General features: G+C 42.8%; 1 protein-coding gene across 1 annotated transcript; it reads right to left on the reverse strand.

Annotated features, from left to right (window-relative positions):
* Positions 1–3,835: 3,835 nt before the first annotated feature.
* On the reverse strand, positions 3,836–29,313 carry prrc1 (proline-rich coiled-coil 1). The gene is made up of 9 exons (XM_056265576.1): positions 29,199–29,313; positions 27,796–27,898; positions 27,049–27,540; positions 25,964–26,106; positions 25,783–25,885; positions 24,485–24,648; positions 24,248–24,351; positions 20,698–20,800; positions 3,836–4,352 (listed from the first exon to the last, which is right to left on the reverse strand). Exons 2-9 carry the CDS (start codon positions 27,884–27,886, stop codon positions 4,143–4,145), a joined length of 1,410 nt encoding a protein of 469 aa, XP_056121551.1. The 5' UTR covers positions 27,887–27,898; positions 29,199–29,313; the 3' UTR covers positions 3,836–4,142.
* Between the last annotated feature and the right edge of the window lie 42,776 nt (positions 29,314–72,089).

A 72,089-nucleotide genomic window follows, 5' to 3' on the forward strand; every position in this document is an offset into this window, starting at 1 on the left:
TCATTGTGTTTTAAGTTTTCTTTTTTGGCCTGGCGTGAGGTCTGATGTGGCTCAGTATTGTAGATCAGGTCATGTTTGTCAGGTGGTAGGCAAACCTAACCAGTCTATTCCTGCGGCTCATTTACATCCCATTCCTGCCATTGGAGAGACATTTGATTTGAAAGCAGTTCGGGAGAAGACTTCATATGATCGAAAGGCTAAACATCGTGTGTTTTGTTCAGGAGACCAAGTGTTGGTGCTCTTACCAATACTGGGTTCTGCGGTGCAGGCTCAATATAGTGGTCCATATACTACTGATCAGAAAGTTGGTAAGTGTAACTACTTGGTTAAGACTCCAGATCGTAAAAGGAAAACCCGAATGTGTCATGTGAATTTACTCAAGCCTTACTTTGACCGTAACCAAATTGCGTCTACAGAGATTAGGGTTTGGCTGCACTGAATGCTCCATCGATTAAGACCGGAGGAGGAAGTGTTGTTGTTTTTGAGGTTGCTCAGAGTAGATTGGCTGATTTAGACTTCCATTGGTCGTGTCTAAATCTTTCTGAGCGCTCTGATGTTGTTCAGTTAATTGGTCATTATTTGGCCTTGTTTTCTGATGTTTCATGTTGTACCAACGTGCTAGAGCATTACATTGATGTAGGTCAAACTAACCCTATTAAGCAACACCCATATATATGGTTAGTGGTTACTGGTATAGGTTAATGTGATTGAGCCTGTTTTGCAGGGATATGACTACAGTCTTTACTAGTGGGAAGGATAATGTTTTGGCGGATGCTTTGTCAAGGTCGTAAGTCCTTGTGTTTGCTTTTTTTATGTATTTGTTGACTTTGCTATAGGTTATTCTATAGCAATGTTTTAAGGGTGGGAGTGTTATGTGTGAGTGTTCTAATCTGTATGTCATTGCAGTTTTCCTTGTAGATCACCTGCTGCAATCAACCGGTTAATTGGTGTCACCTGACAGGAGCTACTTAAATCTAGGACGCATGCTTTTGCTCTCTCTCTCGTCTTGCAGCCGGCAGAGCAGTAGCTGTGTTTTTGCTTCTACAGTCCCCTTTTTCCTTTTTATATTAAATAAACTTTGTTTTAATTGGCAGACTTCTGTCTTTGTGTCCTTTATGTTGCATCCCTAGAGCCGGGGTTGTAACACAGTCTAGACCAGTGTTTCCCAAACCTGTCCTGAAGCACCCCCAACACTGCATGTTTTCTTTGTCTCCCTAATCAAACACACCTGATTCAACTCATCAGCTCATTATCATGGGTTAATGAGCTGATGAGTTAAATCAGTTGTATTTCATTAGGGAGACAAAGAAAACATGCAGTGTTGGGGGTGCTTCAGGACAGGTTTGGGAAACACTGGTCTAGACCAACAGACCGAGAGCAATCCAAGATCCCGGACCGAAGCCATCTCAAAGGACACTAAGCTATTTAGTGATTTAATAACAAAAATTACCATTTTAAAATCTATTCTCAATCAGCAGCCAGTGTAAGGAAGTTAAAAATGGGGGCGATATGTTCAAATTGACACTGGCCGTCAGCATTCTGGGCCATTTGTAAACACTCTCTAGAGGAGTGGTTCATCCCACAGCAGAGTGAGTTACAGTAATCTAGGCGAGATGAAGGTGTGCATCACTGTTTCAGAGTTCATCAAAGAGAGGGAAGATTTAACTTTTGCAAGGCGTCGTAAATGGAAAAAAACGTGATTTAACCACAGCATTAATTTGTTTATCAAACTTAAGTCTGAAATCAAATCAAAACGCCTTGGTTTTCCGTACATGGAGTAACATAAGAAGTTAGGTTGCCGAGATCCAAGTTACGGTGCACACTTGGTCCAACAGTACCACTTCTGTTTATTCTCGTTCAGGCCTAAAAGTATGTGTTAGCCGTAGTTTCAGTTCCTCTAAACAAGCTAGCAATGCCCATGTGGAGGGTTATCACGACGCTTTAATGGAAGGTACAATGGAATTTGATTAATAAATCAAATAACACCCAATATTTATGAAAATTGAAACCCAAGGACAGCATGTACAAGGAAAACAAAGTTGGGTCAAGGATAGATCCCTGGGGAACACCACAGGAGAGATGTGCTGCGGATGATGTATGTTGTCCGATACAAACTCAAAAACTAAAAAAGGACTGTAATTGAGCAAGCTCCTTTTCCAGAATTTAAGGACACAGGAGATCAGAAATTGGTCTAAAATGACCTATGACAGTAACATTACATTCAGGTTCCTTCAGTAGTGGAGTAACTGAAGCGTGTTTTAGGCAGTACGGGGCCGTGCCATTGCTCAAACAGAAGATCAGGCCCTAGTGGCAACCGTTTGCTTAAGAAAGCGCGGAGGAATAATATGAATATGACTTTTAAGTAGACCTAAAATGTTCAAAAATACCTTTACAGAAGAGAAATTTGGTGGAGATTTGTATTCCGAACGCTTGACCTGGTGTTTAAAGTGTTGCTAAACTGACTGATACACACATCTACACCAGAGTTTCCTGGCGACGAGAGAGAGAAATGAGCATGCGTGGGAGTCGCACACACTGAGGAAAGCTGGAGATTACAAAACTCCTTGGCTTAACCGCTTGCAAATGTGAATATTAAAATCACCCAACAGTAAAATTTATCATGCATTGTTACAACATTGCCCAAAATGTCCTCAAATTCGTTAACAAAAAAGCAGTATTTAACTGTGAGGGTCAGTAAAGCACTGCAAACAGCCCTGGATTGGCCGAGTCCTTCAGAAACACACACATGCGTTAGTGATGTAGCTCTTGGATTGCTGACCTCAGATCTGTTTGGTTTAGTTGGTTTAACGTTTAGTTACCATGGTACAACTAGTACGGTTGATATTTCTTTGGGTTATAGTTCGACTGGCATTGATCATCATGACTGATATATTTGAAATAGCTCATTCACTCACCAGTCAGTGGATAATCTAACAACTGAAATACAGGAATTTCTGCCCTGCTATTGTCATTAACTGTGATTCTGCATATTAAACTGTGATACGATTAAGAATTAAGAAGAATTACACACCTCACATTAAAAAAATGAGCTTTATAATCAAGTGGAAAACAAAATTCCATTTACAAATCCTTAAAATTTGACTTCTGCCCACAGAGAATAATAGAACATGGCTGAGGATATTTCTATAGGCACCAAAAACACAACAGAACAACATGAGGCTTTACAAAAATGTTTTACTCGTCTGCTGGTCAAAGGCACGTTTGTAAAATGGCATAAAACAAAATCATCCACAGTTTTTCTGGAGAAATATTAGAAACATTTAAAGGCAGTTCTAGATTCTCCATCAACTCTTTGGGTCCATGTGCTACACATCAGCGGTCACTCAGAGGTCATGCCCAGGTCAGTGTGTGTGTGTGTGTTCCTGCGTCGCTCTGAGCAAACCCTCCTGCTGCAGAATATCACAGCACATTGATTTAAGATTGTTTTATGTAACAACATCTATAGTAACTGGTTTATTTACATGTGCAGCAGAGCTAGAGATCGGATTTCATCAAACCGCAGTAAACACCACATGGACCAAGCTGTGAAAGAAACAAACATGCAGACAAACACAATACTGTAACAATGTTTGAAGATGATGATTAGGACGATACAATAAGATCCAAAACCGTGACATCAAAATGATATATTCACAATGTTATGAATGGTTCAATTTAAAAACCTCCAGGTCAAAGTATTTGATTACAAATGTAAACACGAGTGTTATGCATCTGGTTGACAGACTCATCTTTTCCTTGGCGAGATTTAATCATTTTAAAAGAGACGGACAACAGATGCATTCTGGTCATGATGACACGTGTTTTCATTTCCATCTATTTCCAACATACAGACTGGGACGCCGTCATTTATTCATATCAAACTCAAGTATAATCAAGGGCACAATATTCAACTGAATCAATAATTTAAAAGCGCGACACTAGTTTCTCTGCCCTGTGGCTGGTTTATTCAGACCTGATGCAGAAGCGCAGCTGATGGAAAGGTTCTCTCTCTCTGGGTAATGTGAGTCAGCTCAGGCGTGTGATGGCACATGACGGAGAACACAGGACACCTACAGATGGAAAGGTGATTCCTGCGCTGTTCTGGGAATCTGCGGTCCGTGTGACGCGGCGGCATCTGATGTTCACACTGTCCTGGAGGGCAAACGCAGCTTGTACATGCCAGCCAGAGCCCTGGCAGCAGAGTAGATCATCTGCCGGCGGGACGTCCCGGTGAAGGCCTGGTGCCAGTCTGTGCGGCTCACGTTGGGCACACTTCTCTCCAGAACTTCCCCCACCGTCACTAGCAGACCGGACCAGCGCAGGTTATAGTCAGGAGGAGTCAGGGACTGTGCCTGGAGGAGAACAGCACACACACACACACATCAGTTCATGTGACAGCACTAAATATACATACATCACATGAGTTCAGTGCTAAACTTCCATAGTAGGAAAACAAATAATGGGGTCCATCAACTGTCTGGGTTCCGACATTCTTCAAAATATCTTCTTTTGTGTTCATCAGAAGAGAGAAACTCATACAGGCTTGAAACAACTTGAGGGCGAGTAAATGAAGACAGAATCTCATTTTGAAGTGACCTATTCCTTTAAAATTCTTTCCATCTAAACTGGTTATAATCTCATAAGCCTGGTAGTGAATGTTTTATGAGCGGTAGGATAATCATCTGTAATGCATGCAGTTAAATGGTGTACCTTTAATGCAAACTGTTTGCAATCGCATCATTTACTACACGGCACAAATGCTGATTAAGCAGCCAATGAGATTTCATGCTCAACAGTTAAACAGTGTTAGCTGTAAACTGAACCCCTCCGCCTCCCCCAGCTCACCTGTCTAGATCTCAGCATATCTCACATGCTCACGGCAGCGTGTGTGTGTATCTATCGCCAGCAGCGTGTGTGTGTATCTATCGCCAGCATCGTGTGTGTCTATTGGCAGCAGCGTGTGTGTCTATCGGCAGCAGCGTGTGTGTGTATCTATCGGCAGCAGCGTGTGTGTGTATCTATCGGCAGCAGCGTGTGTGTGTGTATCTATCGGCAGCAGCGTGTGTGTGTGTATCTATCGCCAGCAGCGTGTGTGTGTATCTATCGGCAGCAGCGTGTGTGTGTATCTATCGGCAGCAGCGTGTGTGTGTATCTATCGGCAGCAGCGTGTGTGTGTATCTATCGGCAGCAGCGTGTGTGTGTATCTATCGGCAGCAGCGTGTGTGTGTATCTATCGGCAGCAGCGTGTGTGTGTATCTATCGGCAGCAGCGTGTGTGTGTATCTATCGGCAGCAGCGTGTGTGTGTATCTATCGGCAGCAGCGTGTGTGTGTGTGTATCTATCGGCAGCAGTGTGTGTGTGTGTGTATCTATCGGCAGCAGCGTGTGTGTGTATCTATCGGCAGCGTGTGTGTGTGTATCTATCGGCAGCAGCGTGTGTGTGTGTGTGTATATATCGGCAGCAGCGTGTGTGTGTGTGTATCTATCGGCAGCAGCGTGTGTGTGTGTATCTATCGGCAGCAGCGTGTGTGTATCTATCGGCAGCAGCGTGTGTGTGTGTGTATCTATCGGCAGCAGTGTGTGTGTGTGTGTATCTATCGGCAGCAGCGTGTGTGTGTGTGTATCTATCGGCAGCAGCGTGTGTGTGTGTGTCTATCGGCAGCAGCGTGTGTGTGTATCTATCGGCAGCAGCGCGTGTGTGTATCTATCGGTAGCAGCGTGTGTGTGTATCTATCGGCAGCAGCGTGTGTGTGTATCTATCGGCAGCAGCGTGTGTGTGTGTATCTATCGGCAGCAGCGTGTGTGTGTGTATCTATCGGCAGCAGCGTGTGTGTGTATCTATCGGCAGCAGCGTGTGTGTGTATCTATCGGCAGCAGCGTGTGTGTGTGTGTATCTATCGGCAGCAGTGTGTGTGTGTGTGTATCTATCGGCAGCAGCGTGTGTATCTATCGGCAGCAGCGTGTGTGTGTATCTATCGGCAGCGTGTGTGTGTGTATCTATCGGCAGCAGCGTGTGTGTGTGTATCTATCGGCAGCAGCGTGTGTGTGTGTATCTATCGGCAGCAGCGTGTGTGTGTGTATCTATCGGCAGCAGCGTGTGTGTATCTATCGGCAGCAGCGTGTGTGTGTGTGTATCTATCGGCAGCAGTGTGTGTGTGTGTGTATCTATCGGCAGCAGCGTGTGTGTGTGTGTATCTATCGGCAGCAGCGTGTGTGTGTGTGTCTATCGGCAGCAGCGTGTGTGTGTATCTATCGGCAGCAGCGTGTGTGTGTATCTATCGGCAGCAGCGCGTGTGTGTATCTATCGGTAGCAGCGTGTGTGTGTGTATCTATCGGCAGCAGCGCGTGTGTGTATCTATCGGTAGCAGCGTGTGTGTGTGTATCTATCGGCAGCAGCGTGTGTGTGTATCTGTCGGCAGCGTGTGTGTGTGTATCTATCGGCAGCAGCGCGTGTATCTATCGGCAGCAGCGCGTGTGTGTATCTATCGGCAGCAGCGTGTGTGTGTGTCTATCGGCAGCAGCGTGTGTGTGTGTCTATCGACAGCGGCGTGTGTGTGTGTATCTATCGGCAGCAGCGTGTGTGTGTATCTATCGGCAGCAGCGTGTGTGTATATCGGCAGCAGCGTGTGTGTGTATCTATCGGCAGCAGCGTGTGTGTGTATCTATCGGCAGCAGCGTGTGTGTGTGTATCTATCGGCAGCAGCGTGTGTGTGTATCTATCGGCAGCGTGTGTGTGTGTATCTATCGGCAGCAGCGTGTGTGTGTGTATCTATCGGCAGCAGCGTGCGTGTGTATCTATCGGCAGCAGCGTGTGTGTGTATCTATCGGCAGCAGCGCGTGTGTGTGTGTGTATCTATCGGCAGCAGGCGTGTGTGTGTATCTATCGGCAGCAGGCGTGTGTGTGTATCTATCGGCAGCAGGCGTGTGTGTGTATCTATCGGCAGCAGCGTGTGTGTGTGTGTGTGTATCTATCGGCAGCAACGTGTGTGTGTATCTATCGGCAGCAGCGTGTGTGTGTGTGTCTATCGGCAGCAGCGTGTGTGTATATCGGCAGCAGCGTGTGTGTGTATCTATCGGCAGCAGCGTGTGTGTGTATCTATCGGCAGCAGCGTGTGTGTGTGTATCTATCGGCAGCAGCGTGTGTGTGTATCTATCGGCAGCGTGTGTGTGTGTATCTATCGGCAGCAGCGTGTGTGTGTGTATCTATCGGCAGCAGCGTGCGTGTGTATCTATCGGCAGCAGCGTGTGTGTGTATCTATCGGCAGCAGCGCGTGTGTGTGTGTGTATCTATCGGCAGCAGGCGTGTGTGTGTATCTATCGGCAGCAGGCGTGTGTGTGTATCTATCGGCAGCAGGCGTGTGTGTGTATCTATCGGCAGCAGCGTGTGTGTGTGTGTGTGTGTGTGTGTATCTATCGGCAGCAACGTGTGTGTGTATCTATCGGCAGCAGCGTGCGTGTGTATCTATCGGCAGCAGCGTGTGTATCTATCGGCAGCAGCGTGTGTGTGTATCTATCGGCAGCGTGTGTGTGTGTATCTATCGGCAGCAGCGTGTGTGTGTATCTATCGGCAGCGTGTGTGTGTTTCTATCGGCAGCAGTGTGTGTGTGTGTATCTATCGGCAGCGTGTGTGTGTGTGTATCTATCGGCAGCGGCGTGTGTGTGTATCTATCGACAGCGTGTGTGTGTATCTATCGGTAGCAGCGTGTGTGTGTGTATCTATCGGCAGCAGCGTGTGTGTGTGTGTATCTATCGGCAGCAGTGTGTGTGTGTGTATCTATCGGCAGCAGTGTGTGTGTGTATCTATCGGCAGCAGTGTGTGTGTGTATCTATCGGCAGCAGCGTGTGTGTGTGTGTATCTATCGGCAGCGTGTGTGTGTGTGTATCTATCGGCAGCAGTGTGTGTGTGTGTATCTATCGGCAGCAGTGTGTGTGTGTATCTATCGGCAGCAGTGTGTGTGTGTATCTATCGGCAGCAGCGTGTGTGTGTGTGTATCTATCGGCAGCAGCGTGTGTGTGTGTGTGTATCTATCGGCAGCAGCGTGTGTGTGTATCTATCGGCAGCAGCGTGTGTGTGTGTGTGTATCTATCGGCAGCAACGCGTGTGTGTGTGTGTATCTATCGGCAGCAGCGCGTGTGTGTGTGTATCTATCGGCAGCAGCGCGTGTGTGTGTGTGTATCTATCGGCAGCAGCGTGTGTGTGTGTGTGTATCTATCGGCAGCAGCGTGTGTGTGTGTGTGTGTATCTATCGGCAGCAGCGTGTGTGTGTATCTATCGGCAGCAGCGTGTGTGTGTGTGTGTGTATCTATCGGCAGCAGCGTGTGTGTATATCTATCGGCAGCAGCGTGTGTGTGTGTGTGTATCTATCGACAGCGGCGTGTGTGTGTATCTATCGGCAGCAGCGTGTGTGTGTGTGTGTATCTATCGGCAGCAGCGTGTGTGTGTGTGTGTATATATCGGCAGCAGCGTGTGTGTGTGTGTGTATATATCGGCAGCAGCGTGTGTGTGTGTGTGTATCTATCGGCAGCAGTGTGTGTGTGTGTGTATCTATCGGCAGCAGTGTGTGTGTGTGTGTATCTATCGGCAGCAGCGTGTGTGTGTGTATCTATCGGCAGCAGCGTGTGTGTGTGTGTGTATCTATCGGCAGCAGCGTGTGTGTGTGTGTATCTATCGGCAGCAGCGTGTGTGTGTGTGTGTGTGTATCTATCGGCAGCAGTGTGTGTGTGTGTGTGTATCTATCGGCAGCAGTGTGTGTGTGTGTGTGTATCTATCGGCAGCAGTGTGTGTGTGTGTGTGTATCTATCGGCAGCAGCGTGTGTGTGTGTGTGTGTGTGTGTGTATCTATCGGCAGCAGCGTGTGTGTGTGTGTGTGTATCTATCGGCAGCAGCGTGTGTGTGTGTGTGTATCTATCGGCAGCAGCGTGTGTGTGTGTGTGTGTGTGTGTGTGTATCTATCGGCAGCAGTGTGTGTGTGTGTATCTATCGGCAGCAGCGTGTGTGTGTATCTATCGGCAGCAGCGTGTGTGTGTGTGTGTGTATCTATCGGCAGCAGCGTGTGTGTATATCTATCGGCAGCAGCGTGTGTGTGTGTGTATCTATCGACAGCGGCGTGTGTGTGTATCTATCGGCAGCAGCGTGTGTGTGTGTGTGTGTGTATCTATCGGCAGCAGCGTGTGTGTGTGTGTGTATATATCGGCAGCAGCGTGTGTGTGTGTGTGTATCTATCGGCAGCAGTGTGTGTGTGTGTGTGTATCTATCGGCAGCAGTGTGTGTGTGTGTGTATCTATCGGCAGCAGCGTGTGTGTGTGTGTGTGTGTATCTATCGGCAGCAGCGTGTGTGTGTGTGTGTATCTATCGGCAGCAGCGTGTGTGTGTGTGTGTGTGTATCTATCGGCAGCAGCGTGTGTGTGTGTGTGTATCTATCGGCAGCAGTGTGTGTGTGTGTGTGTATCTATCGGCAGCAGTGTGTGTGTGTGTGTGTGTGTGTGTATCTATCGGCAGCAGTGTGTGTGTGTGTGTGTGTGTATCTATCGGCAGCAGCGTGTGTGTGTGTGTGTGTGTATCTATCGGCAGCAGCGTGTGTGTGTGTATCTATCGGCAGCAGCGTGTGTGTGTGTGTGTGTGTATCTATCGGCAGCAGCGTGTGTGTGTGTGTATCTATCGGCAGCAGCGTGTGTGTGTGTGTGTGTGTGTGTGTGTGTGTGTGTGTGTGTGTGTGTGTGTGTGTGTGTGTGTGTGTGTGTATCTATCGGCAGCAGTGTGTGTGTGTGTATCTATCGGCAGCAGCGTGTGTGTGTATCTATCGGCAGCAGCGTGTGTGTGGCAGATCTAGTCTGTCAAGAACAAATACATTTGCTTCGAGGCTGTAAGCTCCGCCTGAGCCTCGTATTTCTTTATGTTTTGAGCCATCATTTACTATCTAGTTGTTTATACTACTAAATACAGCTTACCCAACATCTCAGATTAACCTTACATCTCTAGCTTCCGTTATTGTTAACACAGCACGCTAGTAACTCGCTAACGTTAGCCTGCTAACGCGCCACCCGTGCGCTCATTTATATATTTATTTTCTCTCGCGCGCCCGCGCCTTTTGAGTTCATAAAGTCCAGGTAAGTAAGAAATCAGTCAACAAACACGGTGAGTAATGTCTTCTTGTCCTGTTATTGTCACCTGTGTCACATGTCATATGTTTAGTATAGCCTTCTCCGATGGCAATATAGGATTTATATGTGATAAATGCAAGGAGACAGTCAGGCTGACGGAGAAGATTTCAGAACTAGAGACACGCATCCAAACTTTAATTGAGGATGGTAAGAATGCTAGATCTTTAGATAGTGTTTTGGATGCGCCTAGCATAGTGAACTCTTTACATGATTCAGTTCCGGCTGAAGTAGAGCCCGTGCAGCAGGGCAGATGGGTGACTGTCAGAGATCACCGCTCTAGTCGCGGATCAAAGAACCACTCTTCCGTTCCGATTCCCATAACAAATCGATTTGCCCCACTCAGTGAAACACCCACTGAGAATTCTGTTGATTGTGCCCTGGTAATTGGTGATTCGATCACACGGAACGTGAAAATAGAGACACCAGCCACCATAGTCACATGTTTGCCGGGAGCCAGAGCGCCTGACATCAAAGCAAATTTAAAAGTGCTGGCTAATGCTAATCGTAAATTCTCTAAGATCATTATTCATGTCGGCACTAATGATGTTCGACTCCGCCAGTCGGAGATCACCAAAATTAATATTAAAGAGGTGTGTGAACTCGCAAGTACGATGTCAGGCACTGTAATTTGCTCTGGCCCCCTTCCTGTACGCAGGAGTGATGAGATAGTTAGCCGATTGGCCTCACTGAATGGTTGGCTGTCGAAGTGGTGTCCGCAGAATAATATAAAATTCATAGACAATTGGAAAAGTTTTTGGGGCAAGCCTGATCTGTTGAAAAGAGATGGTATCCATCGCTCCTGGGCTGGTGCTGCTCTTCTCTATAGTAATTTGGCTCATAGTCTTAGAGCTAAAACATGACAATCTGGGGCTCAGGTCAGGAAGCAGACAGACTGGCTAAACCGACCGTCTGCTAGCGGCCTCACGTCACCAAGGTCAGATAAATCCCATCACATAGAGGCTCTTTCACCTAGATATCATCATATAGAGACTGTGTCTGTTCCCCGAATTTGGAAATCCAAAAAACGTCAGGTTAAAAATTTAATTGATGTTCAACAAATAAAAAACAGATATAATACAGATGAGCAAATGATAAAGCTTGGGTTGCTGAATATTCGATCCCTTACTTCAAAATCTCTTATAGTTAATGATATGATTTCAGATTATAATCTTGATATGCTGTGTTTGACAGAAACCTGGCTAAAACCAAACGATTACATTATTTTAAATGAGTCAACCCCACAAGATTACAGTTATAAAAATGAACCTCGTCTGAAAGGCAAAGGGGGAGGTGTTGCTGTAATTTATAGTAATATTTTCAAAACCACTAAGAAATGTAGCTTTAAATATACTTCTTTTGAAGTATTGGTGCTTAATGTAAAAATATATAGTGTAAACGATAAATCACATTTGAGAATTCTGCTGGCTACTGTGTACAGGCCACCAGGGCACCATAAAGATTTTATCAAAGAATTTGCGGCCTTTCTATCAGATTTAGTATTGGCTGCAGATAAAGTACTAATTGTTGGTGATTTGAATATACATGTAGATAATGAAAAAGATGCTTTGGGATTGGCATTTAAAGACATTGTAAACTCAATTGGAGTTAGACAACACGTGTCAGGACCTACTCATTGTCGTAATCATACTCTAGATCTAATATTATCACATGGAATAGATGTTGATGCTGTTGAAATTCTGCAGCAGAGCGATGACATCTCAGATCATTATCTAGTCTCATGTAAATTACATTTAGCCAAGGCTGCAAAGCCGACTCCGTGTTATAAATACGTTAGACTTATAACTTCTGCCACTAAAGATTGCTTTATCAATAATCTTCCTAATCAGTTTCATCATCTCAGCATCCCGGATAGCTTAGAAGAACTCGATATTGCAACAGAAACGTTTAACTCTCTCTTTTCCAGCACTTTAGACGCAGTTGCTCCGTTGCGCTTAAAGAAGATTAAAGAAAATAGTCCAACGCCGTGGTACAACGAGCACACCCAGGCCCTTAAGAGAGCAGCCAGAAAAATGGAGCGCAACTGGAAGAAAACTAAACTAGAGGTATTTCGGATTTCGTGGAAAGAGAGCTCGATTGCTTACAGAGAGGCTTTAAAAGCTGCTAGATCTGCTTATTTTTCAAACCTATTAGAAGAAAATAAACATAATCCTAGGTATTTATTTGAAACAGTGGCTAAACTAACGAAAAAGAAAGCTTCAAGCTCAGAAGTGTCAAAGCAACACGGCAGTGATGACTTTATGAACTTCTTCACTTATAAGATTGATAATATCAGGGACAAAATTATAACTATGCAACCGTCTACCACAGTATCGCATCAGGAAGTGCATTGTAGTCTCCCTGAGGAAAAATTTGATTTATTTGTTGCTATAGGAGAGGAAGAATTCTGCAAACTCGTTAATTCATCTAAATCGACAACTTGTATGTTAGATCCTATACCGACTAAGCTACTGAAAGAGATGCTTCCAGAGGTCATATATCCTCTTCTTAATATCATTAATTCATCTTTGTCTCTAGGATACGTACCAAAAACCTTTAAGCTGGCTATGATAAAACCGCTTGTTAAAAAACCACAACTTGATCCTACAGAATTAGTCAATTACAGGCCGATCTCGAATCTGCCTTTTCTGTCAAAGATATTAGAAAAGGCAGTATCTTCACAACTATGTTCCTTTCTAGAAAGAAATGATATCTGCGAGGATTTTCAGTCCGGATTTAGACCGTACCATAGCACTGAGACCGCTCTCATTAGAGTCACAAATGATTTGCTCTTATCATCCGATCGTGGTTGTATCTCTCTATTAGTGTTACTCGATCTTAGTGCTGCATTTGACACCATTGACCACAACATTCTTTTAAATAGACTAGAAAACTATGTTGGCATTAGTGGAATTGCATTAGCATGGTTTAACCTGTTAAGCTTCAAGCCCATTTTTGAAAAATCCCCAGATATGGCATTCCCAAACTGAAACAGATACAGTTCATGAACCCTTTGTACTAAAAGCACAAGTAAGATCTCATTTGAAAGCTGACACCTGGAAGTTTATTGTAAATGTAGAATTAATTATTGTCATAATGAAAAAAAATAGTTATAAATAGCTTCAAAGTTTTGTAAAGTTATTATACATTTATTTTTATGAAACATCTTCATGAAAATAAAATTGAAGTTGGCATTGTAGCAATCTAGAAATGCACTGCAGCTAAAGCCACATGTCTAACCATGTTATATTTAAAATCTGAAGATGATAAGTCTAAAACTCTGTATTTAGTTCAATGTTTTTCAAGATCATGTCATATGACTTTATTTTGATTAGACTGGTGTTTATTGTCATCTTATAAGCATCTATTCAGTCTATTGCCTCTATTGTTTTGTGATGCAAAAACGAGTCCCATTCAGTCTCAGGCTCCCCTGCACATATTCACACCTCTCCAGCCTGTTTATTGCTCTAAATATGCTTTTTTGTCTGCATTATAATCACTAACGACTAGCAATTCACACTGTTTCAATCCCTCAGGGTTTCCCATACATGCATTAATTTGTGGCGGCTCGCCACAATATCAACGCTGACCGCCACGGATTGATTTTCAGATTTTTTAACTATTTAATATGGGTAAAATTGTATTTTATTGTAGAGCTGCGCGCAGCTTTCTCCCTCCCTCCCCCTCTCACAAACTGACAACGGAGACGCGAATAGCCCTTCCCCTCCTCTTCGAGCACGATCTGAATCAAAACATGAGATTGTTGCCGGTGCTTATTCCTCCAGAATCAATCCGGAGTTTAATGGTTAGTATAATGAACACTATAACTGAGAAGTTAATCTATGTTAAATGCTGTCGCGTTTCCATTACAGATTCGCGCTTGCGAAATGACGGCGTTTCCATTAAACGATGTTATGCGACTAAAACGTCATTTTTTCCTATCGTGATCAGTCATTCCAAAAATCATGGCAACGGATGTTGGTTGGTTTATATTTAAAACACAGCCACCGCACTAGACATTATTATTATTATTAATGTAAAGAGACGTAGTCCTAAGCGTGATATCCAAGCATTAATGGCAAGGAAAGACCCTTATACTGTGAGCGGCACATGTGAGGTGTTTTCTCACTTATTTCTGCTCCGAGGTCTTGATTGTGGCATTTCTTTGAGGTTTAGAAGCCAGTATTCCTGTATTTGGTCTTTAATGAATTTAATAAAGAACTCTGTCTCGTATTCTGTCCAAACACACATTTTGGGTATCTATACTTTACTGGAGTAGCCTAATTGTTTTTCAGCCGACTTTTTACTTCTACTCCTTACATTTTCACGCAATTATCTGTAGGCTACTTTCTACTCCTTACATTTTAAAAATAGCCTTGTTACTGCTTTTTCGTTTCGGCTTGTTTTCATTTCTGCTTGTAATCGAAAAAAAAAAAAAAAAACTATCCAGATAAATCGCGCCATCTGGATAGAGTGCATTTGATTGTGGTTGGATGAGAAGTATAAACATATTCCGGTTTGTACGGTGCATCGCACCTGCAACATTGTTGCCATTAGCTAAATCAGAGCTCTCAAGTGTCACGCATTGAGCATCACAGTCACTCATTTCGGTCTTTTGTATTTCTCTCGCGGAAAAACTGTTTATAATATATTTAATATGCCACAGTGCCCAAAATGTCTCCGGCCGCGCCGCTCTCACTATGGAAGCGGCAGGAATCAAGCGCGTATCCCCTGGAGTTCTGCAGTCGAGCCTGCCACTTATCAGCCAATCAAAAATAAGAAAGGGCTACACAATAGCCAATCAGAAAATAGCACTATTGTATCTGGGTAAGATTTAACGCAACCAAAGAAAAAAAGCATATCCTGGAATTGTGATTCTGTCACTCCTGCTGCCTGTCTTTAAAACTTGAGAGCCCTGCTATATAATTGAGCATAGTACATACCAGGAAGGTATCAATCAGGAAGGTATCAATCAGGATTATGAGTTATTTTTATTTTTTGATTAATCACTTGGATTAATCATTTATTTTGACAGCAATAATGTTTAGTGTATAGACAAGACAACCATACAAGGGTATTTGTTACTAAGCCTGCCCTGGGTACACCAATTTTCTTGTCCGTTGCCCTCACAGATTCCTCCAGCTAAGCTTATGTACATTTATATTCCAATAAAGGTTATTGATAACATGCTTCTATGTTGAGAGAGACTTTTTGCACCATTACAATACATATAGGCCCCTGTGGCGCGGCCTAAGCTTTTGTCCTTTATGCACCCATCAAACCCCCCCCCCCCGCCACCCCCCGGTCCCCAAACACCACACCACCGCAAATAGAATCTAATTCTGTGGGAAACACTGTCCCTCATTTATTTAATAAAAGTTCTCACTTCACAGTGAAACTGTATCAAATGCCCTTTTTGAAAAACGAAACATTTCAGTAAGCATTCTTATTTAGAAAAAAAATCATAAAAATTACATCGAAGTTAGGTAGCAGGTGCTCAGTACTAGCTAGCATGTTAGCTTAGCACACCATCAATACACGACAATTTATGAGAATAAAACTATGTTTGTGCTCCAACTTACTTTATAGCGCAAGTCGAGTGTTTTAAATAACTTTCTGTAATCTGATTTGGCTTCAGATAAAAAAATCAGATAGAAAATATATTATTTTATTGTATTCTGCACAATTTGAAAGTCTATCTCGATTAGCATTACATTATACATATAATCTATTATTATGAAAATACCTGACATGACTCGAAGAACACAGGTAAATCAAATATCATTGCAATCATGTTTATTGTCTTCAAAACATCTTTATCTGCACTTTACAGCGATCTCGGATAGCTTTGTTTATGTGTCAGAACTTCCTGAATGTCACATGATTATGGCTCTTCTTCATGTGATCCATATATGGACTTTACTGTGCAAACAGCGCCCCAAACAGTTAGTATGAATGGATAACACAACTGTACATCAGAGTATACAGCGCTCAAAATGATTACATCGACGCATTTGGGTATAAATTCAATAAATATTATTCCTGTCTATAGAAGTCTGATGTAAACCTATGAGAATCTATCAATATTTCTCCAAATCTGCACATGTTTGAGCTAAAAGCCCTGAGGGACGTTGTTTTGTGAATCGCTGTCATGACGATCGCACGGGAGTTTTTTTCTGAATGAGAGCAGCTGACGCTCATAATTCATATTAAAGGTAACGACTCATTTTTTTATTTCATAACTCCTGACACAAATTAAGACATAACTGTCACTATAAGTTTCACAGAATACAATAGTGGTCAAATACTGAAACTTGAGTCTTATATCGTTTTAATGATGTATAGTTTGTCAAGTTAATCACATTAAATATGATAGTAACTTTGAACTATTTAAAAAAAAAAACGCTTCAGAGCGCCCACGCACTGGTGACGGTTAACAGGTTAAATCATACTTAACTGACCGTTATCAGTTTGTAGCAGTAAATGAAGAGATGTCTTATCGATCACAAGTTCAGTATGGCGTACCACAAGGCTCAGTACTAGGACCGCTGCTGTTCACTCTGTACATGCTACCATTAGGAGATATCATTAGGAAACATGGAGTTAGCTTTCACTGTTATGCCGATGATACTCAGCTGTATATTTCTTCAAAACCCAACGAAACTTACCAATTCACAAAATTAACGGAATGCATAGCTGATATAAAAAATTGGATGACTAGTAATTTCCTACTACTAAATTCTGAAAAGACAGAGATTCTAATTATTGGACAAAAAACTTCCACACGTAATAACCCAGAATACTGTCTAACACTTAATGGCTGCTCTGTCAAGTCTTCGTCGTCGGTTAGGAACCTGGGTGTGCTCTTTGATACCAATCTCTCATTTGAAAGTCACGTGTCTAGTATCTGTAAAACTGCATTTTTCCATCTTAAAAATATATCTAAATTACGCCATATGCTCTCATTGGGAAATGCGGAACAATTAGTCCATGCGTTCATGACCTCAATGCTAGATTATTGTAATGCTCTACTGGGTGGTTGCCCTGCACGCTTAATAAACAAACTACAGCTAGTTCAAAACGCCGCAGCTCGAGTTCTTACCAGAACCAGGAAATATGACCATATTAGCCCGGTTCTGTCAACACTGCATTGGCTCCCTATTAAACATCGTATAAATTTTAAAATATTGTTGATTACCTACAAAGCACTAAATGGTTTAGCTCCCCAGTACTTGAGCGAGCTCTTAACACATTATAGTCCGTCACGTCTATTGCGATCTCAAAATTCCGGCCAGTTGATAATACCTAGAATATCTAAATCGACTGCTGGCGGTAGATCCTTTTCCTATTTAGCAACAAAACTTTGGAACAGTCTTCCTACCATTGTCCGGGAAGCAGACACACTGTCAGTTCAAAGCTAGACTAAAAACACATCTCTTTGACCTAGCATACACATAATACATTATAGACTTCTATAAATTCAATGTTAGGCTGCATAGATTAGGTCAGCCGGAACTGGGAACACTTCCCTTAAATCTTGATGTACTCGCTACATCATAAGAAGAATGGCATCTACGCTAATATTAGTGTCTTTGTTTATCCCGAGGTTTTCCCACAGCCTGCCGGATCCAGGCCGTGTCCAGATCTGACGAAGGAGATTCGCCTGGACCCGATGACAATGCAGTGCTGAAGTATCCACTATCCTCTCCCTATGGAGGATCCCTTTCCCACTCTACAGATAAAGCGCTGTGAATTCCGGCTCGCGTACCCCGAAGTGATAAAATAAAACAAAATTCTGTATCAAAATTTATAGGCAAGAAAAGTAGTTTGTTTAGGCTGGGTTGTATGAATTACAAACCTGTGCACATATTTTAAAAAGCACATAACTATAGAATTCTGAATGAGCATGTGAACGCCGTCAGCGTTAATCACAGGTTCGCGTTTAAAGTCTGATCATTTCGACGGAGGTGAATCAATCAAAGTTAACTTTAGCTGGAAGTAACATTATTCAAGAACCGCTATAACGCCAAAACAATCTGTTACCTTAAATTATATGTTTATCTCTGTAAAGCTGCTTTGAAACAATTCATTGTTAAAAGCGCTATATAAATGAAGATGACTTGACTTGACTTGACATTAACAGATGTTTAATAAATCAGTTAGAGCAGGAATCAAAGTTGTCGTGACAACATTCCTGCAATGCACCTGTTTCTTAGAAGAGCAATTCGCCTTTGGCTAAGCCACGCCCTAGAATGTAGATTGACCAATCACAGCGCAGTCAAGAACGAGCTCCCATAGTGGTCCGACACTTTTTCACAGCGCTCCATTGACTTTAACACAGGCGTCTCTTATTTATGGTCTCGGCAGGCTATTACCGTCGTAGCTTTATCAAGAATATGGTTAAACGTTGTGCCTGGGGCATTTGTAACACAGATACGCGTTTCCCAGAGAGGTTGGAGGGGGGTGTGCGTTTTTTTCCCTTCCCAAAACCGAAGTCAAATCCTGACAAGTGTCGTCTAGCACACGCTGCTAATAAATACAACGTTATACTTGCGTAGTCCGTTTGCGTTGTAATAACGATTATAGAAGTGAATAGAGACCTCCAGCTTTGCATGAACAGTGTTGCTCCTGATATTGTGAGTCCCAGCCTCCGTCTCGAGTAGTAGGATATGCGGTGGGTCATTTTTTTTACTGTGACCGGTATGCTTTTGCCTCTATTTGGATGCCTTGTTGTTCCTGTTTCACCTGTATGTCGTGAATATAGCCTTCGAACGTGTATTGCAGCCCTTTTTGCCTACTTCTATCGGACACTTTATTTGCTGCATTATAAAAGTTATAAAATTTCAGCAGGAAGAGCTGTCACAGCATACGCCATGTTGATACCAGAGCCCAGATGAAGTTTGTTTGTCGGACGTAGCAACAGTAACTAAGGGGGGCGGGGCTTAGCCAAAGGCGAATTAGACAACATTTTAAGATTGTAAGACTGGAGAAACTGGAAGAACTGTAAGAGAGGGCTGCTCTCTGAGAAAATAAAGGAAATTAACATTTGAACACTCTTGCTACCACCCCCATTCGAGACACAATCACACTTGAGTTGATCACCTACCAATGTACACATCATTCCCTTCACCCATCCCTACCTGAATTCACCCAAAACATCTATATGGTTTAATATGAACAATTATCATACACTATTACACATGTTTGGTATCATTTGAAATGTCTCAGTGCGACTGGTACACAGGTCTCCTTCCCACAGAAGTAAACCAGACAGGTAATACGGTGTGGAGAGTTTAGAGATATCCTGTTAACAGCTGTGTGTCTGCCCTCATGTACATCAGCTTCTGTAACTCCAGTAACTCTGGGACGGTGATTAACACAAATTCCCACTGTGAACTCATGGTTACATTTGAATTTAGGGAGATGCTGAAGAGGCTCGTGGCGACTTGTAACTCAAATTAGCCTGTGATGTGTATGAGTGTATGCAAAACTTTTCGTATCATGTATTTTAGATTAGTGACGACTAATATTTGGCACTAATTCAAGTGTACGTGGTTCGCAAAGACAAGAAGTGAATTTCGGTTTAGAACAGCAAAAATGCTACTTGATCAATTTAAATCTGGGTGTGTCTTACCTCTGTTTTAATTGAATTTTACTTTAGATAAGTGTACGTGGGAAACCAGCCATGGCATGGCCAATCCAAAACTATTATAAGAGAAGTAATGTTGGTCAACTTATATCTGTAATAGTGGCCATACCTCCACCTGAAGTAAACGTTACTTTAATTTCAAGTGTATGCAATCACGGGGGCTATACCGAAGTATCTTTGATTGTGTAAGCGTGAATACGACCAATCTCAGGTATATGGCAATTACCTCTGTTTGGTGACCAAAACTGACGAGCTTGTGATCGCGAGACCCGCGTTAAACAGAAGGTGTGAGGACCTCAGAGCGACATAGCTTCCTAATATGAACGGGTAAACTATAAGTAAAGAGTTATATAGAACAATCAAATGTTTTGCTAAAGTATTATATGATTGACCAATAACCAATTGGCAATCTAACCTAAATTTGAGGTCGTGATAAAATGGAGTCAGATATAAAATGGAGTCAGATAAAAGCTTAAATGGAATTAAATGACTTTGCCACACGGAAAGACAGTAGAGTTGTTTTGCAGAGACCCGTTCTATCGGATGCCGCCATCGGGCCGATCTAGACGGGCTTACAAGATGATGAGGGGCTATATGTTTTTTTAAGCTGCTTTTTATGAAACGCATTTCCTTTTATGAATTATGATACAGCTTGGTTCGTTGGTCGGTTGGGTTGCTCCAAAGTTTGTTTTTAATCAAGCTGAGACCCCCTCATTCAGGAGAGAACTAATGGATGAACTAGTCCTCACCTGCATTACTCAGCATATGGCTGAATAAAACGAACTAAGAGAAAATGTGCCAATCTCCGAAACAAACGCTCCAAATAAGTCAGGTGTGAAGAACAGCCTCAGACACCAGTGAGTGTGTCATGAACAGCAGAAATGGTTTTACCTGCTGTACGTGCTGCAGGGCCACCGGTGTAGCCTGAGTGAACGTCTCAATGTGAATCCCATTCCCAGGATCATCCAAGATCAGACAGCCGATGTCAAACCACCTGATGGAGACAGACAGACACAGACGCTCAGTTTCTCCCGTCATGATGAAGGTCTTTTGACACGTGATAGATGAAAAGGATTGCTTTCTTTAAGCTTTTCCAGGTACATTTGGAAAACTGTCAGGCAAAACAAGGCATCACAATATGAGGCTGTCATTGACTGAATTCACGAGGAATTCTGTCATCATAAAGTGCAGATAGGATATCTCATCACACCCCTAGACATCACATCCTGTTTTCGGTTCGAATTGATGTCTTTGGTTCAATGTTGCGTTCATTTCGAAGTCAAACATTTTAAATTAAATGTTTGACTTCGATAAATTATTTAATACAATAGTTAAATTATTTGTTAAATTATTAAATTATTTATTAAACAGAGTTTGTTTGGAGGCAGACTGAGACCCCCTGGAAAGAGTTCATTTGAACTCGTTCTGCCAAGTGTGAACGCTTCATTTCCAGTGTAGACACTGATTATAATGAGGGGTTTTGCCAGAGTGCATGTTGCATAACTAGCGGTAGACTAAAGATGGGGAATGTTCCTTTCTCTATAAAAATCTATTCCCAGTTTGAATAACTGTTTTGTTTTTCATGCTAGACAACCAGTGTGAAGTCTTGTTTTTTTAATACAAAAAAATAAATAAACTAATTCATGGACTTAGTTTACACAACAGAAAAGAATCCTTACAAGGCTGTACCCCGCCCCCACCTTGGGTTCAAGGACCATATTTCTGTTATGCCAAACCGGTTCAAAAACTCTTGACAATTTGGCCAAATGATGCTACCTCAACACTACAAGGCTGCTTTCAATGCACAGATTGGAACATGTTTAAAGAGGCAGCTACCTACAACAATCACACAGACCTGCATGAGTACACTGAAACTGTGACTGCCTACATTAAAAATTGCACTGATGATGTGACAGTCACCAAGACCATCACCACACGTGCAAACCAGAAGCCATGGATGACAACAAAGGTTCGTGGGCTGCTAAAGTCCAGAGATGAAGCATTCAGATCAGGAGATAAAGCAGCCCTCAAAAGAGCAAGATCCAACGTGTCCTGTGGCATTAAAAATGCAAAACGGTCATATGCTCAAAAAATCAACAAACACTTCTCCGACAGTAGAGACACACGGAGCCTGTGGCATGCCATTAAGACCATCACTGACTACAAGCCTCCGCCACAGGCCTGTGATGATGATACATCCCTCCCCGATGCACTCAACCACTTTTATTCACGTTTTGACATGCAGAATGACATACCTGCACAAAGACTGCCCATACCGCCCAACGACCGGGCGCTCTGTCTGTCTCCAGCCGACGTAAGGAAGTCCATATCCAGGATTAACCCACGCAAGGCTGCAGGTCCCGACAACATACCTGGTCGTGTTCTGAGAGACTGTGCTGCACAGCTGACAGATGTGCTTACATATATCTTTAACACCTCGCTGCACCAGGCAGTCGTCCCCACATGTCTTAAATCCACAACAATCATTCCGGTACCAAAGAAATCACCTGTGTCCTGCCTAAATGACTACCGTCCCATAGCACTGACTTCAATCATAATGAAGTGCTTTGAGAGGCTAGTCATGCACAATATCAAAGCCTGCCTCCCCAACACACTCGACCCGCTTCAGTTTGCATACCGTCCCAACCGCTGTACGGAAGATGCAATTTCCTCCACCCTTCACCTGGCTCTAACCCACCTAGAAGACTCCTATGTTAGAATGCTGTTCATTGACTTCAGCTCGGCATTCAACACAATTATTCCACAACAGCTCATAAATAAACTAAACCTGCTGGGCCTCAACAATTCCCTCTGTAATTGGATCCTGGACTTTCTTACCGGAAGACCCCAGTCAGTCCGTGTCGGCCACGACACCTCGAGCACTACCACACTTAGCACAGGTGCCCCACAAGGCTGTGTGCTCAGCCCGCTGCTCTTCACACTGCTGACCCACGACTGTACTGCCAAGTTCAGCTCCAACCACATAATCAAGTTTGCTGATGACACAACAGTGGTAGGTCTCATCAGCAACAATGATGAAACGCCCTACAGAGAGGAAGTGGCACAGCTGGCTGAATGGTGTGGCACTAACAATCTGTCCCTCAATATGGGAAAGACAAAGGAGGTCGTGATAGACTTCAGGAGAAACTCGGTTGACCACCCCCCATTGACCATCGACAGCTCGACTGTGGAGAGAGTCAGCAGCACTAAATTTCTGGGGGTGCATATCACAGAGGATCTCACCTGGACCACCAACACCATGTCACTCTCCAAAAAGGCACAACAGCGCCTACACTTTCTCCGCCGGCTGAAAAGAGCAAGCCTCCCTCCACCTATTCTCACCACATTCTACAGGGGCACCATTGAGAGTGTGCTGACTAGCTGCATCACTGCTTGGTACGGGAACTGCAGTGCTGCTGACCGCAAGACTCTCCAGCGGACACTGAACACAGCTGCAAAGATCATCTCTCTCTTCCATCCTGGACATTTTCCTTACACGATGCTCCAGCAAAACCAACAGTATTGTTAAGGACTCCACCCATCCCTCTCACAGTCTCTTCCAGCTCCTACCATCAGGAAGACGGTTTCGGAGCATCAGAGCCCGCTCCGCCAGATTGCTCAACAGCTTTTTCCCCCAGGCCGTGAGGGCCCTGAACTCAAACTACACCCTCTGAAACCCCATGCAAACCCCTACCTCCTGAAACATACTAAGACACTTTACAAACTATGCACTAGACACTTTACACACACTGCTGCGTGTATAAAAAAAACAGACTCAGCTATTATTATATTTATGTACATTTTCATGCACTACTGTAATATTCCCCAACTAGTTGCTTAACAAACAATGTTTATGTCTGTTACATTTTTGTATGTTTGTACTTATGTAGCACCGTGGTCCTGTGAGGCACGACATTTCGTCCCACTGTATGTTCCCACATGTAGTGGAATGACAATAAACCTCAACTTGAACTTGAACTTGAATGGTTCTTAGCTTGTTTTTGTCAGTGTAGGCAGAATGTGACACGCCGTTCCCCAAACACAATTCAGAAACATTACTCTGCCTTGAAACAATCTGTGTTGTAAAAAGCGCTATATAAATAAATGTGACTTGACAATATCAGGAGCAACAATCGAAAATAATGATTTTTGTCATAACATTTCAGCCCTACCATTTAGTGAGATTTTGTTTAAGCAGTCAGTTTACATCATGCAATTGTTGTGTTAATACATGTATCCACCTTTGAGTAACATTAAACAGTCTGTGAAATAAACATGCCAAGTCAGTGCAGCTTCAGTTCCACCTTTGCAGTGTACAGATGAACTCTGTTGATGTTGACAAGATGTTATTGGTAACAGCCTACAGTATTATGGCTGAAGTATTTGGTTAAATGCAAGATGCTTTTGCTGTTTTTGTATTTACAGGATGAACTGTTCTTACTTGTCTGGAAAGAGTTCAGCTATGAAGTTCTCCACCGAGACTACGGGCTGCTTCTCATGAATGACAGCCGCGCGACGCAGACTGTCAATGCGCTCCTGAGCTCCCTACACACACACACACACACAACCTTCAGGTCAAGTCAGCTGATTTTCTATTTCCTGTGAAATGGTCAGTTTTCATGACTGTAACTGGACGCAGTCAGAGGCTGAGGGGAACATGAAGCAGAGGCGCGTTCACCTTGAGCCCTGCGGCGTATCCCACCGGCTGCGGGGCGATGTTGGACTGACCCGCCTCTCCCGTCACCATGGCCAAACCAAACACCTCCTGGAAGGCGTCGCGCACCGCTGCCACCTTCACTTCCTTATCTGACGTCACAACGATGTCCACGTCTCCTCCAGACTCTGAGACACACACCATTCAACAATGACAATCACATGAATGCTTTTCCTCCGTCAAGCCGAGCATTTCTGAGGAAACCAAGTATCGGTTCCAAAGGGATTTCCATTAGAGTGCGGTTCGGTGCACATTTCTCAGCAGTTAGCTAAACGTACTGGATGAAACAGTTTTAGCGATGTGGCTGACATCCAGAATTACATATGAAATATGAAACCTACAGTTTCATATTGTTTGAATATGACGTCATGTGATGAGGTGTTGTGATGATTTGTGTGTAAAGAGGACAAAATAAAATCACTGATCTGAATTGAACTGAAATAGTCAATTATTCAGAAACAAAATAAACCCTACTACTTACGCATTAAAGGGGCTATTTGTAAAACTCAGAAACCCGTGATATTAGCGACACCGGTGCCAATCGAGTGAACTGCAGCCAGTGACTAATTGCACTTGTGCACAAGTAACGCACTAGAGACTGATCGTGATTCAAGGCCCCGATATACTCACAGAGAGGTCTTTTCCGTTCTTTGCTTAGAAGTAAAAAGAAGTTGGAAATACCTTTACAGCGATATACTGTTAACGAACATGCTGACACTGTCCACTCTGCTGAGAGCGACGTTCAGATGAATATGAAAATATGTGCTGTGTGCTTTCCTCAATAACAAGATAAACAACAGCATGACAGCGGTGAGAAAACAGCAGTTCAGAAAGCATCTGATCATAGCGATGAGGATGTCTGCTCCAGCTCTGCGATTCACCGGCATCATGACAACAGAAGAGGTCATTCAAATTACACTGTTACGATAGTTTGATTATAAAGTATACTTGAGACTGCAGACTATATAGATCTGGCTATGTGAGACTATAATTAATTAATTCTGCATTATCCTGAACATCAGCTTTCGGTTCATGTGTCACTGATTTTTTAGAAGAGTCCTTCACATAATAATCAGTCTACAGACTTTCATTCACAACCTAGGTTTTCTTTAAGTTTCATTACAAATGGTTCACACATTGGGAATACAAAAAGCAATTAATACATGAAAATTCTTACATCTAGCCCCTTTAATGAACTGAAAAAACTCAAACTAAGCAAAATACAATGTATTGTTCTGCAGTGCTGGACACACAGTACTCACTGATGTAAGGTGCCATCCCAGGGTCCAATGTGGTTATCATGGATTCCACAGAGTGTTTGGTTTTATCCAGGACAGTCTTGACCATCGGGTTCCCAGCTACACCCTGCGATTACAACACAACTGCATCAGGCGCACAGAGAAACGACAGCACGGCACCATGGCCTCACTGTGTGTCCAGTACCTTGATGAAGCCCCATAATCCACCAGGTGCGTTGCCGTCCGGAGTCACTCGGGGATCTTCAGTGTCCTCAGGAAACGTGATGGGCGAGCTCACGTCCAACCCTCCAGACACCGGCTGCTGCATCATGGGATTGGTAACAATCCCTACAAAACACAACGACATCAGCACTATATGATCTGCTGAGAGTATGATATTTATTCCCTGTAATGACTGAACTTAAGTGACAAGAGATGTGTCCGAAATCACCCATGATCCCCTTATATAGTGCACTGTTTTATAGTGCTGGCCGAAACCATAGTGGCAATTCTCTAGTGCACTCGTTGAATAATGCACTGTTAAGGTCTGGTTAAATGAAATATCACGATGCACCAGAGTCCTACTTCAGTGTCTGAGTTCGCTCACTCATTTTTGTTCACTCTTTTCTCACGACTATATGACAGTATAAAGTGAACAAGGAGCAGGGGATTTTCCTTTCATTACTCTTAGATGCAGCCCTTCCTGCTGTCAATCCAACAGCTTTTACAGCTGTTTGTCAATCATTTGGTCTCATTCACAAATAATTTTGTGGATTATTCATATTCACAGTGACTTCTTAAGAAATTCAACCTAATTCAAGCATATTGCGTACGCAGATTTTTTTTAATTTGTTCGTAACTCCATTCTATTGTTAATGAATTTCGAGTATTCTAAATGACTGACATCATCAGATTAGTTGCATATTACATTATATACATATATACATTAGTTGATTATTGCATAGTAGAACTCCTAAAATCTTCATATAATTGCTTTCAGTACAACCTCTCCTTTACATCCTTTCATCATTCTAAGCAAACATATGTAACTCTCTCTAGAAACATGCTCTAGCATGATAGCAAGATCCTCGAGCAATGCCAACACATTTATAAGGGCACCTTTATATGTATGCGATTTTTGTGTACTTGTGGTTTCAACTGTTCTGACATTTTCCCATAAATTTCACAAAAGTTTGATGAAACAAGATTTCATGCACAAATTAATGCGAACCCACTGGTGCCTTAGCAGGTGTAAACGGGGTCAGGCAGGTTGAGATTGTTGAGTGATACCTGGCATGGGTGCGGCACTGGAGAAACTGGGCATCAGCGGCGTCTGGGGGGTGCGGCCAGCATGGCCCCGGGTGATGTCATATCCTGCGCTCACAGAGAAGCCGGTGGTGGGCGGGCCCATGGGGGGGGCAGAGAGGATGGGGCCCAGATGGGTGGCAGGGCTGGCAGACGGGGGGGTGAAGGGGGCACCGGGGCCGGCGTACGGGCCGCTCAGACCCAGAGGAGACGACACCGAGCCGAGAGAGAGAGGCGGGGGGGGCAGCGAGGAGGGAACAGTGCTGGAGAACCCCCCCGGGGCAAACGCTGAGTTGCTGGAGGGAGCAGGGCTGGAGAACCCCCCCGGGGCAAACGCTGAGTTGCTGGAGGGAACAGGGCTGGTGAACCCCCCCGGGGCAAACGCTGAGTTGCTGGAGGGAACAGGGCTGGTGAACCCCCCCGGGGCAAACGCTGAGATGCTGGAGGGGCTTGAGATGGTCGGAGGGCCGGAAACACCTGAACACAAGAAGAGACACGCTCAAATACATGCATGAACTATCGACAGATGATGAAAAGCAGTACCAGAGCATGATGGGAATATTAAATGACATAATATGGCGCAGTGACATCATCATGATGATGATCAGAGAGGGTGGGGTTAATGAGAGCGCAGTGACATCATCATGATAATCAGAGAGGGTGGGGTTAATGAGAGCGCAGTGACGACATCATCATCATCATCATCATCATCATCATCATCAGTGAGGTTACCGCTGGAGAGTGGCGGGGGGCCGGCGGCCGCTGTCGGGGGGGGTGGAGGGGTGCCCGGCGGGGTGCTCTCTATGCCGCTCTCTTCCATCATCTTCTCTCTGTCCTGTAAACACCACATGACAAACTGTAAACTTCTACTTATTTAAAGGAGAACTCCGGCGCAAAATGAACCTTTGGTCTAATTACACATTGTTACCTAGTCAACCGTTATCTGAGATTTGTTTTCATGAATATCGAATGTAAATAGTTTTATCTCTAAAAACAGTTTAGCCTATAAAGCTAGTATAATGCTAGTATATTGGGCATCGAGTAATGACAAATAAAAATCGCTTGTTAATACCACTAACAAGGCTCAAAATAGCCCCACACTAGCACGGTAGCATAATGAGGGTCCCTACCTTCAAACCGAAGCATTGAGTACTTTGTCAGTGTCCAGACAGTTTAATAGAAGATATTTAATACATACAGTCAACTTCGCGTATACAGGCAGAAGCCATCTTTGAAAAGCAGTCTTTACCAGTCGATCTACGAACGCCGATCCAAGTGCGCTGGTGAGATGTGAACGAGCTATAAGTTGTGATAAGGTGAGCGCGAACAGCAGGCTTGGATCGGCGTTCGTAGATCGACTGGTAAAGACTGCTTTTCAAAGATGGCTTCTGCCTGTATACGCGAAGTTGACTATATGTATTAAATATATTCTATTAAACTGTCTGGACACTGACAAAGTACTCAATGCTTCGGTTTGAAGGTAGGGATGAGTTCCCTAATGAATATTCATGAGTCTTCCCCTACCATCCTGTGAAAAAAAATATCGCGTGCGTCCCGCTGTCTCATGAGGACATCCGTTTCGGCACTTTCATCACAAATGACTGAGCATGCGCGGACAACATATTTAAATTAATATATTATGAACATTGATGAAATGTTGACATCCATAATATTAATAATATATTATTAATATTATTAATTCAATTATAAAAATAATTTAGAACGTTGTAGTACGTTCTTATGTGAATGAATCTTTGTAATGTATAATATTTGTAATGGACAGTATGATGGCATTGATCGTCCGGAGTATGTGATAAAATGTGATGTGATGAAAAACTCACAGGTGATAGTAATATCGATTATTACTGCGAAGTGCGAACACACATTTTCATTCACATACATACGGTGGGCAAATTACACTACACAAATCACGTTTTACTTCGATTACACTCATGACGTCACTAATGTCTCATTCATGATGAAATATCAATATCTGATAGTGATACGCACTAACGTTATCTAATGTCTCTGTGAATTTAGCTTCAGGGTAACAGCATTTTCCAACAGACGGCGCTATTTAAGTGTTTTTCTGCAAAATATTCACTGAATAATGCATAAAAAATTATAATTCTTACCTGACGCGATTAAACGGAGTGTAAGTTTTTAAACAGGAGCAGAAGAAGTGCGAGAAAACAACAGTGGAACACGGCCGCGCGCTGATGACGTCACACAGTGCCACGTCTAAAGCTGAGTGCGATTCAACAAAACAGTTTAGAGTGATGTCACTCTTCATTAAATAATTTAGAAGTTATTTAGACATTGTAGAAATACACAAGACAAATATTAACAAGAAAATAAAAGGCAAAATTAAGTTACTTATGTGTAATTGTTCAGTTGCGAAGGGTGACTCGTTTTAGCGAATCGGCTCTCTTGAATCATTCGTTTCAGGATATTGCCGTGCACATAAGCAATCCCCTTTCATTTTATTATATCCGATACATTAATGATTCTAATGGCTACAGTACGCTTCATTTTTTGGGTCTCGGGCATGTTGTACTGCACATTGCAAATGGGATAAGGTTAGGGTGATTTAAAAACTGTATTATAGAGCTTCACAGTCCCGCCCACAGCCCGAGAGAGCTTTGGTGCCGGTGTTCTGACGATTCATGCTACCCATCGAGATTTGCTACTTAATGGTTATGCGCATGTGCAGACGCACAGTTTTTTTTTTTAACAAAAGGTACATTTTCATGTGTTATATTGGAATTTTCGCTTTAAAAATGATAACTAGCATATGAATATGTGTACGGTCAGCCAGCTGAACAATAATAACTGAAAGTTTCAGTTACTAAGGAAAAGTGTGCTTTGACAAGTCAAAGATGAATATTTGATGATAATTTTTAATTTTCACACCGTTTTAAAAATAAAAACAGTAGTCTACAGTATACAGTAACTACTCATAACTTAGAATTGTATTATAATTGTATTTCATATAATATTAATCGACATTCTGTGATCGATTCGCGTTACGGTAGCATTTTTCGACAAGGCAGCACAAATCGTCAGAACACCGGAAGTAAATTTCCCATTCATTTCTCCCATTGACGTTTTGGAAAATCCGTATCTAAAGAGTTTTAGAGCATGTCTGAGGATAACCAGCTACGGCTGAACTCATAAGCATACAACATATCATTTCGAGTGAAAAAACGAAGAGAAAATCCAAAAAAGTCAAAGGTACAAGCAGTGTTGTGCTCGTTACTAAGAAATAGTAACTAGTTACAGTTACTTACTTCATTCAAAAAGTAACTCAATTACTTTGTTGATTACTTACACCAAAAAGTAATGCGTTACTGTTAAAAGTAACTTTTTAGTTACTTTAAAAAAAACATTCTTTAATGTTCCCATTAATGCCCTTTTATGCGTTATGGTCTATACAAACACAAAACTGACTTAAACAGAAAGTAATTTTTAAACACTATTTTATTTGAGTCAGACCAGCACAAACTGAATATATCACAAGGATTTCTGAGGTGACTCACTATGCTGACTCGCGATCTTCGCAGTAGTAGCGCGTGCCAGAGAGAAATGCACATTTCATACGGATTACATGAGCAGAGAGCAGTCTGTAGTCTGTTTTCTTTCGTTTTGAATTGTTGTGTTTAAAAGGAGACATGTCTGTGAGGCAAGTAGGCTACCTTATACGCCGAATTTCGGTTCATTTATGAGATGAGCTCCAGTTCACGCGCCGGTGCCTCCATTTCGTGATTATCTATCGTCTGCTATATTAACTTCTTATTTATTAAATCCAGGCAATTGGTTGATAAAACATTGATTAAAATTAAGATACAATTAAAACAAAACGAAATTAACTTTAAAAGGTTTTGTGCTTTCTGTTTGATGTCTCTGCAAGTATTAAAGCATCTTTTAGTGCCGCTTTCAGAGCACGTCGCGTCCGTAATGGAGAACTGTCACGTACGTAACATTGTTTTTTCCGCATAAATGCGAACACTAAAAATAAAATAAAATGAATATTTTGTTCTGTGGAGACTGAGAGCCAACCCTTCTTCATTCGGTGGGTAGTAGTTTGCGCAGTGTTATTCGCATAATTACTAAACCATATTTATTTTAGGCCTATAAAATTCAGCCCGTATAAATGTGCATTTTCTAAGCTTAGAAAATGGACAAAATTCATTTTATTCTAATCATAATGTAACATTATTGTGAAATTGATTATTTATAGGCTATTTGCTATTAGTATAGTAAAGCCTATGTTTTTATCCAACTAGGCTATGTGTGGGCCTTATGTAAAATACGGGACAAATCGCGTCCCTTATTGATTTGATACGGACATTATACTTGTAAATACGGGACAATTCCGTATTTTAAGGGACGGGTGGCAACCCTACCACCAACAATGCGTCGCTGCTGTAAACAGGTTAGGCTGTAGGCTACACTTCAGCCAAAATTAATTAATTTTAAAAAGTAATGGACAAACGCACCATATGGTGACGATAACGGAGTTAATTTATTTAAAAAGTAATGCGTTACAGTATGAGTTACTGTCAAAATTAACTGCGTTACTGCCCAACACTGGGTACAAGACTGTGTACATATTTTCATTTCCGAGCAAAGGAACTACTCATCCCATAAACCACTGCGCCTCACTGAAGTCGACTGAAGCCACAACCGCAAAAGAGCCTTTTGAGCGACTTCCAAATCTGACGACGGCCAGGTGAACTTTTTCCTCCAGTGAATTATATAGTAAATGTACAGGGAAACTCCTTTTCCTCGATTTACTGAAGCTTCTTTGTAAAACGCATTTGCAGCTGCACAGCTAACACATTGAGCATCTGGCTCGCTCATAGGCTGTACTGCGGCAAATGCACATCCAATGGCGCAGGCGCCTCTGACGTGCGACCAATGAACTAGACCTACGTCATTACACGATCTTCAGTCTTCACGGACCTTAACCAGACACGGGGTTTAACCAGACACGTTACACGACTTCCACCAATCAGATGCATCACTGTGGGACTGTGGGATTGTTCAGGATTGTGGGTAATGAAGTACTTATCCAATACATCGCGAATAAAAGGCATTTATCTTAAAGGTTAGTGCCCCATGAACTTTTGGCGTTTATATGAGCATATACAATCACTTAGTACAGCCGTAGCTGGTTTTAAGTCTTCCATGTATGGTTACGTTTTTATGGCTTATACCCCAACTTTCAATGGAGAAATTGTATTGAATTTTTACTTCCGGCACCGGCTGTGATGCTCTATAGGTTCACTTTCACATGAATAAATGGTTCGCAGTTTTCCAATTTACATTAAGGTTCACTTTCACAGGTTATTAATGTTTCTAACTTGTGAATAAATGGTTCACAGGTTTCCACTTTACATTAAGGTTCACTTTCACAGGTTATTAATGTTTCTAACTCACACTCTAAAAAGAGATGTAAATGGACTGCATTTATATAGCGCTTTCACAGACCCAATGGCCACCAAAGCGCTTTACATTTTGCCTCACATTCACACACTCATTCATACACTGACGGTGGTGTCAGCCATACAAGGCGCCATCCAGCTCGTCGGAAGCAGCTGGGGTTTGGTGTCTTGCTCATGGACACCTCGACACTTGGCCAGGTGGAACCGGGGATTGAACCACCAACCATCCGGTTTGTAGACAACCTACATGAACCACTGAGCCACTGCCGCCCTGCCACAAGTGTTATGTGGCAGAAGAATGAACCCAATTGCAGACAGCAAATAATACAAACAGGGGTTTGATGACAAAAACAGAAAACAAAACCCTCGATGGGGCAAACAAGACAGGATACACTAGACTAAGACTCAGACAATAAACTAACAACTAAGACAGGAACAAATATTTCTCTTAAACAAGACTTCCAACAAGTTACTCACAGCTAGATGCACACAACGAATGTCACTTACATCAAACAATGAACCAACACAGGACAGCATACACAAGGGGATTATAAAGGGAACACTAATGACAAGGACAGGTGAAACTGACTAGACAATAATGACGAGACGAGGATAACAAGGGGGCGGGGTAACGTAATGAGACAACACAAGCACATGGTCCAAACAATTGGCCATGCGCTTGTACACAAAACATGATTCTGTCATGATCCTGCCTCACGACTAGGAAAATCAAGGATACTAAGGCAGAATCATGACAGAGCCCCCACCTTAAGGAGCGGCTACCAGACGCTCCTCAAGGGGACATTAAACACGGGACATGACAGACTGTGACAAAGACACGAACCAACAAAACATGGAAAACATTAATAATGGCAAACAAGAAAAAACAATAACAGGGCTGGGGTGAAACATCAAATACAACATACAAGGCAAAGGAGGTGGAGGAAACACAGAGTTCATGGGGGGAGGTCCAGGGTGGATGGGAGGACTGGGGGTCTTGGGTCCACGGGATGAGGGCTGAGGACGAGGACTCTGGGCAGGTTTAGACGGAGACACACGAGGAGAGGTCTTAGGGGAAACAGTCCGGGGCTTAGTGGAGACAGGGAAAACAGTCCGGGAACTAGTGGTGACAGGGACAAACGGGGAAACAGTCCGGGGACTAGTGGAGACAGGGACAAACGGGGAAACAGTCCGGGGACTAGTGGTAACAGGGACAAACGGGGAAACAGTCCGGGGGCTAGTGGAGACAGGGACGAACGGAGAAACAGTCCGGGAATTAGTGGAGACAGGGGAGACCGGGAGAACAGACTGGGATACTGCTTCAGTGGTAGCAGCAACAGATTCAGAGACAGAGGGTGAGGAAACGGGACATAGCAGGCGAAGGGGCAGGACTGGGTGCAGCGCTCACAGCGGCAGGCTCGGGTGCAGCGCTCACAGCGGCAGGCTCGGGGGCTGGGGACAAGACAGGACAGACAGGGACTTCGAGGATTTTAGCTAGACAAGACAAATAATCAGAGAGGGTCTTAGCAGCAAGGAAGATGGGCATCTCCTGACGAGCAGAAACCGATTTCAGAACCTCTTTTGAGGGCTCATGGACGGCGCTTGCTGGAGCGGGCTCATGGACGGCGCTTGCTGGAGCGGGCTCATGGACGGCGCTTGCTGGAGCGGGCTCATGTACGGCGCTTGCTGGAGCGGGCTCATGGACGGCGCTTGCTGGAGCGGGCTCATGGACGGCGCTTGCTGGAGCGGGCTCATGGACGGCGCTTGCTGGTGCGGGCTCATGGACGGCGCTTGCTGGAGCGGGCTCATGGACGGCGCTTGCTGGAGCGGGCTCAGGGACGGCGCTTGCTGGAGCGGGCTCATGGACGGCGCTTGCTGGTGCGGGCTCATGGACGGCGCTTGCTGGGCTCACAGACGGCGCTTGCTGGAGCGGGCTCACGGACGGCGCTTGCTGGTGCGGGCTCATGGACGGCGCTTGCTGGAGCGGGCTCATGGACGGCGCTTGCTGGAGCGGGCTCAGGGACGGCGCTTGCTGGAGCGGGCTCACGGACGGCGCTTGCTGGAGCGGGCTCACGGACGGCGCTTGCTGGAGCGGGCTCACGGACGGCGCTTGCTGGAGCGGGCTCACGGACGGCGCTTGCTGGAGCGGCCTCATGGACGGCGCTTGAAGTAGCTACCAAAGAACTAAAAATAGAAATATTAAAAGCAAAGCAGAATTATAAATCAGAAATTGGAGAGCAAGATGGCTGTAAATAATCTTGGCTCAGTCTGGTCTAGCATGAAAACTATAGCAGGCCTACGGAATCCAAAGACCAGCAGTCGGGTCAACCTAGATGGTTTTAACTCTGATACTGAGCTTGCCAATGCTCTCAACCAATTTTATAACCGCTTTGATACATTTGATTTTAGTAATGAAACTCAGGAACTGAGAAATAAATTTGAAGATAATCAGCACTTTGTAATAGACCAAAAAAGAGTGGAAAAAGCATTCCGCTCGGTAAAAGTAAATAAGAGTCATGGACCTGACAATATATGTGGTCGCTTACTTAAATCCTGTGCAAAAGAACTGAGTCCTGTGTTCCACTTCATTTTTAATAAGTCCTTACAGAAGCAGCATGTACCCAAGGTCTGGAAGGATGCTGTGGTAGTTCCTGTCCCCAAAACCAGTTGCCCCAAAACCTGTAATGATTTTAGACCGATTGCTCTCACGTCGATTTTAATGAAAATTTTAGAAAAATTGGTAAGGTCAGAAATCCTACTGAAAACTGAGCAAACACTTGGTCCCATGCAGTTTGCTCATAGGCCACATAGAGGAGTAGAAGATGCCACAGTTACCTTGCTTAACCTACTTGTTAAACATTTGGAAGGAATTTGGTCTCACGCAAGACTTTTGTTTGTTGATTTCTCGTCTGCTTTTAATACAATCCAACCACATATTTTAATCAGTAGGTTAGTAGATCAATTCAACCTGAGTAACAATCTTGTGGGTTGGGTTCTCGACTTTTTAACTGACAGGACACAAAGAGTTAAGGTAAATGGAACACTGTCAGACCAAGTCTCCTCCTCAACTGGATCCCCTCAAGGATGTGTGCTTTCACCCCTATTGTTTATCCTCTACACAAACATGTGTCAGAGTAGGTATGAAAATAGGACTATTTTAAAATATGCAGATGATTCTGTTATTGTTAGTAGGCTTCAGGGCAATGAGACCTGTCACGGCCCGGTCATTGATGACTTTGTCACGTGGTGTGAGGAGTCCTACCTTCAATTAAACATATCTAAGACAAAAGATATGATTATTGATTTTAGAAGAAATGCCCATATGCAGGAAGTCATATCCATCAAAGGTCAGACTGTGGAATGTACCCAATCCTACAAATACCTTGGGACAATTATTGACTCAAAAATGAACTTTGAAGCAAATTGTGAAGCTCTGTGCAAAAAGGGGCACCAGCGGTTGTTTTGTTTGAGGAAACTGTCTTATTTTAACATTGACAAAACCATGATGGTCTTATTCTATCGTGCTTTTATTGAATCAATTTTATCTTTTTCTCTGGTGTCATGGTTTGGAAATCTATCCTTAAAGACCCACTCCGATGAAAATAATGTTTTTCTAGGTGTTAACATGTTCTTGTGGCATTTTTCTGATGTTAGAGGACATATCTTGAGAAAAATAAGCTCAAAGTTGTATTTCTGAGTATTTCTACATTCAAATGGCTGTGAATCAGTAGCAGACGCTAAAATGCCGGCTAAAATAGACTGAAGTTGTGACGTAGTAACTCCACTGGGCGTCTCCACACGCGACGTCTTGGAGTGAAATAATGATCGGTGATCGGTGATAACTTTGATTAACTTCGGATAATAATAATTAACATGTATATAATACTGTTGCCCCACCGGTATTGGGGGTGTAAGCTAGCGGGAGAGACAGAGCTCTCAGCAACGGGCAGGGGGAGGGTCGTCTCCGTGCCAACGGCTCCGCCCACAACGCAGATGGCGAATTGCTAATGAGCTACTGCCGCTCTGCTGAAGCGAAGTCCCAGAAAACGGGACAGGTTTTGTGATTTTGGCTAAAAATGGCATAATCATAATTTAAAGACCACTGGGAATGTTTAAAAATAGCTCAAAATATGATCGGAGTGGGACTTTAAAGAATAGAAATTCCCTAAATCAAATTGTTAAATGGTCTAGTAAGCTGGTTGGTGTGTCACAGTTTAGTCCAGTGTCCCTGTACACCAGACAGTTACAGCGGATAACTGGCTCAATTTTAAATGATGATGCCCATCCCCTGCACAAGGAATTTCAGCTTCTTCCCTCCAGACGAAGGTATATAGTCCCAAAGTGCAGAACAAAGCGGTATAAAAATAGCTTTGTTCCAGCAGCCATCAATTAGAGGAACAAAATGCACAGATGACACAGAAGCTATGTTTTATTTATCTTTTTTATTTTATTGTTGTCAAATGTGTGTTTGTCGTAAAAATTGTGTGGATAACTCTGACACTGCAAAACAAATCTACCTACAGGTACAAATAAAGGAACCTGAACCTGAACCTGAACTTATAAGGACTACACATTTTGTGTTACCTTTAACACAACTAATGTGTTATTCCTCTTAAACAGAAGGGTGTTGAAACCTTTTACACACTAATGTGTTATAGTTACACAACTTGTGTCAGATAATATATCACATGCGACTGTAGTAGGTGTGTATTTGCCAGAGTTACTTTTGTGTTTGGATGAACACTGTAATGTATTGTTAACTTGTATTTATGAAGTCCAGTGATGGTTAATAAAGAGTTTGTTTGAACATTTGGATGTTTTAGACATCATGAATCTACATAGACAAGCTCTTATTGAGAATTAATAGAGGTTTGATGTTTCATTGAATGTTTTATTTGAAGTCACCAGAATCGTGATTAACGGCTCCTTTATTTGTGCTCTTGACCCTTTAATCTTCTTTTAGTTTTTCTCTGGCTGCTGTAACTGTAGGCTATTTTAATAAAATACATCTGTTATGACGAGAGAAAATATGATCAGATGTTTCTTGATGATATCATAATCAGCAAGAACTGATTTGATCAAGTTTTTGAAAATATGGATGGTGTGCATTTATGTTATTCATGTGCTTTTAGTTAAAATCAGTCCTTCCAGAAAAATGCGGATTTTTTTTGTGATTGTTGCGGGCAAAAATCCTTGATTATGCGGCCCGTTTTCTTTAAAAATGTAATGGAATATGCGGGATATTTATGTAATTTTATGCGATAAAATTGCGGGAACTTGCAAAAATTGCGGGAACTTGCAAAAACTGCGGTTTGATGAAAAAGAGAAAATAAAGTGATTCCCCCAACACCCTGTTCTCACTAGCCTACTACCTTAATGTAAAGAGTCATTTCTTATTACTTCCTATGATGAGCAAGCATACTACATCACAGAAAGTGCTGGGAATATTTAATTTCTCATCTTGTTTTATTTCTGACTGTAACGAGTGGGAATAAGGTGTTTATTTTTTTAAGAGCTTTTAAGAGCTGCGCTGTTAAGAGCTGTTGAACTGTCTACAGTATTATATTGTATGTGCCATGCGCCTCGAACACCCTATGTGTGCGGGTAATTTCTGTTTAATGCTACTTCTTTTATCTTATTTTGTTTATTAAGTAATGATGTGGACGGTAGAACGTGTGACAGACAGTTATACGAGTTCGATTTTGGAATAAAGTGCGAGTTGTGAGATGCCAATCGCCTCCGTGAGTCTGTCTGGCCTCTGCAATAACTTCAGCTGTGAGCTATCCCTATTTTTCTTTCCGACACAACGCGTTACAAGACCTTAATAAACACATGAAACTTACAAAACATTGACGAGTCAAAGAAGTTCTGTAGCTTTTCAAAAGGAATATGCTACAACTTCTGTAAAAATGAATAAATGAAATCATGCAAGCCCTGCATATTTTGCATGGAAATCGGCAATTTATGCAGCGAAAGTGCGGCGTATTTGAAAAAATGCAGCCCCCGCATAAATATGCGGACTTTGGCTGATTATACACTAAATCATGCGATCGCATAATCACGTTTTTCTGGAGGGACCTGTATAATGGTCTTGTGAAACTACATCATGCTGTGCAGAATGGTTTCTTAAAAAAAAGAAAATGTTTTATGAAAGTTTTGAGCTGCAGCAGAAACTAGTCAAACACAGACATCAAGAATCATGTATGAATCTCAACAATGGTGACAAACGAAAAGCTTCATGCCGCAATGCATGCTGGAAGTCATGAAGGAGTTTTGTACTATGGTGGCACCCAGCATGCATTGTGACATGAAGCTTTTTGTTTGTCACCATTGTTGAGATTCATACACTGATTCTTGATGTCTGTATTTGACTAATTTCTGCTGCCGCTTAAAACTTAATGAATTTTTTTTAAAGAAATATCAGATAAGGTAGCGTAGACAGTTTGATCCTATACACACTGAGTATTTAAAATCAAACTTAAAGCTAATATGATAATCTTGCTAAACCTTTTTTAAGTCATCTTTCAGATATCAGACCCTTGCTATGCCTAACAAAATTATTTGATGATTATCATCAAGATGTGAATGAGACTGTTATGTTGATGAGATCAGGACTGGGGAAATGGGCTAACTCCTGTACCTCCTTTACATGCTGAGAGAGAAGACGAATTTGTTATTCTCAATTTACATTTAAGACAGAGCTTCATTTACATGCAGAGGGGGGAAGACGAATGTAATACAGTATAAAATGTTGAGCTGATTTTATTTCGGGATTCTGATTGACTCCGCTGAATCCGAAGTGCTGTATGTGTTTCGTTACTACTTTACTAGAATAAACTTCATTTTTGAGATCTTCGACGTCCGCATCATTTTTTCTTACACTGGCGAGCCTACCCATCGAGGAATTTCCAACAAAAAAAGTGGGGAAAGGTAAGAAAGCTGTTTTATGTTATTTTCTTAAAACAGTTTACTTATCCACAGTACTTCGGGCTTAAACAATATCAAATTTAAAACTGCCACAGTAGGTCGGGCAAAACCACACTGCTTCGGGTTCTTGTTTTAAATTCCACAGAGCCGTAAAGTGTCAGACTCACTAATCTACACTATGAAACTAATTCTGTGACCACACTGCGTCGGGTCTTATTCACTTACTTTAGAATTTCCTCCGAATTATTACAACTTCACAATCGGTTTCAAGTAGGCTGCATACACTTTTGTTTCGGTTACTTTAGAAACAACTGATCTAATATAATTCTGCCACCACACTACTTCGGGTTGATTCACTTACTTTAGAATCTTAACAGAATTATAAGAGACCAACACAAAGTTTTAGTTACTTTAGAAACTTTACACTTAAGCACTTTGTTTCAATTACTTTAGAAACAGCAATTCCAATACAACTCTGCCACCACACTGCTTTGGGCTGATTCAGTTCTGTTAGAATCTTAAACAAGATCGTACGGAATAGGCTTAATAACTCCTCCTGCTAATACTGAATAAACCAAATTCTCTTCTGTCCTTAAAATTTTCCTTTTCTAGATTTTTTTAAACGAGAGATTTCCTGACCAAAACACCATAAATGAAAGAAAACCCGACGTAGTGTGGTTTTGTCCGACGTACTGTGACTGTTCATTTTTTTTAATTGTTTTTGTGAAATTTAAGGTCCAAAGAACTGTGGCTTTGATTAAGTTTATTTGCGTTCGAGCTGTGAATAATTAGACTAACGAAATATCTTAAAGCAGCTAGATAACGTGTAACGATTTAAATCAGACGTTGTGAATAACTATTAGATCACGAGATACTGAAAAGTCCGATAAAACTTTTGAAAATGGAAGAAATTATTGTGAAATATATCGCTAAACACGGTTCTCAGGGATTGTTTGACGGAATAGAAAATATTGTTGATAAACCAATCCATGTATACAGCGTACAGTGGATTCTCTCTTATAACAGGGTGTTATTAGGCCATGTTTTTCTCCATCATTAGCCCCAATTTGGCCTGTTCGCAAACCAGACAATTCTTGGATATTATGCATAGATTACAGAGAGCTTAACAAATGTACACAGACTTGTGCACCTGTAGTGGCTTCTACCCCTGACGTGCTAGCATCTCTCTTACCAGAGGCTAATTACTACTCGGCTCTTGATGTGTCAAATGTTTTCTGGTCAATTCCATTACATCCAGAGTGTCAATATAAGTTTGCTTTTAAGTTCAGAAACACGCAGTACACATGGAATGTCCTTCCACAAGGCTTTGTGAACTCACCGACCCTGTTCCACCAGTGTTTAGCTAAGATACTGGAATGCTTTTCTAAGCCTGAATGTCTGATTCAATATGTGGATGATTTGTTGTTACAGACAGCTGACAGGGAAGAACATCTCACTTTGCTAGCAGAATTACTTCAATTGCTGGATGAGGCTGGACTTAAGTTGAATCCAAGAAAAGCTCAGTTGCTTAAGTCAGAAGTCACTTAGGCATAAAGATAAGCGAAGGGGGGCGTACACCTGACCCACACAAGGTGGAAATTATTCAGAGACTTCCAGTTCCAGTATCAGTGACAGCTTTGAGGTCATTTTTAGGAATAGTGGGATTCTGTAGGGAATTCTTTGAAGGCTTTGCAGATATTGCAAAACCTCTAAACTCTCTCCTTTCAGGAAAAAAGAAAAAAACATATTCCTCAGATTGGGGTCCGGAGCATCAGAAAGCATTTGAAAAATTGAAAGCAGCTCTAATAAAGTCTCCAGCCCTTCGCAATCCAGACAGAACACAACCATTCATTTTGCAGACAGCTGCAACAGAGGAAGCTCTTTCAACTGTCCTCCTGCAGGATGTGCAAGGAAATTTGCGTCCCATTCCTTATGCGTCTCAAGTACTTTCCCCTGTTGAAAAAGCATTTGATTCCTGTACAAGACATCTTTTGTCCATTCACTGGGCAATGTCACATTTTGAATACATTTATGGTTTCAATGAAGTGACACTGCATACGCCACATACTCCTTTACAGCTTCTCTTAAATGGGAAAGTGAAAGGAGTATCTAGTGCTAGACTGGGCAGATGGACGTTAGTTTTAGGATAAAAAAATTTGAAAACTGTCTACAAACCCAACTCCATGCTACCCCGAACACTTCTGTATGAAGGTGCTCCACACGAACACATTCTATCTTATGAAAGTGTCTTTGAGATAAAAGCTATTGAAGGAGCTGTTGATGTGTATGTTGATGGTTCTAGGTTTTGGCAAGATGGGAAGTACCATACAGGTTTTGCTATTCATTCAGATCGAGGAAATTTTCTGTATAAATGCCCATCTCATTTTTCAGCTCAGAAAGCAGAGGTGACAGCTGTATTGCAAACATTAGAGGTCATCCCAGACACAGATTTGAATATATATTCAGATTCTGCCTTTGTGGTTAATTCTCTTACAGAGTATTTGCCGATTTGGCAGAAGAGGGGTTTTACCAGTGCAGATGGACAACCTCTAGTTCATTGTGGCCCGATACAAGTATTGTGGTCATCGGCTGAGGATAGAACTAATAAGATTGCAGTGTTGAAAGTTAGAGCTCACCAGAAGAAAGGAACAGACAAACAACATGGGGGCGGAAATTTGATAGTTGATGAATTAGCAAAAAAGACGGCTGTGGAAGGCATAACATTTTCAGGTATTAATGAGCAAGAATCAATTGCAGCTATCACTCTTAAAGAACCGGTAGATTTGAAAAGTGACCAAAAGAGCGATCCTTTGATAACAGAAGCAATAAGACTGAAAAGAAATGATCAATCTATTATAGATGGCCCATTTGCACCGCATGATGCACAGTTGATAATTCATGATGATATACTTCTGTACAGAAATGGTGATAATCCAGTAAGAATTCCACCTGCAGGATTGCGGAATGATATTTTGTATCATATCCACAATCAGGGGGGACACTTAGGTGTAACAAAGGTGAAGGACAGGATATGGAATATGTTTTGGTGGCCATGCATGGATAAGGATGTGAAAGAATATTGTGCAAATTGCTTAACGTGTGCTCAAATGAATCCCTCAGCGGTTAAAAAGTAGGGCTGTTTAAGCCTTGTACATGCCTTGCTGAAGGCCCCTGGACAAACCTTCAGATTGATTATATTGGTCCTTTACCTACAGCTAAAGGAGGGTACAGATTTATTCTAGTGATTGTTGACACATTTAGCAAATGGATTAAGGCTTTTCCAATCAAGTCTGATACTGCTTCTGCCACAGCACGAGTCCTTTGGGAACAAATTTACTGTAGATTTGGCCTTCCTCTGAGTTTAGAAAGGAATAGAGGCACCCATTTTACAGGAAAAATTCATGTAGATCTTGCAAAACTGCTTGGAATAAAGCACCGGCTCAAGATAGCACATCATCCACAATCATCTGGAGGGGTGGAAAGATCAAACAGAACATTGAAGACAGCTTTGAAAAAAATGGTGTTAGAGAATGGTCCCAATTGGGCTCAAAACCTCCCAAGCATATTGATGTCAGTTAGAGGGATTGTTCACAGAAGTACAGGTTTTAGTCCCCATGAATTAATGACAGGGAGAAAAATAAGATTACCAGAACACCTTTTATCTGAAGTTCCCAAACCTATCAGACAACAGAAACATTCCTCAAGAATCTGTGTAAATCGTTAACAGCTATGTATAACCAAGCTGCTCAAGAAATTGGGCTCAGTCAGACATACAACAAGATGTATTATGACCAAGATGTGCATGTCCAGAAATTTGAGCTTGGTGATGAGGTGATGGTAAAAAACTATCACCATGAGGGTCCATGGTCCGCTAACTGGATAGGACCATACACAGTGATTGACAAATGTGGAGATGCAGTTTACCAAATCTGTCATAAAACTAAAAACAGACAACCAGTGAAGAAATGGTTCCACATTGATCAGACGAAACCATATAAAAAGATGACAGATGACAGTCCTAACGAAACAAATACATAAAAACAAGAATGTGGGTTTGTTCTTAATTCAATATGTGCTTAATTTTTTATTAATTGTATAATTTGCTTATGTATACATTTTAATGATAATATCGTTGTTATTGTTTGCTGTGTTTTAAAAAAAAAAAGGGGGGGGGGGGGGGGGACTCTTTCTGTTTGCATGTATTTTTCAGAAACCCCAACCAAGATAAATAAAGATGTGGTGTTATATCGTGGCTGTAGTCCTCAGAGTGATGGTGATGATCCAGGAGTGTCCAAAGCAGCAATCAGCACCTTCCTCTGGAGTGGTGACAAGGCCTTATCAAGGGGTGCTGATCAACAATATTCAATGGATCCATGTTCCAGTCCTAGTAAACCTAACAGCATGGTCTCCAGACATGGATGGACGATGCAGAGTAGAAGGTGTGACAGAGATGTATAAAGACCTTATCACTACAGTTTTCCTGAGGTACCAGAACGCTGTAGCAATTAACTCTCCAGCAGATCAGTCACCAAGAGAACCACCAAATGGTCACCTCGGAGAAGCCCCTACTGGACGGAAACTATTAGGATTTGTAGACAAGATGCTTGGAGCCTCTGGAGCAGGTTTAGGCATATCCAATTCGATAAGTGCGCAGGAACTTAAGCGTAATGAGCTTAAACTCAAAGCTCTCGTCGGACAACAGGTTCTGCAAACAGATGCGTTTTTGCAAGAAGGTCTAAATGAAGAAAATTAAACTGTTCAGGGTGTTCACACTATTGCTTCCGCACTGTCAATCATAGCCCAACTGACAAAGAAAGCTTTTAACAATATGCAGAAACAACTATATTGTGCACAGTTTGCTTCCATTAAACATCAGGAAATCACCCATGTCGTGCAAGAAGTACTGGCTGGAAAAGTTCCATCTCTTTTTACTGAGGAGGTCATTATGAAATGGTTTGGACTCAAAGATTGTTTTAATTTCACCTCAGACAATTTAAAAACATTTATGAATAGATTGGGTAAGTGCAAATTGCCCATCCCTTACAGTTACGTCCTCAAGATGGCTAAGATTTCTTCTCATCCGATTCCTCCTGGATTTTATAGTCCGCTGGATTACGGTCCATTAATGGAAGGTATACACCTGCCTTTCTCTCACCATGGAGGAGAACCATCAAAACCCACCAACCGAATTCCACCCATTCAGATTTTAAGGTGGTGGAATAACAAACCGAAGGATACTTCTTGGGCCTGTTCTGCTGGGAATAGTTTTGGTAGGTTTGGTTGTTTTATGAGACAAATGTATGCGATGCTTTTAACCATCTCAGTACCAGTTTTCCAGAAGGAACAAGTGTTTGAAAAGATTCTAAGTGTGGAAAATCTAGGAATACTACAGGAAATGTGCTTAAGGAAAGGAAGGACTTGCCCAAATTTGTTACTCACTTACCATCAGGAGAATGGCGAGGAGTAGCTATAGAGTGTTTAGACAAAACTCTATTTGGTTTCATTTGTGAATGTGATGCTGTGAAAAAACAACCATTGTGTGGAACACCTCAGACAGCAGATTGACTCATGCATAATAATTTCACTAGGGTAATAGTATCAGACAAGAACACATGTGTTACAACAACTCTGAATCACTTCTCCATCTCTGTCAACGATAATCAAACATTTTGTCCAATCAATGCAACCTCATTTTGTATGACATTAGAATCAACGTGGTCTATAGGAAATTATTACTTTCCTTATGTAAATACTACACAACAAACAATGTCACCCAATTCAGAGGAACAATTAGGTTTTGTGGAAAACATCCCCGAATTTGAGTTTGAGTTACCAAAATTAGACAATATGTTAATGTCATTGATGCAAAGAAAAGATAGTCACATTGTGAAAGCTCAACAAGGCCTTCAAGGAAAAGACGAGATGTTGACAAAACAAATGCATGATGGAGACTTGGCTATTGCCTATTCTGGTTTTCTTTGGGATGTTACCTTTAAAACTGCTGTTTGTGTATTCTTATTATTGGTCAGTGCATTATGTTATGCTGTGTGTGTTCCATGTTGGAACGTCAGATTGAAGATAATTCTATGATCAATGTTGGACGTTCCCGTTGGATGTCATGGTTCTTGATTACCTCTTTCACTGACACTCGCACTGTCTCTACCTATAGATGTAGTGTGTGTGGTGAGAGCACTGTCTCCACCTATAGCTGGTGTGTGTGGTGAGAGCACTGTCTCCACCTACAGCTGGTGTGTGGTGAGAGCACTGTCTCCACCTATAGCTGGTGTGTGGTGAGAGCACTGTCTCCACCTATAGATGTAGTGTGTGTGGTGAGAGCACTGTCTCCACCTATAGATGTAGTGTATGTGGTGAGAGCACTGTCTCCACCTATAGCTGGTGTGTGGTGAGAGCACTGTCTCCACCTATAAATGGTGTGTAGTGAGTGCACAGTCTCCACCTATAGCTGTAGTGTATGTGGTAAGAGCACTGTCTCCACCTATAGCTGGTGTGTGGCGAGCGCACTGTCTCTACCTATAGCTGGTGTGTGGTGAGAGCACTGTCTCCACTTATAGCTGGTGTGTGGTGAGAGCACTGTCTCCACCTATAGCTGGTGTGTGGTGAGAGCACTGTCTCCACCTATAGCTGGTGTGTGGTGAGAGCACTGTCTCCACCTATAGCTGGTGTGTGGTGAGAGCACTGTCTCCACCTACAGCTGGTGTGTGGTGAGAGCACTGTCTCCACCTATAGCTGGTGTGTGGTGAGAGCACTGTCTCCACCTATAGCTGTAGTGTGTGGTGAGAGCACTGTCTCCACCTATAGCTGGTGTGTGGTGAGAGCACTGTCTCCACCTATAGCTGGTGTGTGGTGAGAGCACTGTCTCCACATATAGCTGGTGTGTGGTGAGAGCACTGTCTCCACCTATAGCTGGTGTGTGGTGAGAGCACTGTCTCCACCTATAGCTGGTGTGTGTGGTGAGAGCACTGTCTCCACTTACAGCTGGTGTGTGGTGAGAGCACTGTCTCCACCTATAGCTGGTGTGTGTGGTGAGAGCACTGTCTCCACCTATAGCTGTAGTGTGTGGTGAGAGCACTGTCTCCACCTATAGCTGGTGTGTGGTGAGAGCACTGTCTCCACCTATAGCTGTAGTGTGTGGTGAGAGCACTGTCTCCACCTATAGCTGTAGTGTGTGGTGAGAGCACTGTCTCCACCTATAGCTGGTGTGTGGTGAGAGCACTGTCTCCACCTATAGCTGGTGTGTGGTGAGAGCACTGTCTCCACCTATAGCTGGTGTGTGGTGAGAGCACTGTCTCCACCTACAGCTGGTGTGTGGTGAGAGCACTGTCTCCACATATAGCTGGTGTGTGTGGTGAGAGCACTGTCTCCGCCTATAGCTGGTGTGTGTGGTGAGAGCACTGTCTCCACATATAGCTGGTGTGTGTGGTGAGAGCACTGTCTCCACCTATAGCTGTAGTGTGTGGTGAGAGCACTGTCTCCACATATAGCTGGTGTGTGTGGTGAGAGCACTGTCTCCGCCTATAGCTGTAGTGTGTGGTGAGAGCACTGTCTCCACCTATAGCTGGTGTGTGGTGAGAGCACTGTCTCCACCTATAGCTGGTGTGTGTGGTGAGAGCACTGTCTCCACCTATAGCTGTAGTGTGTGGTGAGAGCACTGTCTCCACCTATAGCTGGTGTGTGGTGAGAGCACTGTCTCCACCTATAGCTGGTGTGTGGTGAGAGCACTGTCTCCACCTATAGCTGGTGTGTGGTGAGAGCACTGTCTCCACCTATAGCTGGTGTGTGGTGAGAGCACTGTCTCCACCTATAGCTGGTGTGTGGTGAGAGCACTGTCTCCACCTATAGCTGGTGTGTGGTGAGAGCACTGTCTCTACCTATAGCTGGTGTGTGGTGAGAGCACTGTCTCCACCTACAGCTGGTGTGTGGTGAGAGCACTGTCTCCACCTATAGCTGGTGTGTGGTGAGAGCACTGTCTCCACCTACAGCTGGTGTGTGGTGAGAGCACTGTCTCCACCTACAGCTGGTGTGTGGTGAGAGCACTGTCTCCACCTATAGCTGGTGTGTGGTGAGAGCACTGTCTCCACATATAGCTGTAGTGTGTGGTGAGAGCACTGTCTCCACATATAGCTGTAGTGTGTGGTGAGAGCACTGTCTCCACCTATAGCTGGTGTGTGTGGTGAGAGCACTGTCTCCGCCTATAGCTGGTGTGTGTGGTGAGAGCACTGTCTCCACATATAGCTGGTGTGTGTGGTGAGAGCACTGTCTCCACCTATAGCTGTAGTGTGTGGTGAGAGCACTGTCTCCACCTATAGATGTAGTGTGTGGTGAGAGCACTGTCTCCGCCTATAGCTGTAGTGTGTGGTGAGAGCACTGTCTCCACCTATAGCTGGTGTGTGGTGAGAGCACTGTCTCCACCTATAGCTGGTGTGTGTGGTGAGAGCACTGTCTCCGCCTATAGCTGGTGTGTGTGGTGAGAGCACTGTCTCCACCTATAGCTGGTGTGTGGTGAGAGCACTGTCTCCACCTATAGCTGGTGTGTGGTGAGAGCACTGTCTCCACCTATAGCTGGTGTGTGTGGTGAGAGCACTGTCTCCACCTATAGCTGGTGTGTGTGGTGAGAGCACTGTCTCCACCTATAGCTGGTGTGTGGTGAGAGCACTGTCTCCACCTATAGCTGGTGTGTGTGGTGAGAGCACTGTCTCCACCTATAGCTGTAGTGTGTGGTGAGAGCACTGTCTCCACCTATAGATGTAGTGTGTGGTGAGAGCACTGTCTCCGCCTATAGCTGTAGTGTGTGGTGAGAGCACTGTCTCCACCTATAGCTGGTGTGTGGTGAGAGCACTGTCTCCACCTATAGCTGGTGTGTGTGGTGAGAGCATTGTCTCCGCCTATAGCTGTAGTGTGTGGTGAGAGCACTGTCTCCACCTATAGCTGGTGTGTGGTGAGAGCACTGTCTCCACCTATAGCTGGTGTGTGTGGTGAGAGCACTGTCTCCACCTATAGCTGTAGTGTGTGGTGAGAGCACTGTCTCCACCTACAGCTGGTGTGTGGTGAGAGCACTGTCTCCACCTACAGCTGGTGTGTGGTGAGAGCACTGTCTCCACCTATAGCTGGTGTGTGGTGAGAGCACTGTCTCCACCTATAGCTGGTGTGTGGTGAGAGCACTGTCTCCACCTATAGCTGGTGTGTGGTGAGAGCACTGTCTCCACCTATAGCTGGTGTGTGGTGAGAGCACTGTCTCCACCTATAGCTGGTGTGTGGTGAGAGCACTGTCTCTACCTATAGCTGGTGTGTGGTGAGAGCACTGTCTCCACCTACAGCTGGTGTGTGGTGAGAGCACTGTCTCCACCTATAGCTGGTGTGTGGTGAGAGCACTGTCTCCACCTATAGCTGGTGTGTGGTGAGAGCACTGTCTCCACCTATAGCTGGTGTGTGGTGAGAGCACTGTCTCCACCTATAGCTGGTGTGTGGTGAGAGCACTGTCTCTACCTATAGCTGGTGTGTGGTGAGAGCACTGTCTCCACCTACAGCTGGTGTGTGGTGAGAGCACTGTCTCCACCTATAGCTGGTGTGTGTGGTGAGAGCACTGTCTCCACCTATAGCTGGTGTGTGGCGAGAGCACTGTCTCCACCTACAGCTGGTGTGTGGTGAGAGCACTGTCTCCACCTACAGCTGGTGTGTGGTGAGAGCACTGTCTCCACCTATAGCTGGTGTGTGTGGTGAGAGCACTGTCTCCACCTATAGCTGGAGTGTGTGGTGAGAGCACTGTCTCCACCTATAGCTGGTGTGTGGTGAGAGCACTGTCTCCACCTACAGCTGGTGTGTGTTGAGAGCACTGTCTCCACCTATAGCTGGTGTGTGGTGAGAGCACTGTCTCCACCTATAGCTGGTGTGTGGTGAGAGCACTGTCTCCACCTATAGCTGTAGTGTATGTGGTAAGAGCACTGTCTCCACCTATAGCTGGTGTGTGTGGTGAGAGCACTGTCTCCACCTATAGCTGGTGTGTGGCGAGAGCACTGTCTCCACCTATAGCTGTAGTGTGTGGTGAGAGCACTGTCTCCACCTATAGATGTAGTGTGTGGTGAGAGCACTGTCTCCACCTATAGCTGGTGTGTGGTGAAAGCACTGTCTCCACCTATAGATGTAGTGTGTGGTGAGAGCACTGTCTCCACCTACAGCTGGTGTGTGGTGAGAGCACTGTCTCCACCTACAGCTGGTGTGTGGTGAGAGCACTGTCTCCACCTATAGCTGGTGTGTGGTGAGAGCACTGTCTCCACCTACAGCTGGTGTGTGGTGAGAGCACTGTCTCCACCTATAGATGTAGTGTGTGGTGAGAGCACTGTCTCCACCTATAGCTGTAGTGTGTGGTGAGAGCACTGTCTCCACCTATAGATGTAGTGTGTGGTGAGAGCACTGTCTCCACCAATAGCTGGTGTGTATGGTGAGAGCACTGTCTCCACCTATAGCTGGTGTGTGTGGTGAGAGCACTGTCTCCACCTATAGCTGGTGTGTGGCGAGAGCACTGTCTCCACCTATAGCTGTAGTGTGTGGTGAGAGCACTGTCTCCACCTACAGCTGGTGTGTGGTGAGAGCACTGTCTCCACCTATAGCTGTAGTGTGTGGTGAGAGCACTGTCTCCACCTACAGCTGGTGTGTGGTGAGAGCACTGTCTCTACCTATAGCTGGTGTGTGGTGAGAGCACTGTCTCCACCTATAGCTGGTGTGTGGTGAGAGCACTGTCTCCACCTACAGCTGGTGTGTGGTGAAAGCACTGTCTCCACCTATAGATGTAGTGTGTGGTGAGAGCACTGTCTCCACCTATAGCTGGTGTGTGGTGAAAGCACTGTCTCCACCTATAGATGTAGTGTGTGGTGAGAGCACTGTCTCCACCTATAGCTGTAGTGTGTGGTGAGAGCACTGTCTCCACCTATAGATGTAGTGTGTGGTGAGAGCACTGTCTCCACCTATAGATGTAGTGTGTGGTGAGAGCACTGTCTCCACCTATAGATGCAGTGTGTGGTGAGAGCACTGTCTCCACCTAAAGATGTAGTGTGTGGTGAGAGCACTGTCTCCACCTATAGCTGGTGTGTATGGTAAAAGCACACTAGCACACTTAAAAAAGTAATACTAGCTAATACACACAGATCATTTGTACAATGGAGATTAGAGCAGAGAAAGTGAGATCAAAATATGCCATTGATATGCAGGATGATTGGTTAATGTGTACAAGACAAGCAATACATTATGTGACTTTTTCCTGGAATTTGAATCGGTTAAGATCAGAGTTATGAAATGTATAGCATACTACTAGCATTCTAAAGCTTTTTCTAAGTAAATGTTGCATTGTAAATATCAAATAGTTAGACAGAAAAGAATGTATTTTTGGTCTCCAGCAGTCACACATACCTCCATGGCAGAAAGATATTTGACTAATATTAATCTATACTGTGGTATTTCTTATAATTATGATTGAATTCGAATAAATAGACAGGCTTGTGGCCTTTTTCCAAATGCAGTCAATGCAATGAATTTGCCACAGATATACACCAGTCAAATCTAGTTTCAGTCCTAAATTTAGATTTTACTTTGTCATTATGGTATATTTTTAGCATAAACCTTCAACGACAAAATGTAGAAAAAAAAAATTCCACTATATTTGTTTACATTAATTTAACTACGACTTTCCATTTATCTTATTCTGTTTTTATATCTGGTGGGTTTTAGTTAATCTTATTGTTGCTGTTCAAATAATTTGCTAGTAGTTTTCTAACTCCATCTGTTTTTATTTCATCTATTTAAATGCTGATAATGTTCTATTTGTGAACATTAGCACCTACACAAGGTCTATTTTGGAGTCATGGATTTGGATCATGGATTTCCAGGCCGCCGTACAAATGAAAGCCTCCTGGGAAGTTGTTATTGTAGTGTCTCCTCAGAGGAAGCGCGGTGGTCATTTCAGAGATGCAGAGAGTGTTTCTATTACGTGTCATAGAAATGGTAAAGGTCCACAAAAAGAGCAATTTCTGGACAGTCAATCCCAGGTGAGGATTCATAATCTGAGGTGTCCATCGCCCATATCTGGTCTGCATGGCGGCCAGAGGATCTCCATGAAGCAATGTGTGTGAGGCCAAAAACTGTCACAGAAGATGAACAGCAGAGTCCAGATTAAAGCAAAGCGTTCATGACTGTAGTACAGTCTCATATGGCCTCTAGATGGCAGTGCTTAATAATACAATTACAATCAGCCACTTGCATGCACATCATTTTATGATAACAATATTGTGGATTGTGGATAGTATCACAATAGTATTTTACATAATTTAATTTAGCAGATGATAGAAAATGTTAGATTCATGACATAATCAAATTCATTTATAATCAATGATGATATAGCTTTATGGACATGTTTTTGAAAGAAGCAGAAACATTTTCAGGATCCTATTAAGGATTCAGTTGTAACGAATGGCCTTAAAGGGATAGTTCACTTTGAAATACATTTTTGATATGTTTTAGCTTACCTCAAGGGCATCCAAGATGTAGGTGTCTTTGTTTCCGCAGTAGTTTCAATTTTGACATTTTTAGGTCAAACCGTTCTTGTCTGTCAGTCATATAATGCAGGTCTATGGTCACCACCTCAAAGAGCATACACAGAGAAGTCCAAATTAAACATGATTTGATGACTCGTAAATGTAAGTACACATTGATGGCCTAAGACACGAAACGAGCGGTTTGTGTGAGAAACCGAACAGTATGTATATCGTTTTTACCTCTTGTAAACACAGCCACGTCCAAGTGATCTGAGGGCGCGGGCTTCGCGACTGCGCAAGCGCCGGAAAGCGCCAGAAGTGATCTCTTCCAGCTGCCCAATGCTCGCTCCTGTATCTCAGGCATCTGAGGTTAAGTTAGTAATTTGCCTTTTCAGAAACTGTCCTGCGAGCCCCAGCCTGAGGGCACTTGGGACCAGGGCCCTTTTTAGGCTTATATCAAGGGAAGAATACAGCATATAGAGGTGAACGTCTCGGTTACGGATGTAACCCTCGTTCCCTGAGTAGGGAACGGAGACATTACGTCGGATGACAGAGAATGGGGGTTTCGCCAGAAAGCCTATCATCTTCGAGTATTAAAAAACGAGCCTATGGCAATGAAATGCCATGGGTCTGCGGAATTTGCATAATGTATCTCCGCCCCACCGCGTGGGAATTTAAGGAGAGACACCTGCAACAGCAGATCATGTCTTCGCTGAGGAGCCGAGACTGAACTCAGGCGTCTACCCAGCGGTACAGCGGAAGTGGCAGGGAGACGTAACGTCTCCGTTCCCTACTCAGGGAACGAGGGTTACATCCGTAACCGAGACGTTCCCTTTCGTAGTCACTCCGAGTTACGTCGGATGACGGAGAATGGGGGTCCCCGTGTAATCACGCCACCTTCACAGCTGTCTTCCAGTGCCCTGCGAAGTCTGACCTCCCTGTCGTGATATAGGCACGGACGAAGGAGTCCTACTTAACACAGGAATACCAAGGTACACTGGGAAGCATATCTCAGGGGAGATATGCCGCAGCATGCCTACCCATAGGGAGGACTTAAGAATACACATATGGCCGAGGGGGCTTCATATGGGGGAACACTGGAGTGACCAGCCCGTGGGGTGGCAACTTTCAACTCCAGGAGTATAATAGCCAAAGTCCACTTCTGGGCGGCCGAGAACTGTTGGGCAGAGTCCTTGACCGCGCCGCCGAAGAGGCCAGCCTGGGATATGGGGGAGTTGAGGAAACGAAATTACTCAGCCTCGCGCACATCAACCAGGTTAGCCAGAGGTGTCTGACCACCTATGTGGACATCACCTGACTCAGGGAGCGTGCGGTCACCTACGTCGCTCGGAGAGCAAGGTCGGTGACGGCAGGCAGCTCAAGGATGAGCCCTGAATCAGCCCTACCCTCGTGCATGTCATTGAACACCCAGGAGGATGGCAATAACACGCAGTGAGGTGGCAGCCTGTCCCGCAGCTCTATAGGTCCCCGCCACCGGAGTAGACAAGAACCTACAGGCATTGGAGGGGTGCTTAAGAGTCGCCACGCCAGGTGGAGGCGCTGTGGGGACACATAAGTGTTGCCACAGAACACTCCACAGGGGGAACCCCAGTGCACCCTAGGCCGCGGCCTCTACAAGGGCAGAGAAGGCGGAAGAGGCCACTGAGCAGTCGCGAAAAGTCAAGGAGACTTCCACGATCTCATGATCTCTTCATGCACGTCCGGGTAGAAAGGATTTGGGTTCGCCACCCCCAAAAACCAATCACCCGGGAAGCATAGCTGTGCACTCTGGATCAAACTCGCTATGCTAGCACATCCGAGGACGGCAGCACAGACGAGCCATCATCTCTAGAGGACTCCAGCTCACCTTGTGATGTGGTGATACATGATTTCATCAGCCGGGGTACCGAATGAAACCGGGGTGTGGGCCGAGGAATTTTTCGTCGGTTTAGTTCCAAACCTGCCGTCTTAGGTCACCCTGGCCACCAGCCGAAGTATTATCTCACGTGGAGAAAAATAGATCGGGGTGTGGATGAGGGGACTCTCACTCATTGAGCTCATCGAGTCTCGACCGTTACATTGCGATGGTCACGTTCCCAGTGAGAGAACGTGACACACCCACGAGCGCTGTCTGAGCGCGATCAAAGCCCAAACACTCAAAACAGCGCTCGCGCCCATCAGCTGAATCTATCAGAATACCACACTCAGAAAAACACGGGCAGATCGTCTTTAGAAAGACGCGTCTCTAAAAAGACGTGCCGCGTGCAGCTCTTTAGTGAGAGGAAAAACTCCGCGGATGTTGAAGCGACCAGGGAGAACACACAGACTGGCAGACCACTGCTCAGCTCGCAGGCAATGTGAAACTCGCTGGATACCGCCGTCACCCCAACACCGGAGAGTTCCCTCGTCTCGAAGAGATGTAGTCACTGAGAAAACTCAGGATTTGGCTTGTGGAGTGAAGAGATGCTCTTGGCTCCGAAGGGAAAACATGATCTGCTGTTGCAGGTGTCTCTCCTTAAATTCCCACGCGGTGGGGCGGAGATACATTATGCAAATTCCGCAGACCCATGGCATTTCATTGCCATAGGCTCGTTTTTTAATACTCGAAGATGATAGGCTTTCTGGCGAAACCCCCATTCTCCGTCATCCGACGTAACTCGGAGTGACTACGAAAGGGAACCCAGATTCACACAGCATAGCATGCTCAAGGCTCCGATCCGACTGGACCCTACAGGGGCACTGCACTAGTTTTAAACAGAGAGAATCCGTGCTGGAAGTGCAGGGATTTAAGGTCATAAAATCTGGCAAAAGTGCATGGCGGGGACCAGCCGGCCAGTGCATCGATGTCACTAATGGACACTCCACTTGACCCGTCCCGGAGGAGGACCTTCCACTGATGGAGTGGGCCCCCAATCTGATGGGGCATTTCAAGCCCAAAGAACTGTAGAACAGCGCTATTGAGTCCACTATCCAGCGACATGGTCTCTGCTTCGTGACTGGCAACCATTTAGAGTGGTCTCTGAAGCACACAACTGATGGCCAGGCCTGGCTATAGCGCTCATTATACACTGGCCTGGACCGGGCCGAGTAGATGTAACGACCGCTCGCCCTCAGAAGCAGCGAGAGCAGAGGTGTGATGAGCTGTGCTCTGAACGGCATGGAGAGGACGTAACCTTGCCTTGGTTTAAGGACGACTTTACTGTCATTGGGTCCAGACTCAAGACAAGACACATATACTGAGAGCTTGAAGGTTGCTGACTCGCTCGACCAGTGCTAATGCGAGCAGGAGGGCGGTCTTAAGCAAGAGGGGCCGGAGTTCAGTCATGAGATTTATGGGAAAACATGTTATCAGGGCCGTACGGATAGTTTTACAAATTAGTCTATCTGGACCACTTTGTAAAAGTAAATAACGTTTTCCCATAAATCACATAATCTTCAGAAAGCTGCCTTCTGTATAAATACATTTTCTGATCTAATTGTTGGCCAGTTCTCAGCATCACCTGAAGAAAGAAGCACTGTTTAACACAGATCACTGTAAGTAAATCCATTTTTTCAAATTTCTGAACTCATTTGCTGCAAACTGAATTGTCTGATCACTGAAGACGTGCTTCATAGCAGGTGATTTAAGGATTAATTAAAGACTACCAAGAAATATACAATAGTTTATATATCGTAGGCTATGCTAACAATTTGTATTGCTCTTCATTTACGCTTTATTTGTTTTGATGATACATTTATGATTTGTGATGTATAAATTAGCTGTATCATATTTTATATACTGCAAGATATCTACTAATACTTGACACTAATATAGAAATTAGTGTTCCCATAAAACAAATTTATTCTACAATACTCTTTCACATTTATTTAGTTCACAAAAAGTGATCTCTATTTAAAAACATGTATTTAATATTTATTTAATTTATTATTTATTTAATTAGCGTCATATTGCTTGATTACCTGGAAGCATCATTTTAGTTAAGTTAAGGCAGTTTCTGGTGATTTCAAAAGGGTAAGATTGTAATCTTACCCTTTTGAAATCACCAGAAACTGCCTTAACTTAACAGTAAAATTAAGACAGATTTAAATGGCAGGCAATAATATTGTAATATTATTGCCTGCCATTTAAATCTGTCTTAATTTTACTGTACCAATTTTAGCATTGTGTTCCCCATACTTAACCCTGGTTCTAACGAAAATCCCCACACCGTGTTCAACATCATTCAGCGAACGGATCATTTCCAAAATCTTTAGTTATTATTAAAGTATTTTCTCAAAGGGTTTTCTTTAATTATTGGGTTTGTTGCAACCTCAGATTGGATTGGATGTAATCCACCGGTCCAAATGTAATCATTCACAACAAGCAGTATATGCTGGAGTAATGCAAACAAACAGCGACAGCACGCAGAAGAACAGCAGATTGAAAGTAAAAGTATCAGCATTAAGTGCCGAACGGAAACTCATGCCAGTAAGTCTCTTTGCCTCCGCTCATTATCTCCCACAGCGCCTGCAGGGGATAGACCTCAGAGAAAATGGCTGTCATTAAGAAACCAGACGCGTGCTAGCAAGATCCACAAATATTTAAACAAAACTTTGCAATTTTCCTCCCAATAGAAGGTAAATTAAAAAAGTGTATCAGTATCATTTTAATATAAATAACATGACAATATTGCTACACTTAAGGTTCAGTAGAAAAGCTGTTATTGGTTTTCAAAAGCCATAGCATATTTCGGGAGCAGTTGACCATTATGACGAGTCTTTATCTTTTCACATTTAAACCCAATCTAAACTGGGTCCAAAATGTTTTGTGATTGGATGTATGTTTCCCCTGTGTGTCCCCTGTAGCGCCTCACTAACCCTAACATTAACCTAAGGCAAAAGATGGCAAAAGACACTGTAAGTTGTTGAACACTTGTTCCGCCCGGTGTTGTTAACGCTGCTGGAACTTCAGTGTTCGGCGAGTGGGGAACTCACCTGGAGAGCACAGTAGGAGTGTATCTCGGGACTCGGCCGTGTAGCCAGTACTAAAGCAGTCTCATATGCATCAATCTGAGCAGCGTCACCGTCATCCAAGATTGACCGCAACCCACCGCCTTTCTTAGGTATGATGAAGTACGGGCTGTATAACCCTGACTGTTCATCTTGGCTGGAAGGACAGGCTCTATTGCGTCCTTTGCCAGCAGGACTGCAATCTCCGCACGCAAGACATCTTACCGAGGTAAATAGGACGCTGAAGCTGGGGGTATGCCTGGCGAACTGAATCGCATAGCTGAATCTGACGGTTTGAATGAGCCAGCGGGACAGGCAGAAAAGCGTTGTGGACGTGAACGTGAAAATGATAACTGCGCCGGGCTGAAACTAGCAAAAAACACTTGCGTCGCGCCTGGTGCTGCATTACGCCGGGTGTATGATAGGGCCCTAAGAGTGCTTTGGCCTGCAGGACGCCCATCGCGTCCAAGGTGGAGGCACTGTGAGGCTGAGCAGCCAGAACTGCAGCACTGCGGGAACAAATGCACCACAATTGCACACTCCACCTGGGGAATCCCCACGAACCCCCTGACCGCCCCACCGTCAAGGGTAGGGAAGAACTTTTGAAGCAGAGTTTGGCACTGTTTGCCCTCCATGCATTTACGGGGAAGAAAGGCACTGGACGGGGTGGGGCAATCGTTGCGTCATGCTCTGAGCCCAGAAACCTATCATCCAACTGTGAGTGCTGCGGGCGGGTGGATTGTTCCACTCGAGTCCGATGTGCGTGGCGACCCAAGCAAGCATAGCTGTCAACTCCAGCTATCGACATCTGATCCTCATCCAGAGTGGCAAATGACGCCGTGATGGGGACCAGCACTGTCATCCCGCAGCTCGACGGCACACGACACGCTAGAGGAGGGGGTGGTCCGTGGGGATTCACCCAGTAGAAGTGTTCCCACCATAACCCTCAGGTTGAGAAAGGCGAGTCGCGACCGCTGTGTTAACAAAGCCATGTTCTTATTGTGAGAACGCCCTCCATGAACGGCGTCTCAGCATGCTTATGGCCCAGACATGTGAGAGAGCGATTGGGCCGTCAGATGAAGACAGGAAATGACCGCATTCAGGAATGCATGGACGGAGAGGTGTCTTTAAAAAGACTGCACTTTTAGGGGAATCGCTGCGTGTAACTATGCAAAAGCTCTTTTTTAATGGCGAAACACCACTGAATGTGCCCTTTCAACGGCAAGAGAGATCACCTCATGTAGGCAAGCTCTTTTAGATCAGGAACAATGCTCTTTGTGAGGTGATTGGAAGAGAGTGATCACTGTGTGTAACCATTCGGCTCCAAAGCAAAAATCTGAATGAGTGAGTGCAAGCCAAATATCCAGCCTACCCAAGTACTCCTACCCAGGCTAATATACCCGTATGTCTGGGTAGGAGTGGTTCGGCATGCAAATTTCATTCTCAAATATTCATTAGCCAGTTTTTTACTACTCAGAGGTGATTGGGGCTCCCAAGTGAGACCACAATACGTCATCGACATAACATCGAACATGACGGACAGAATGGGATTCTGATTTTGGTTCGCAAGCGTTTATTTGCCTAAAGAAAGTTTATTTTAAAAAAAACATAACAAAATGAAATCTTTACTCAGTAAAGACTTCAAATGAGTCATAAAATAGATTGATATGTCAAGTCAAGTCACATTTATTTATATAGCGCTTTTACAATACAGAGTGTTTCAAAGCAGCTTTACAGTGATAATAGGAAAATAATACAACAAAGTTTGTTTCCAGAGGAAAATAGCGTCACAGTCCAGCTTAAGTAAGTTCAGTGATGGTTCATTTCTGTTTTAAAAAAGTTATTTAGTTCATTTTTATATATATAGCCGCTCTGGAGAAAACTGATGTCATCGTCCAGCTCAGTTCAGTTCTCTCATATAATGGTGTCAATGCAGGCAGATCAATATTATTGTTGATTATTATTGTTGAATGTTAAATTTAATGTCCCATTCTACACAATCCAAAAGCCAATGGCAACAAAGGTGGATAAAGGCGACAGTGGAGAGGAACCAAACCTCCATCAGTGGCAGAATGGAGAAATAAACCTTGGGAGAACCCAGACTCAGTCGCTCAGTTCTCCTCTGGCCAACGAGCGAACAGTGTGATTATGATTCAGGCAGCATTACAGGTCAGAAGTCAGATTGGATCAGAACATTCACAATATTTATCCAGTTCATCACGCCGAGTCACGGCGGTATGGAGACGGGTTTGTTGAGGATCAGTGCCACCTGGTCACCATCTGATCTGGATACGGCCCGGATCCGGCTGACAACATCATGCGTTGTGGTCGTGTCTAGGAGCAGGTCCTCCATTAGATCTGGATATGGCTAGGATATGGTCCAGGTCCTCCATCAGATCTGGATACGGGCCGGATCCGGCTGACAACATCATGCGTTGTGGTCGTGTCTAGGAGCAGGTCCTCCATCTGATCTGGATACGGCCCGGATCCGGCTGACTACATCATGCGTTGTGGTCGTGTCTAGGCGCAGGTCCTCCATCAGATCTGGATACGGGCTGGATCCGGATGACTACATCATGCGTTGTGGTCGTGTCTAGGAGCAGGTCCTCCATCTGATCTGGATACGGCCCGGATCCGGCTGACTACATCATGCGTTGTGATCGTGTCTAGGCGCAGGTCCTCCATCAGATCTGGATACGGGCCGGATCCGGCTGACTACATCATGCGTTGTGATCGTGTCTAGGCGCAGGTCCTCCATCTGATCTGGATACGGCTAGGATCCGGCTGACTACATCATGCGTTGTGATCGTGTCTAGGCGCTGGTCCTCCATCAGATCTGGATACGGGCCGGATCCGGCTGACTACATCATGCGTTGTGATCGTGTCTAGGCGCTGGTCCTCCATCTGATCTGGATACGGGCCGGATCCGGCTGACTACATCATGCGTTGTGGTCGTGTCTAGGAGCAGGTCCACCATCTGATCTGGATACGGGCCGGATCCGGCTGACTACATCATGCGTTGTGGTCGTGTCTAGGAGCAGGTCCACCATCTGATCTGGATACGGGCCGGATCCGGCTGACTACATCATGCGTTGTGGTCGTGTCTAGGCGCAGGTCCACCATCTGATCTGGATACGGCCCGGATACGGCTGACTACATCATGCGTTGTGGTCGTGTCTAGGAGCAGGTCCACCATCTGATCTGGATACGGGCCGGATCCGGCTGACTACATCATGCGTTGTGGTCGTGTCTAGGCGCTGGTCCTCCATCTGATCTGGATACGGCCCGGATACGGCTGACTACATCATGCGTTGTGGTCGTGTCTAGGAGCAGGTCCTCCATCTGATCTGGATACGGCCCGGATCCGGCTGACTACATCATGCGTTGTGGTCGTGTCTAGGCGCAGGTCCTCCATCAGATCTGGATACGGGCTGGATCCGGATGACTACATCATGCGTTGTGGTCGTGTCTAGGAGCAGGTCCTCCATCTGATCTGGATACGGCCCGGATCCGGCTGACTACATCATGCGTTGTGATCGTGTCTAGGCGCAGGTCCTCCATCAGATCTGGATACGGGCCGGATCCGGCTGACTACATCATGCGTTGTGATCGTGTCTAGGCGCAGGTCCTCCATCTGATCTGGATACGGCTAGGATCCGGCTGACTACATCATGCGTTGTGATCGTGTCTAGGCGCTGGTCCTCCATCAGATCTGGATACGGGCCGGATCCGGCTGACTACATCATGCGTTGTGATCGTGTCTAGGCGCTGGTCCTCCATCTGATCTGGATACGGGCCGGATCCGGCTGACTACATCATGCGTTGTGGTCGTGTCTAGGAGCAGGTCCACCATCTGATCTGGATACGGGCCGGATCCGGCTGACTACATTATGCGTTGTGGTCGTGTCTAGGCGCAGGTCCACCATCTGATCTGGATACGGCCCGGATACGGCTGACTACATCATGCGTTGTGGTCGTGTCTAGGAGCAGGTCCACCATCTGATCTGGATACGGGCCGGATCCAGCTGACTACATCATGCGTTGTGGTCGTGTCTAGGCGCTGGTCCTCCATCTGATCTGGATACGGCCCGGATACGGCTGACTACATCATGCGTTGTGGTCGTGTCTAGGAGCAGGTCCTCCATCTGATCTGGATACGGCCCGGATCCGGCTGACTACATCATGCGTTGTGATCGTGTCTAGGCACTGGTCCTCCATCTGATCTGGATACGGGCCGGTGTTCTGACGATTTGTGCTGCCTTGTCGAGAAATGCTGCCGTAGCGAGAATCGATAGCAGAGTCTGACGATTTGTGCTGCCTTCTCAAAAAATGCTACCCAACCGCGAATCGATCACAGAGAATGTCGATTCATTCTCTAGCTACTGTTACCATAATGATGTAAATCACACAATATTAAGACATCGTTATTTCATTTAAAACAGGGTAAGTGTATGGGGAGCATATTTTTATATTTTAAATGAACCAGCAATTATCACATTTGATATAACAAGTAAAAATGACATTATTGTATATTATATTAAATACAATTATAATAAAATTCTAAGTTATGAGTACTGTATACTGTACTGTTTTAATTTTTAAAACTGTGAAAAGTAAAAATTATCATAAAATATTAATCTTTGACCTGTCAAAGCACACCTTTCCTAACTGAAACTTTCAGTTATTCTTGTTCAGCTGGCTGACCGTACAAATATTCATATGGCAGTTAGCATTTTTTGACACATGAATATTTACCTTATGTTCACTGTCATTAGAAAAAAAACCTACATAATAATGTCTTCAATATGTCAGGAGTTGCATATTTTGATAGACCAACGTGCCCTATCAAATAATGCTCCCAGTGCAAATTCACTTTATTTTACATCACTACTCACTCCATATACACCTTATGAATATGGAGAGTATGTTGAGATATTTTGTAATTATGTCTTCAAGATGTCAGGAGCAGCATATTATGTAATAGCATCTTTAAGATGTCAGGAGTTGCATATTTTGATAGACCAACGTGCCCTATCAAATAATGCTCCCAGTGCAAATTCACTTTATTTTACATCACTACTCACTCCATATACACCTTATGAATATGGAGAGTATGTTGAGATATTTTGTAATTATGTCTTCAAGATGTCAGGAGCAGCATATTATGTAATAGCATCTTTAAGATGTCAGGAGTTGCATATTTTGATAGACCTATCAAATAATGCTCCCAGTGCAAATTCACTTTATTTTACATCACTACTCACTCCATATGCACCTTATGAATATGGAGAGTATGTTGAGATATTTTGTAATTATGTCTTCAAGATGTCAGGAGCAGCATATTATGTAATGGCATCTTTAAGATGTCAGGAGTTGCATATTTTGATAGACCAACGTGCCCTATCAAATAATGCTCCCAGTGCAAATTCACTTTATTTTACATCACTACTCACTCCATATGCACCTTATGAATATGGAGAGTATGTTGAGATATTTTGTAATTATGTCTTCAAGATGTCAGGAGCAGCATGTTATGTAATGGCATCTTTAAGATGTCAGGAGTTGCATATTTTGATAGACCAACGTGCCCTATCAAATAATGCTCCCAGTTTATTTTACAGAAGCAGAACATCAGGCCAGCCCTGGAAACTAAATAAATGATGAAAGTACTCTGAATCTGGCAAAACAGTACATTTATTTATTTATTTATTTTAAAGCCTCACGCCATATCACACTACATGAACATTAGCACATTCTGATTACTTACGTGTCAAATGCTGCTACCTACTTTGTACACATTTCACACACGCAGGCACTTTTTGCACGTATATGTTGCACAACTATCTTTTTCATATTTTGCACATTGAAAATGTGCCCACCTACAGCACAAATCACACTGCACCTACAAAAAAAATAAAAATCAGCATTAGATACATAAAACTCATTGAGGTACAATATATACACATTTTTATGTTATACTTTACCATTTCAATCATGCTCTGATCTGCATCTTTTTCAAGCAAGGAGCATACAACGCAGTAATCATCTGCATTCCCTAGAAACAGTGGGTTTAGTTTTAGTTTCTCTTTCTGAGTAAATTAATCATGGTACTCTACAGATGTTTCATTTGTGAGTAAGAAAGAAAATACATTTCACCAAGTATTCAAACACATACTGTAGTGGATTTTTTCCTAAGCCTAACCTACCCTAGAATAATTTATACTCCAGCGCTGCGTGCCTATACATTGACATTAGCGGAGTTCACACTTCCGCGAGTCTCCCAGTCGACTACAGCTTCAGCTCCCTATACTCCAGCGAGTCTAAAATCGACTACAGCATCCGTCTAATCCTATACTCCAGCGAGTCTACAGTTGACTATAGCATTAATGTTTATATGAACAAACGAGTTATGGGTTTGTAACTACATGAGGATGAGTAATTAATGACAGAATTTTCATTTTTGGGTGAACTAACCCTTACAGTTAGGGGAATCTGGTGGCTCTGTTATGCTGTAAGGGCATTAAGCTGGGATGGTTTGTGGGGTATGGCATCACCTTTAGTAGTATGCCACTGACCTTTATGCTGAAGCAATACACAAGCTACTTCTAATCGTGCCATGTTAACATCTTGTGCAGATGTCTGGACAGTGCTGATGCCTCCACTCTCAAGATAATCTTCGGCAAACTGCAAAATTACATTTTAGCAGATAACAATAATTTTAGTTACTTTTACAAGTAAATGCTATAAAATTGGTAGTATTAGCTACATAATAACATTTGTACAAACACATTTACCCTTAACACTAAAATCCCACAGCTGCTGGAGTCCTCCTGCTTGTTGTGCTGCATTGTGTGAACCATCCAATTTTCTCCCTGTTCACCACAGCCTCTCATCTTCAAGAAATTCCTAATTATAAAAAAAGAGAAAAATAAAATAATATAACAGAGAAAGCAACAGGCAAATTCTCATAACATATAAGGCATCAAACTCTGTAAAATTGCAACGGTCAGCTTAAAATCTGATCAAGCTGTATGTTTTTAAAGCTAAAACATTCTCACAAGCACTGTTACCTCCAGTTCCGAAGTAATTTTCGCTCATAGGCACCTTCGTTTGCCAATGGATCTATCAGCAGAAGGACCTTGTCAGACATGTTGACAATCTAAAAATATTTAGGGAATTAATGTTATTCTCTCATCACATTATATGACATTTATATTTATTTAAGAGATTGTTGTTTTCAAAGCGACTATGAGCGCTGCATGTAAATAATATTGCAGTGTAGAATGAGCAATGAAAGGTAACCAAACCACTAAAATCCAGTGACCCCCAATGTTTACGGGGCACATCCACTCTTCTTCCACTGGAAATTTCATCTGAGTAATGGTTTTGAAATTTGTTAGAAATAAAATTTGTTATTGATAATTTATACTGCTAGATAATAACTGTGACAAATAAATTACCTTTCTGATTCCCTGGAATTTTCCAGAAAACAATGAACTAGCAACAACAGCACAGAGCTGGTGAACAGGTTTCTGTGAAAAACAATAACATTTTATTATGCAAAATTGGTAACACTTTACAATAAGGTTCATAGTTAACTACATTAGTTAACATTAACTAATAATGAACTGCACTTATACAGCATTTGTTAATCTTTGTTAATGTTAAACGGTAACTAATGTTTATTAAATTAACCTTATTGTAAAGTGTTACCAAAATTACAGTGCAAAAATATCTAAAGTGTGAAAAATATCTATAAAGTATGAAATATAATAAAGTATGAAAAATATCTAAAGCTTAATAAATACAAGTCCCACTTGCCTGTTGTTTTTTAATGAGAAGGTGCACATATGCATCGATAACCTGCATTGAAAAAAATACATCAAACAAACATTTAGATTTTCTCTTTTGATACATTTTCAACACTGCACTTTGGTCTCTTACGTCATCAGTCAGCCACTCAGTCCCATGCAGTGTACGGAGAGATACATCATACAGTTTATATGGTCCAACAACTGCTTCCACCTGGCCACAATCTTTTGCAGCCCACATCCTTCTAACTGTAAACACAACATGAATGTTAAATCACTTACATATTTGACTGATATATAGCTATTACCATTATTTGCCCAGAAGTACATGGACACCTAAAAGGCATACTTATGTGCCTGTTTAACATTTACTTTTAAACCCATGACTATCTATGTGGAGTTGATCCAACAAATTTGGATTCTCAATGTAGATTTCCTAATAATGCAATGATGCCTGGCCAAATCCATCAATTACAAATGGTATCCACGTACTTTTGTCAATATAGTGTATTTGAGAACCAGTGACCAACAGGTCAGAAGAGCCAACAGGCCAACATGAACAGTTTGAACAGGTCAAACCCTTTCAAGCAAACAATAAACTTGGGTAGGCCAAACAAATAACCAATGGGTCAAACTTGCTAAGAACTCAGTAACTACAACCTCTTTCTTCTGCATGTTCCTTTGTAATCAGCGATGAGCCTTGTGGATGCTTCAGGATTCAAGATTGTTATTTGTTACAGTTATACAACATAGTAGTGTACACTACATCAAGTAGTTAGCCCACCTAGTAGTGTAGAGATTTTGCTTTTTACCTCGTGTGTGTCATCAGGGCTCTGAATGTTTTGCTTTGTGGCAAAATGAACAACTGAAGGCCTCTGTGGAATGGAAATGTCTTCAGTCATCCTTTCCAAATCCCCTTCAGTGGTCAAAGAAGGTGGGCTACAGGAAAACGTACAGGCCATGTTCTCTTTCGGGATCTTGTGGGATTCCTGCCTGGGGACTGGGCCATCATCAGTTTTGCTCCTCCTGTATGGCTTGATGTGGTTTACATTGTACTTGCTCTTTAAAGTTACACCTTCAGAATTAGACAATGTAACAAGCTTGCCACATAAAGACTCAATGGTATAGGGTCCAGTAAAATCAGGCTCAATTCTTCCTCCTTTCCTTCCCTGCTTCCTCATGTTGAATAGAAGCACCTCATCTCCAACACCATACACAGTATTTTTGTACTTCTTTTGTACTCTTTTTTCATAGGCCTGCTTCTGTTTTTCCTGAGACTTTGAGATGTTTTCCACAGTTGTTGTTTTTGCAGTCTCCATTGACTTTTTTTTCCCATCCAAAAATGTGCCGTAAGTTTTCTCCTCAGGAAGAATTATGTTGGAAAGCTGAAATGAAAAGCTTTTTTATTTTTTTTATAAAAATGTAAACCCACAGGATTTTATTTTAAAAAAATGGGTTATTAGGGTTGACGATTTAAAGTGTTATAGAAAAATTAAACACAAATTAACACAAATTAAACGATTTAAAATTAAAATAACACAAAAATAACACGAAAATTAAAAATAACACAAATTAAACGATTTAATTAATTTACGGTTTCATTTATTTAATTAATTTATTTAATTTGAATATAAAATATGTTTTAAAGAATGTTAATAACCAAACGGTTTTGGTCTGTAAATATATCTTCCAATTCAGATGCAGCTTCTGAAAAAAAAAAAACACTTGGCAGCCTGGTTTGTGTAATACATTCTGTTGAATCAATAATTATAAAGAAATATTTCTTTCTGAAGCTACTTCTTGAAATGTCTATTTGATGCTTTTCTCATTTAACTTTAAATGATCTTTTTTGGGGTAATTTCTCAGCCAAATTTGATGTGCGATTAATCGGTAAATCATATATTTAATTAGATCTTTAAAAAATGTAACCGCTTGACAGCCCTAATATATATATATATATATATATATATATATATATAAACAGATTTTTATAGTTGATTTTGTAGCAAACTTACCGGCATATCAACAGGAACCTCAGACGGGAAAACTGCCTCCCTCCCGTACATCAAAAGAAAAGGGGAGTGTTTTGTGGTGGTGTGGAACTTAGACCTTAATGAAAATAAAGTAGCATCCAAAAAGACATCCCAGTTGTTCTGCTTCTCATTGACCAATTTTGTGAGAGCTCTAAGATGTAATTAAGAAATGCAAAATAAACAAAATTAAGCCTCTCCTAGGAATAATTAAAAATGTCTTTCTCCAACCATGCACAGCATAAAACACTGATATTAATTATATAAAATAGGGTATATATACAGTGAATAAATAGTAATACATTGAATGTGTGAATAATATTATTCATGTTTAAAAGCTTAGGGTTAGGGTAGAGTTATTTTACCTGAAATCAAAGTGGTATGTGAAAAGTAATGTAACAAAACAAGCCTGTATCATAAAGCTTTACTAAAAGCTTGGGGAAAAAACTCGCCTCTTTATGTTGTCATTGGTTTTCTCGTCCAGGCCATTGGTTTGGGGGTGATAGGCAGCTGTGACACTTCTTTCAATCGACAACAAATTACAGAGGCTGCTGTTGAGCTGAAACATAAAACAGTTACAGAAATACACATTTAAAAAAAAACAAGCAGAAAGGAAAAATAACAAAACACCAATAGTATTTGAAATATGCACATACTTCGTTCACAAATTCTCTTCCCTGGTCAGAGAGAATTCTTTTGGGACACCCATGTCTATATATAATAGAGCATATATGGCGTCCCACTTCTGCTGCTGTTTTGCTCTTTAATGGGAAAGCCTCAACCCATTTTGAAAAGTAGTCTGTGGCTGTCAGTATATGCTGGAAGCCATCCACAGTCTTTGGGAGAGGTCCTGTCAAGTCGATTCCAATAAGCTCCCAGACAGCAGACACCTAAAAAGGTAAAATCAATATATTTACTTTTACATTTTCAATTTTGTTTATTAATAGCTTGTATAATATCAAGATACCACTGCAAAAATGTACCTTTATACACTCTAATGGCTGTGGAGCAACCAACGGTTTTCCAACCCTCTGACATTCACTGCATTCCAAGACCTTTAAGAAACTAGCTGTTAATATTTTAGCTACACAACCGTTTAAAACACAAACATAACTCAAACACATACCCAGTTGTCAATATCGATGGACATGCCAAGCCAGTAAAATCTGGAGCTTATTGCAGTGCGTGTTTTCAGGATGCCTGAATGCCCTCCAATTGGAGAGGAGTGAAACTCTTTGAAGAGCTTTCTTGCATCTTCTTTAGACTTGATGACTCTTCTACATCCAAAGAAGAGATCTCCTTCTGCAGTGAATATTGATTCAAGAACTACAATCATTAAAAGGCTTTCTTACCAAGACACATTTGCCTATTTCAGAAACTGTATTTCAGATACTCACCCTTTATTGTGAATTTGGAAGCGTACCTCCTTAGGTTTAATTTTTGGGACTTATTATACCCAGATGGGTATTTTCCCAGAGAGACGAAATCAAACACAACTGCCCACCTTTTCTCCATAGCTGTAGATAAAAGGCTATCATTGCAGCACTTCCTAAGGGCAAATTACTATTATATGACAGAAATTCAGAGTACTCATCTTATAATTTAATGATTGTATACTTTATTTACTTGTCGGTTGTGAGTTGTTGTTGTTTTGTTCTGAGTTTTAAATGCATTCTAATGATGAAATCAAAATGAAATTTACACTTGTAAAGTGTTTTCAACAAAAGCAAATGTGAATAATTAATACCAAGACTTATAATACTACTACACTATACTTAATACAAACACTAATCTAACAATTCTGTCTGATGGTGAATTATTTACACTTTATTCTTGCTTGTGTATTTTGAGTATTATCTCCAGTGTCTGCACATTATATTCAAGTGCAACGCTTACATTTATTAGGCTACTTGGATCTATTTGCATCCACATTTCCATTTTCTGGAGTATCTGTTAATGTTTGCATGCAAAGTGTTGGCAGCAGTCTGTGAGCTTGATTATTTTGCCAAAGTTAGGCTTTTGCAGTACAGATATTTGATCTCTTCAGCCAGGTGGGGGTCTTTAAAGTGGCAGATGAGTTCTGGGTAGGTAGGATACTTTCCCTTAAAATGCAAAACTCTGATTTCGTGTCATAAAACTTTAAAACATAAAAGCCTTGCTGTAAACAATTAGGATAGAAAGGCTCAACAACCAACAAAAGCAGGTAAGTTCATAAATTCATATGGTAAGTTATGTCAGGTTTTTATGATTATAGCAAACTTAGTTGGAGAATTTCATTCAGAGAACTGATGACTAACAGTAGAACTTGTCAACTACTAGTCAACTGGTGTTTGTTAACGTTTTACATAATGTTATTAATATGCAAATGAAACACAAACAAACAGATCCAACATTGAAATGGCTGTTTATTATTGAATCAACAAAAATTTACAAAGAATGCAATGTTCTTTTACAGAACTCGTTCATTCATTTTGTAAAATGTTCAATATTCTGAGGGGATCACATACCTTTGCTAAAATAATAAGTAGATTATGGATCCAGAGTCTGTGCAGTAACACTTAGTATCTGGTAGGTTTGGCAACGTTAATTTTGTTTGTTAACATTAACTACAGGGTTTTAACTTTAACATTAACTACCCCCTCCCCCTCTCTGGATGCGCGCGCGCATCCAGTATTTGTATACAAGAACCCCGTCTATGGCGCGGATGCAATTTTTTGGCGCCATTTGTAGGCTACTACATGTGCTCGCGTGAAATTGTAATGATGTGTAAATGATCCACGATTTGATCTTTAAATGTTGTTTATCGTTTTTTTTTAATCGAGACGTTCTATGAAACAAATATCACGCATTTTAAATAATGATATTCAAAATGTAAGCACATTTCAATCCTTGAAAACATACTGGTTAAAAATCAAGAATTTTCCAAACTTTCCAAACTCTGAAAGAAGTAACGTTAGAACATATGCTGAACAGGCCATTCATAGCTAATTGCTATATTATGCTGAAAATAAGGTGTGCATGCTAACATTTACACGTTCAGATGTCAAATTATGTAATAGAAAAAGGATTAAAGATAATGCAATGCTCACCGTCAAGTCTCCACAGCAAGGATGCATAGATTTATGGGCGTGGTAACGCAGAACAAAACTGTGAGTCTGCACATGCGCATAACCAGTAAGTAGCACATATCGATGGGTAGCACAAATCGTCAGAACACCGGATCCGGCTGACTACATCATGCGTTGTGATCGTGTCTAGGCGCTGGTCCTCCATCTGATCTGGATACGGCCCGGATCCGGCTGACAACATCATGCATTGTGATCGTGTCTAGGCGTAGGTCCACCATCTGGTCTGGATCCGGCTAGGATCCGGCTGACTACATCATGTGGTCGTGTCTAGGCGTAGGTCCAACATCTGATCTGGATACGGCCCAGATCCGGCTGACTACATCATGCGTTGTGATCGTGTCTAGGCGCAGGTCCTCCATCAGATCTGGATACGGCCCAGATCCGGCTGACTACATCATGCGTTGTGGTCGTGTCTAGGCGCAGGTCCACCATCTGGTCTGGATACGGCCCGGATCCGGCTGACTACATTATGTGTTGTGGTCGTGTCTAGGCGCTGATCCACATTCAGGTGTTTACATTCAGGACCCCTAAAGAATAAAAAGAAAAACAGACAATCCGTTTGTGAAGAATACCATTATGGTCTGGTACGAAGTTCATACATTTCTCGGAGAGGCCCTATTGTTGTCTTGCTCTTAATCCCTGATTTGGGGGAATAAATATTTCACTCCAGCTAAAATTGATATGGGGTTTAAACTATAGTTGAATAAGGGAATAGTTAGATTGATGGACTTATATGAAGACAATATTTTAATGTCATTTGACAATCTGGTATCAAAGTTTCATATACGCTGGAAACATTTTTGTAAATACCTGCAGCTTAGAAGTTTTATTTTTTCGAAACTAAAGAATTCTGTGCAACTCCCTTCATTATCCACACTGGAAAGAGCGAATTACCCAATCATATAATATACTGGTACAGAATCATAAAGAAAAATCTGAAAATAAAAGACGAGCATGGATGCAGGATTTAAATAAAGACATTTCATCAGATGAGTGGGGTACAAAAAGCACACACTCAAACTATAAACACTCGTTTGAGACTCTTACAATATAATTGGATAATGAGAACTTATATCACTCCTGTGAGATTAAATAAATTTAACCCTAGTATTCCTGACATGTTTTAAATGCAATAATTTCCAAGGCACATTTTTTCATTGGAGGATGTGTGCCTACAAGCCAGGCCTTCAATCGCCTTTGCTGGAAGAATACAAGTTGTCCTTCCCTTGGACTTTGGCTGAAAAACCTGATATCCAGTTTGGCCCTTGAGAAGCTTACATATGTGATCAAGGGGAAGTCTTCTGAACTTTACGAAATTTGGGAGATGTTCTTGAGATTTGTTAAAGAAGGAGATATTAAAGAGGCTATAGATGTGTGAGGTTGTAGTATATACCTAATGCTTAACAGGAGTGTGTAATATAAAGCACTGTACGTTTAAGGATTTTCTTTTTACCGACTGCCGGGTTAATGTGGAGGGATTTGAGTAAGTTATGTTTGTATTTAAGTGTATGTTATGTTCTTTTGTTAAATGTGTTGTAAAATTCAATAAAAATATGTTCGCAAAAAGCTGGTTAATTGTAAAGTCTATAGTGGTTTTTGAATGTGTCATATTAAACGTACTTTAGCTTTTTTGCTGAGCTATTAAAGAATTCCTATGTATATCAATGATGTATCTTAATTTGTTTTCTGATTAAAGATATGACCAGTTTAAGTGAAAATTGTACACAATCATCTTAATTGAAGATGGAAATCCTGCTCGATACTGTCTGCAAGTTCAGACAATCTGAACCATATAGAAAAATGACCGTTGGAGAGAGAGACAAAAACAAACCCCATGAAACCCTTCTGATGGTGGAGAAACAGGAACTGGAAAACTACCCTGATCAATGCGATGATCGACTACATGTCGGGTGTTCAGAGAGAAGACAAGGTTTGGATGTATGCGATCACAGATGATCGAGGGAACGAACATCAGCTCACAGTCACACCTCCAGCATCACTGTTGATGGGTTTTATCTTCAAGACCGTTCCATCGATTTAACAATCATTAACACGCAGGATACGGAGACACACGTGTTGTGGCAGTGATAAAGAGATTGGCATGCGTTTGCTTAGTTTAAACAGATTTGATGACTGGGTTCATGAAATGGAT

This window comes from Rhinichthys klamathensis, unplaced genomic scaffold (genome assembly GCF_029890125.1).
Source record: "Rhinichthys klamathensis goyatoka isolate OS25496 unplaced genomic scaffold, OSU_Roscu_1.1 h1tg000236l_1, whole genome shotgun sequence".
Lineage (NCBI taxonomy): Eukaryota > Metazoa > Chordata > Actinopteri > Cypriniformes > Leuciscidae > Rhinichthys > Rhinichthys klamathensis.

Bases quoted from the DNA above. Each gene is read 5' to 3' on its own strand.
- prrc1 (XM_056265576.1), bottom strand. From the start codon at position 27,886: ATGATGGAAGAGAGCGGCATAGAGAGCACCCCGCCGGGCACCCCTCCA. The intron at 27,541-27,795 runs GTAACCTCACTG...TCTTGTGTTCAG, and splicing joins CCCCCCGCCACTCTCCAGCG to GTGTTTCCGGCCCTCCGACC. The intron at 26,107-27,048 runs GTATCACTCAAC...TGTGTTTTGTAG, and splicing joins CAGTGCCGCACCCATGCCAG to GGATTGTTACCAATCCCATG.